Raw genomic sequence first — 68,999 nt, 5'->3', positions numbered from 1 at the left:
CATGATCACGAAGGAGGCACGGACTCAATCCGCGTCGACCACTGCTTCACTTGCATCGACTATGGCTCCGACCATGGGGGATCTGGCTTCGACCACGGTGGACCTGGCTCTGACCACAGTGAATCTCGCTCTGACCATGATGGATCTAGCTCCGACCATGTCCGCATCGCCTTCAGCCACGCCGACAACCCATCGTTTGCTTCCTCGCTATAAAGGGAAGCAGATCGACAACACCGACCTGCTCGACTCCATCGATCAGGTCGGCACCAAACTCGCTAAAATCCTAGCTCTAGTAAGTTCGATACAAAGTCAACCTAATGAGCAGGTAACCACTCCCCACAACAGATCTACCCAACCAGCTCGGGCCAGTCATCCTGCATGACTTGGTACAGATCTCGTGGTCATATCTACTCTTGAAGGGTGCTCTGCTCGTCACCGGCCAGCCTCTGCGATGAGTCTCCGGCTCTCCGAGTACGAAGCCTCGATGGAGAACTACCAGGCCCAGCCCTATGGCCTGTGAAACGCTGCCTCCAACTACGCTTACAATATACAATGCTGCTCGGATCTGTGTTTTATACTTTGACCTCGGCCAAAGCCACGCAACTTCATCAACATGGTCCAGATTGAGGATTGTCAAGAAGGATCGGTCCACATAGTTCAAGAGGGTGGTTCAAGCTCTTCGTCCAGCACTGCATCTAATGCCTCTGTTCGCACCGAGCTCCAGAATCATGACGATGAAGGCGTCGAATATGATCTGGATATCCCAGACCATGCCCCGGGATACCCGCGATTCCTGTCCTTCCCACCAAGGCGGGGAGACTTCATCAACGTTGTTAGTAATGATGAACCACTGGCAGTCGGTGAGATAGAACAAGAAAGGCTGGCACGCGAAGCACGCAATATTGATCGGTTTAATCGCCGACAAATCAAAGCCAAGGCAGAAGAGGAGGCTCGACGCATAAGGGTCCAGCCACATGATCTTAACAATGCCTTTGACAGGGTGGGGGACAAGTAGGTCTTTAGGACTCCAAGCGCCAACGTAGCCATTGCTATGGCGACAATGCAACGACTACCCAACACCTCGGAAACTCAGGCAGTTCGTGATGATATACAAGCTTACCTGACGGCTGCCATGGCCCAGACTGCAGAAATTGTAAATCAAGCCCGGGCTACATCCGTATTAGTCGAATCAAGCCACAGTCACCAGTACTCAAGTCGCTCACAGCCACCCAACCAATGTGGCCCGCGCAACAACGACCCATCAGACAACCGTCAAGGCGGAAACGGTGGCCATGATGGTGGTCGGGATGACAACCGCTGTCGGGATGACAACCGTCGCGACTTTTGGGATGACAACCACTGAGACAACTGTGATAATTGCCACGATAACCATGGTCGCAGGGATAATCGGGGGGCAACTGAGATCGCCATGATGGCAATAACAATCTCCGCCATTACCTCAGAGAACGCGATCTGCGCGATCGCATCAACCAAAGAGCTAATGATCGTGCATCCCACGAAAGCTATCGCCGTATGGAATATGATACTGCCCACAGCCCTCTAGGTTTGAAGCAGTTTACTCCGCATCTTTTCCAAGTCATATGGCCCAAGAACTTCAAGCTCGAAAAACTTTAGAAGTACGACAGCAAGGAGAACCCCGAATTATGGGTCATGCTCTACAAAACCATGTGCAGATCAGCCATGGCTGATGAGCACGTCATGTCTAACTACTTCTCAGTCGCTGTTGGTCATGCAGGTCACCAATGGCTGGTCAGCTTGTCGGCAAACTACTTCGATTCCTAGCAAGAACTCAAGCAAGCTTTCATCGACAACTTCATTGCCACTTGCGAGCAACTCGGCAACAAATACGATCTGCAGCAGATTCGAGATCAGAAAGATGAGCCACTACGCGAGTACATCCGACGTTTCTCGAAGATGCGCATCAAGGTCCTGTCAATCTCCGACAACGAGGCAATCGAGGCTTTCATCATTGGTCTCCGCTTCCACGATGCCCTACGGGACAAGCTCCTCTACAAGAGACCCAAATTAGTCATAGCGCTCCTGGCCACTGCCAAGAAATATGCAGATGCCGACGACATGAAAAAGATAATCATCGAAGAAGCAGCAAGGGTTCCACGCTCCGACCACCCTCCACACCGCAATGACTACCGCGGCAACCATGGTCGGAACAACAATTTTGATCATTGCAACCAGCGCAACGACCCACGCGACCACCGCGACTAGTGTAATCAGCGGCGCAATCGCCGTGATGATTACAGGGGCAAGCGTGCTCAGGAAGACGATGGCGAGGTCAACACCGTTAAGAAAGGTGGCGGACGTCGCAACTATGAATAAGACTACACCAAAGCATTGAAAGGACCCTGCCAGCTCCACCCCAAGTCAAACCATACCATGGAGAATTGCCGTGTTCTCAAGTCTATCTGCACGTGTCAATAGGCTCTGAATACGTCCGACAAGCCTAACGACGTAGGGGAACAGCGCAACAAGGACAACGATGATGAAGACATAGATCCCCATCATAAGTACATCAAGCCAACCGATCACGTCCACACCATCATTGGAGGCAAAGTGTCCATCGAGACCAAACGAGAACGCAAACTGCTCGCCCATGCTTGCTTGAACGTGGCCAACACCGACAACCTCATCGCCGATCCGTGGCTCCCTCCTTGGTCTCACTGCGAGATCTTCTTCAGTAGAAAGGACCAATGGGCCATAATACCTGAGCCAGGATGTTTTCCTTTGGTCCTTGATCCTTGTATCAATAGGGTCCAGTTCGACAGAGTGCTGATTGACGACGGCAGCTCCATCGATATACTGTTCAAGAATAGTTTGCCAGCTCTGAAGATAACCTCGGCTAATCTCAAGCCATATGAGGCATAGTTCTGGGGTGTTCTCCCCGAATAGAGCTCTACTCCTCTTGGGCAGATCATGCTACCTGTGCAATTTGGTACCCTAGACCACTTTCGCACCGACTACGTCAACTTTGTGGTCGCCGACTTCGAAGCCACCTACCATGCTATCCTTGGTCGACCAGCGCTCACTAAGTTCATGGCCATACCTCACTACATGTATTTGGTGCTCAAGATGCCTACAAAGAAGGGGGTTCTAACTCTCAAGGGCAATGTGTACGTAGCTTACACCTACGAGGATGACAACTTCAAAATAGCAGAGGCTCACGACCTCTCTATTCGCATGGCCGAGACCACGCTCGACGCCAAGAAGACCCCAGCCGACCACTTGGAGATCCCAAACCTCGAGGCCCCCTACAAGAACGTCAAGTCCAAAGAGCACAAAATGATCTAGCTGGTCGATGGTGATCCCAGCAAAATGGCCCTTATCGGGGCCAACCTGGATCCTAAATAGGAAGACGCGCTCGTTAGGTTCTTGAGGAGCAATGTGAGCGTGTTCATGTGGAAACCTGCTGACATGCCCGGTGTACCTCAGAACTTGATCGAGCACTCCTTAAATGTTGACGGCAAGGCCAAACCTATCAAGCAGAAGCTACGACGGTTCGCTCGCGATAAAAAGGAGGCGATTAGGGTAGAAGTTACATGGCTCTTGGTAGCCGGATTTATTAAAGAAGTGTATCATCCAGAGTGGTTAGCCAACCCGGTTCTTGTACGCAAAAAGAATAATAAATGGAGAATGTGTATTGATTACACTGATCTCAACAAACACTGCCCTAAAGACCCCTTCAGCTTACCTCGCATAGATGAGGTCGTAGATTCAACAACCAATTGCGAGCTGCTTTCCTTTCTTGGTTGCTACTCTGGTTATCACTAGATCGCTCTCAAAAAGGACAACCAGATCAAGACATCTTTTATCACGCCTTTCGGCGCCTACTGCTACATGACCATGTGATTCAGGCTCAAGAACGCTGGGGCTACCTACCAATGCGCTATACAGGCCTGCCTCAAAGACAAGATAAAAGACGACCTCATCGAGGCTTATGTTGATGATATAGTTGTCAAAACCAAGGAAGCACATACCCTTGTTGACAACCTGGAACGCACCTTTACAGCCCATAACATATTCCAATGGAAATTAAACCCAAAGAAGTGTATCTTTGGTGTTCCTTCTGGCATACTACTTGGCAACATCATCAGTCACGATGGCATACACCCTAACCTGGAGAAAGTTAAAGCTGTCTTGGACATGAAGCCGCCCAAAAAGGTGAAGGATGTTCAGAAGCTTACCGGATGCATGGCCGCTTTCAGCCGTTTCATATCAAGATTAGGCGAAAAAGGATTACTGTTCTTTAAACTGCTCAAAGCATCCGAGAACTTTGAGTGGTCGGAGGAAGCAGACGCTGCCTTCACATAGCTGAAACAATACCTTACGTCACCTCTGATCCTCACTGCTCCCAGAGAAGACGAAATACTCCTGCTTTACATTACGGCGACTAATCGAGTGGTCTCCACTACCATGGTGGTCGAGCGCGATGAGCCTAGCCATGTCTACAAGGTATAGCAACCAATCTATTTCATTAGTGAGGTACTTAATGAATCCAAGACCAGGTACCCATAGATTTAGAAATTGATCTATGCCATACTGATAACATCCCAAAAGTTGAAACATTACTTCGACGGATATCGTGCGGTGGTTATGATTGAGTACCCTCTGCGAGACATCATTAGCAACAAGGATGCGAACGGGCGTATCATCAAATGGGCAATGGAGCTATGTCCTTTCTTGTTGGAATTTGCAAGCCGAAATACAATCAAGTCTCAAGCACTTGTCGATTTCATCGTCGAGTGGACAGACTTAAGCACACCTGCCTCTCAGGGGCCCGATGAGTATTGGAAGATGTACTTCGACAGCTCTCTCAACATCGATGGCACAGGAGCAGGAGTCCTTTTTTGTGTCACCATCCAAGGAGCAGCTCTGGTACGTCCTCAGGATTCATTTCCTAGCATCTAATAACGCCACCGAGTACGAAGCATGCATACATGGTTTGCGCATTGTGGTTGAGCTTGATGTCAAATGTCTCTATGTCTATAGAGACTCAGCTCTGGTCATCAACCAGCTCAACAAGGACTAGGACACGACCAGCGAAAAGATAGATGCATACTGCAAATCGATTAGAAAGCTGGAAGGCAAGTTCTACGGCATCGAGTACACACATGTGGTCTAGGACAAAAATCAAGCAGTGGATGCGCTGTCAAAGTTAGGATCATCCCGAGCTAAAGTCCCACATGGCATATTTGTTCAAGACTTGCTCGTGCCTTCCATCGAAGAGGAAGATCCCACAGTCGACAAGCCTCCAGACCAGCTTTTGGTGGCTATGGTTTTGGCGTCAAACACCATCGAACCACCTCCGATCACTAACAAGTCTAATTGGAGAGTACCTTTCATCAAGTACCTGACAAATGGTAGCGGTTACACCGATCAGACAAAAAGCGAACACCTAATGCGGTGTAGTAAGCAGTATCTGCTCGTCGATGGCAAATTGTGGCGCAAGAATGTAAAGGAAGAAATCTTGATGGAGTGTATAACCTAGGAGGATGGCAAACATCTCCTAGACCAAATCCACTCTGGTTCCTGCGGCAACCACGTGGCCTCTAGAACACTAGTTGGCAAGGCCTTCCGAGCAGCGTTTTATTGGGCGTCAGCTGTAGCCGATGCAAAGAAGCTAGTCCGACGTTGTGAGGGTTGTTAGTTCTTCGCCAAAAGAGTCCACGTACTAGCACATGAGATTCAGACAATACCAGCCTCTTGGCCTTTCGCATGCTGGGGACTGGATATGATCGGGCCCTTTAAGCCGGCTCCTAGGAAATTTACATGTGTCTATGTGCTGATCGACAAATTTTCTAAGTGGATAGAGTACATGTCTCTGGTACAGGCATCTTCAGAAAAAGCCGTCACATTCATCGACCAGGTCATCCACTGCTTCGGCATACCCAACAGCATCATCACTGATTTGGGTACTCAGTTCACTGGGAACACTTTTTGAGACTTCTGTGATGAAAGAAGCATAGTGGTAAAATACGTCTCGATGGCACACCCTAGAGCTAATGGACAGGTCGAGTGGGCAAATAGTATGATCTTGGACGCACTTAAGAAGAGGATGTACAGAGAAAACAACAAAGCTCCTAGAAGATGGCTCAAAGAGTTACCAGCCGTGGTCTAGGGCCTCAGAACCTAGCCCAGTCGCAATACCGGCGTATCACCATACTTCATGGTTTATGGTGCTGAAGCAGTGCTCCTAGTAGATATAGCCTTTAGATCAGCACGGGTAGAGAACTTTGACGAGGACAAGGCCAATGAAGCGAGGGAGCTAGAAATGAATAGTGCAAAAGAGAAGCGGCTCGATTCTTGCGTACGTACAGCCAAATACCTTGTTGTTTTGCGTAGGTACTACAACAAGAATGTTAAGGAGCGGTCCTTCGTGGTCGGGGACCTAGTCCTAAAGTGGAAGATGAATCAGGCTGGTGTCCACAAACTCGCAACTCCATGGGAAGGGCCCTTCATGATCAAGGAAGTTACACGACCTACGTCTTATAGGTTAGCTCACCTGGATGGTACGGACATACCCAATTCATGGCACATCGACAAGCTTAGGCGTTTCTATGCTTAACTGCTAAGATATGTACTCCTCTTGTACTTTCGATTTAATTCAATAAAGCTACTATGATTTCTCCGACCACTCTAATGTGTTACTTCGAAGTCTACTGTTATTCTAACTCAACCAGTCACAACCGACCACCATTCCTTCCTGGGTTTTTGGAGTAGGCCCTGTCTCCAGTTCTTCCCAACGCATGCATGGGATCTGCTCTCTACGCTATAGGTGATCGGTAGGTCTCCTCTGGTTTGACTTGTCTGCGTCTATGTGTGCACAAGCTACGCACCTCACACTCCGACCACATGGCAAACCAGGGCCATACAAACCTTTCAGAATGATGTGTCGACTAAACTAGTACAACTAAACAAAACGCTAACATGTTCTTACTTAGTTACACCAACACAAGTTCCAAGCTTAAATACGTTTCCCAAAAAAAACAAACAAGCTTATGCTGATATACAGTTACGTTATTACAAGCTTGCCTGAAAAGATACAAGTTTACAATAACACAACTACATCCTTCTTCTATAGCTCTAGCTTATCCTGTTGGCTGGCCGGGGCACGCGGCACCTGCTGCTCGCTGCTTCCGACATCCTGCTCGAGTCTCGAGGACTCTTGTACTAGTCAAGCTGAAGAGGATGGCCCCACCAATGCATGGCTAGTTGAGACCGCAGGCTTCACCGGTTAGCTCACAACTGATGGCGTTTCTAGCTAACTTGTTGATGACATACCCTATACAGGTGTTGTCCCACCTCCATATAGGTTAATGTCACCAATTATCTTTGAAGACAAGTCTAGCTGGGTCATCCAAAGCTCCTCAGCCTTGTCTGGATCTACCTCCTTCGAGTATCTAGCCTCTAGGCATTTGAGATCGATCAAGGGGTAGTGAGCATGCACCATGCTTAGCACATGTGCACCTATGTACTCACCCGCCTCCTTCACGAACTCTTGGAACCATCCCCATGCCTTTCGGCACCTATCGACCAGACCGAGCTGCGATGTCCTTGGCACTTCCTCTATAAGCACTAGGTCGATAAAGTTGAGGACTGGCAAGATGCCCGTTGCCACCTCCTGGCACCAATCTTTCCATGTGTTCCGATCCTCAGTGATTTCTTGGCACCATGCCTTCCAGCCATCATGATCTTTCATCACGGCTTCCAGATGCATCTTGGCATTGACTTTTAAAACTACAAACCGCACAAGCAATTAAACAATCATATCACAACAAGATAAGGCGGGCAACAAAAGTGAGCAAGGTGGTCTGGAACACTTACTTTTCAGTTCCTCCTTCATCTTGGTTGTGTGGTCCTGGAGTTGTGATTGGTCATGCGCCAGTTTCTTATTGTCCTCCTTCAAGCGACCACACTCTACGACCACACAGCTATTCTCCTCTTGGAGACGGACTACTTTGGCTTCTAAGCCTGCACTACAGCTATGACTACCAACAATGCAACAACACATGTCATGCACTTGTTGTGATAAAGTGACAACTTACTTGTTTTTTCCTGCTCTTTGTTACTGAGCTCGACGACCAGGTTCTGTTTCTACGCCTCTTGCTCTGTCCTCTCAAGGTTGGTGGCTTCAAGTTGGTGGCGCAAGCGTTCCACCTCGGCCGCTAGTTCTTTATTGCTTGCTGTGATCCCCTCAATCTGGTCGAAGCACTTCTTTCGGTACCTTGCGGTCTTCATTAAGTCCTGCATGTAAAAAGCTAAGTCAGACAGTTTGACTGGATAGCAGGATCAAGTGGTCAAGCAAAACATACCTGGACTTCCATCACCAGACGTTTCACCGCTCATTCAACTTTCATGGTCTCTTCGACCTCTGGGATTTCCTCATGCACAACCCATTGGTCGTTCCGCCAGCGCGACACATATACATGTTGTCGTTTGTCCTAAGGACGGCCCAGGACCTCCTCTACTTCATCCTCTTCGGCCTCTTCTTTGGGTAGCGGTGCTGGTCCGGAGTTTGTAGCTTCTGCGATCACTATGGCCTTCCCATGGGCCGTAGCATCGGCAAACGTGCTTTGTGCCACCTCCGGCTGCTGCTCCTCGGTTTGGTCTGTTACCCTTGGCGCTGAAGTGTCCCCCTTAGTAGGGTTAGTGCTCGAAGCACCTGTACTTGGCTCGGCTCTCCCCTCGACCACCTGCTCGGGGACTGTTGTCTGGCCGCTCGTCTGCTGGGGCTCCGGCGGACTTTTTGCTATAGGTTCCTCCATAGCCGACTGCTGGGCAGTTTTCTCTGACACTACTAGCGAAGCCACGCCACTCCTGGCTAGTTGGTCGGGATTTTCAGTGGACGCTGACCTAATATATCCGAGATAAGTTTATAAGACAACAGTATTCAATATAAATTGTAAGCTTACATCAAGGTTACAAACACTTATAGCTTGGAAGCACGGAATGATGTGGCAAAGGTGCGTCTCTTCGGCCGTGCTTGCTCCATGTGCTCTGTGGGTGCCACCTGGTCTCCCTCTATGACCAGCACCGGCACTGGGGCTTGATGCTCGACTCCTTTGCTGCTTGTCCTCCGCATTGCAGTGGTCGGTGATGTGGGTTTATTTGGCACAGAAGAGCCACCTTGCTCCATCGACTCCAGTTGCCTCCTCCTCTTTCGAGGGACGAGTCGAAAGATGTCTGTATCCTCTGTTTCATCGTCTGACAATGTAAAGATCGCCTGACGACGCTTGCTGGCCACTGGCCATTTACCAGCAGCTCTGGTCGCTGTCTCCTCCCCAACTCCGAGCATGGCCCAGTCGATGTCCTCGATCCCGGTGCTGGTCTAGGTGGTTGGGCCAGCAACTTGCGACCAATCTACACCAGGGGGTGGAGACACGAACACCGTTGCTCTATCACGACCATTAATCTGGGAAACACAAAGGAGATAACATAGTAAGTTTCTATTATAACATAAAACTACAGGTACAAGGCAGAATGATTTACCTTTGGGGGAGGTCGGGCGAGCTTGAAAGCATGCTCGATGTCACTCAATCTGACATAATTTGGATCAGCTAAGTTAAATAGCTCTCCAATTCTAGCTTTGACTTCAATCTTGTCCATCGCCTCTTGCCTGGTACTCATAGCCAGGATGTACCCTCCTCTAGCAGGGCTGGATCATTCGGCTAATGAAGTTTCTGACCACGCTCGAACCGTCTAGTTTCCTCCATGGGATCATCCCAAGTAGTTCTTGGATCTGTTCTAGGTGCTCGGACTTTTCTGACCAGCTGTTCTTCTTCTTTGGAATGAACCCCACGCCGCACAGTGTGATCATGTTCGGCTCTTCACGGATGTAGAACCACTTCTTGTACTAGTCATCCAGCGATGTGTTCCAAGGGCAGTACAAGTACTGGGCCTTCATCCCGTCACGCAGATTGAGGTACACACCTCTGGCTATCTTCGAGTCGCTGCTTCCTTTCTTCCAGAGACAGAAAAGATGGTGAAAGAAGTCGAAATGGGGCTAGAAGCCACCATATGCTTCGCACAGATGAATGAAGGTGGAGACAAGAAGAATCGAGTTGGGATGCAGATTGCAAATCCCAATCTCGTAATACAAACAGAGCCCCTGAAGAAAAGGGTGCACTGGAACCCCAAAACCCCGCTTGAAGAAATCTTCAAAAACCACAATCTCACTTGGTTGTGGATCGGGGTACCCTTCGTATTTCGGCGCACGCCATCCTGCGAGTTCCTTGTTGTGAAGTACTCCCATGATGATGAGGTCTTCGATGGTCTGCTCGTTGCTTCTTGACTTCCACCACTCCTTCGCCATGACTCCGGCTTTCTTCTGGGCGTCACTCTTCGCCATGAATTCGCCCTTGCTGATGAAGGTGGATACGGTGGAGGGGTGATTGGTGATGATTTCAGAGGTATTAGGGTTGGTAAGAGGAAGAAGAAGGCTGTGGCGGTGAATGGTAATGGGGTTCGGTAAAAAGTAACTTACCAATTCTATATTATAAATAACCAAGAGTTCTGCCGTTTTGTCTGCCCGAGACTCTTGGGAGACGTGCGCACGCGCTGCAGACGGTTGTTTTCACAACCTCGAGATCTATGCCAATATATGTGCCTCTTCGTTATCAGTGTATGCGCCTCTTCGTTGCCAGTGTGAGAGGGCCCATACTGACGCACCTCTATACAGGTGCCAAGTGACTGTTTGCTTGAAAGGACAAGAGGGCAGTATAACGTGCTATACCCGTCTACTTTTTTGACCCGACATGTCAGATTGGACTTGATAGAGTAAGAAGATAAATAAATACACCAAATAATAGTACAAGTGGCATTCATTTCTTCGTCGCATGTCTCGTGCTCAGGAATGGTCCAGACCACGATTGTGCTCGGGGACTGCCCAGACCACTATCGTGCTCGGGGACTGCTCAGACCACTACCGTGCTCGGGGACTGCCCACACTACCGTGCTCGGAGACTGTCCCGACCACTATCGTGCTCGGGGACTGCTCCAACCACTATCATGCTCGGGGACTATTCTGAACAATGCTCGGTGACTGCTCTCCTCGGCTACATGTGATGTGTACTCACATACAGTTGAGAGGCATTTATTTGGACCTTGCTACAAGGCTTATACTTCGCATTCCAGCAAACTTGGGGACTACATCGGTACGATGCACCTGCCGGTGCATCTCGTATTGATTGTACGATGATTGGATTCTTAACTTCAGTAGAAATTCTTTTTAGACCCTGGCACCACGTGCCTGCGTCACCTACTACCAGGCTCGGGGACTAAGTGGGCACACTTCACCTTGCGGTGAATGTGTTTATTTAATCGACCCCTACGCTTTGACTGATTGTCAGGATTACTACTGTCCAAGGATCACTTGCATTTCTTATTAGAAATACAAGTGGGCACACTTGATAAGGAAAGAAATCTTTTTCTTTTTTTTCTTTAAGAGCACCATGCATTCTTCGGACAACCGAAATCTTCAGCTATAATCGTGGTCTACTGCTCTCTGTACTGATTAGAATGCTGGCGCATTTGATTGGTCAATGTTTCAATCAGTTGAAGATGACATGAAGACAGATTGCATTACTCGAAGGAGATCAAACGGCGTGTCGCAGCATAATATATGGTGCTCGGAGACTAGCTATGGGGGTATTAACCCCTATACCCTTATGGCTAGGCTTGGGCCGGCCCGGATCAGGGGGTCCGGTCCACTAAAAGACGACGCGCGGCCTGGCCAACCTGTTCGGAGTCCCGCGTAAGGAGTCAAGATAGATTTGGAGATCAAGCAAGATCCTGGTCGGTTAGAATAGGAATCCTTATCCGACCACCTATGGCAATTATAACTGGCTAGGATTAGTTTCTAGATCTGTAACCCTGTCCCTCGGACTATATAAGGCGGGCAGGAGACCCCTCTAAAAATCATCTCTCATTGACATACAGCAATACAATCAGACGCAGGACATAGGTATTACGCATTCGCGGCGGCCGAACCTGGATAAAACCTCGTGTCTATCTTACATCACCATCTTGTTTGTGGCTTGCGCATCTATCTACCGACAATCTACTACCTTGGGCATACCCCTAGGTAGACTGCCGACCATATTTCGTCGACACACTTGCTAAGTGTCTTGATCACCGAAATGAAAAGGCTCCTACCACTTATACCTTTGCCTTGAGCCTTTTGTTTTTCTTTTACTTCTTTTCCAAGTCCAAGCACTTGATCATCACCATGGCAACACCATCATCATGTCATGATCTTCATTTGCTTTACCACTTGAAGTAGTGCTACCTATCTCATAATCACTTTGATAAACTAGGTTAGCACTTAGGGTTTAATCAATTCACTAAAACCAAACTAGAGCTTTCATACGTTCTTCATCTACATAGCTCTTTCGAGCAGCAGGTGCAACATGCCTGGGCTGTGGAAGGATGTGAGCACCACTGGCCCAATAAGAAACTAAAATCAGCCCACTTCCGCAATAGCGTGCACAACACAAAAATTAAATTGGGGTGGTCGACAGACGGCTGCCTGCCACCTGGGTCGATGCCTAGGGGCTCCCACGACAGACACTAGGGGTAAGAACGTAGGGTTTTGCAGAATAGGCATGGGCCTTTAGCAGGCCATCCCAAGCACCGGGCTGTTACCGGGCCTCCCACTAAATTGCGGGCTGTGCCGTGTCGCTCGACGTGCCTGGGGAGCGGCCCTATGCATCAGGCCGTGCTGTGCTTGTACCAGGCCAAAATGACGTGCTTCGGGGCAGGCTGTCGTGCCTCGGGCTACATGGACATCTATACTCATTATGCCCTCCATTTTCTTTGCAGCCTTAAGTGCGGATGCTTCATAATGGTCAAGGTGCCGTGCCGGTCACACTTGGAATTCATTGATTTTCAAGTACCTCTCAGCCGCGTGTGTGCTTTAGGTATAGGTGTAGATCTAGCTTGTGTATAATGTGTATGCGCGTGCATGCGTGTGGTGTGGGTGTGAGTTTGTACTTAACTTCAGATAGTACCGCTTGTACTTGAAATATGGAGGCTTTCAAAAAAATTCATCGTACCATACGACTTATCGTGCCCTCCATTTCTCCATGCAGCCACAACGACACCTCCTTAATTACTAGGGTTGAAAGTTAAAACTTGCGAATCATTCAACCTTCTCTAATTACCACGGGTAAAAGCGAAAGCAGAAAGACAAGGTAACAAAAAGAGTTATTTAGATTGGTACCATTACAATTCTTAAAGTTTTGAGAAATACCATTACAATTCACCTATTCTGAATCTTACCATTACAATTTTTTATTCTTTGAAATACACCATGGTGTACGTTTGGAAAGGACTTAGGGCCACCTGTAGACATACAAGATGTCATCTTATTTTCATATGGACAAAATTACCCTTCCATCTTCCTCTCTCTATATGTCAATGACGTGTGGACCCCATTAGTCATCTCCTTCCTCCATTCTCCATCTTCTTCACCAGCTACGGACTCGAGCACGCGCTGGCACTGGCTACTTGCCGTGTTCCCGCAGGTGCGTAGCGAGCCGCTGCCGCATCGTAGGCGAGCCGTGCCGCCTCCGCTACCGGGCAGGCGCGCTGGAGAGTAGCCATCGCCATGAGCAACCGCCGCTTGCCTCCCCGTGCCCGTCCTTCTCCTTGCCCTCCCTCAAAGACATCCAGCGTTGCTCCTGTCTAATGTCGCGATGCCCCACCCTCCCTCCTCTTCCGTCCGCCTCTTCCATCGAGTCCGCGTCACCGTCGACGAGCGCTACCTCGCCATGGACCTACGCTACCTCCAGGAGCTCATAGCGCCTCATGTAGCCTCAGGTCTTTGTTGGAGGCGGGCACCTCAGCGGCGTCGACGAGGTCCGCACGCCGCTGCAACATCGCCGGCGAGCTCCGCCGGCGCCGCCTCTCTCGCCTCGCGCTGCTGTCTCGCTCCCGCACCCACCGCTCCCCAGTCCCCACAGCGCTGTCCGGCACGGGGGCCGCGCAGGGGAGGCCATGGAGGGTGGCCGGGGTAGGGGAGCGAGTAGAGGGGCGGCGGCCATGGTTGAGGGCAATGTGTTGTCGGGAGGAAGAAGAAGACCATGGCCCATAACATGAAGGAAAAGGGCAAAATCGACCATACTCAAATACTTGGTGGCCGGATACGCGTGCAGGTGGGCCTAAGTCCTTCCCAAATATATACTGTGACGTATTTTAAACAATCGAAAAATTGTAATGGTAAAATTCAAAATAGGTAAATTGTAATGGTATTTTTCAAAACTTTGAGAATTGTAACGGTACCTATCCAAATGAGTCTAATAGCATCTCCAAGAGACTTTTTATATTCTTCCTAAATGCTAGAAATAGAGATTTTGGTGAAAAACTACCCTCCAACAACTTCTCTAAATAGTCATCCAAATATAGCTATCTTAAATTTTGAATTTTTCGCTAGCCAAATATAGAAGACGAGAATGGCTCTTTAGAGTGCGCATGAGATATAGAAAAACTGTTGGAGAGTGAAAAGATACAGAAAGTGATTTTTATATAAATATCTCTATGGCCTCGTTCGGCTTACCCAGAAATCGGCTTGTTCGGCTTGTTTTTTCAATCGGAACGGTATTTTTTTTCCTAATAATTCAGCCAGCACAGTATTTTTAAAGCCATTTTTAGCTAAATTTAAGTAATCCGAACGGGGCTTATAAATGATGATTTAGAGGAAGATTTAGAAAGGGTAGAGATCCTCACCCCCTTCCATCCTCCCCCTCCCCGTTCGCCGCAAAGCCAGCTTTCACTTTTCCTTGCTCCGCCTCTCCTCCCTAAACCCCCTCTCTCCAAGTTCCAACTAGGGTTTACTGGCCGGGCTTGTCACTGCAGAGAGTTCCACAAGCTTCGCGGGGCGCGGGGCGATGGGGTCGCCGCCGGCCTTTGCGGCGGCGGTCGCCATGGTGGCCGCGCTGCTATGCGCCTCGGCTGCCGCCAACCCCGCAGGCGGGCCCCACATGGCGGACCTGAGCGTGCTGTTGCCCCCGCGGATGACAAAGCCTGTCGCGTACCGCCTCATCGGTGGGGATGGATGCTTCTCCTGGTATGCTTCTGTAGCCGTCCTTTGCCCGCATTTTTGCCTCGGGTGCTGCGTGATCGCTCGCTGTGGAGTGTCCGAGTGTGGAGTGCCGTTCTGCGACGTGCGCTGCTGCGTTGGCTTCGTGGAGCGTCTCCACGTTTGATTGTTGCTGCAGCTTGTGATTAGGGATGGTTTATGTTTCGTGATTTGCTCCATGCGCTTGCTTGCTTCAGATTTCAGACTTTGGCTGAGTGGCTTGGCTGAGTGGCCCTGATGTGAACCCTGGTGAAGCCACAGGATAGCAGTTTGGTCATGGTTACTGGTTAGGGCCTTGGGGAGCTGAACTTGTACTCTTTTACTTGGAGTAACTGATTCGCCATGTTTGTAGCTTGAACATGACTCTACCTCTGTTATGTTGACCTTTGTTAGCTCTGGAGCCTGCAGGCAACCAGTAGGTGTCTGGTCTCTTGGTCAAGGTCGTTTTTTTGTTGCAAGCATCAGTCGCAAACGTTTTTGTAGATTCTTGTGTGTGTGACTGTGTGTTGTAAGGGTTCTTACCCCTTTTCTTCTTAATACTTTCTCGAACAACTCTTCGAGTGTTCGAGAAAGTTAGTGACTATGCTAGAGCTTAATGTGGGATGCACACCTCACATTTTCTGGGCGATAGTCATCCGTGCTTAGTTGTTTGATTCTGTAAATGCTTTATTTAGGAGCAAATGTACTTAAAGTATGTATTATCATGTGGCCAGACGAATCATTGTTACCTAAGCATGGATCTATAGACAGCACAAGTTTTTTTTTCCACAAATTAGAAACCGTTCCAGTACCATGCTTCTGTCCTACTTATGGAGATGGGCAATTCCCATTTCACAATATTATTAGGAGGTACAATATTATTAGGAGCTTAATGCCTGCGGTTTCCTTTGTTTACAGGTCATGGGATCATCATGATCTTATTTCAGTTAAACCAGAGTACAATGATAGCAGCAGATGCTCGACTAGTGCTCGTTTGGCATCAATTGCCCCATACTCCGGCCGGAGGGAGACTTCTGTCTATGCGACTGATATTATCAGTGGAATCACGATACACTGCAAAGTATTCGTAGACAAGATCTCCCGGATCAGTATTTTCCACCATGCTGTTAAAATTGATCTAGATGAAATTGCCACATTACGTGTACATGCCTTTGATGATGAAGGTAATTCATATAAACTTTTTGTATCTTTCATTCTTACGATATAAAATTGACATAGTACATCTAAACAGTGATACTGCTTCTATCTAGTAATTGGGTTCATAGTTTGTAAATCATCGGGTCACATCACCTTTTGTTCCTTTTACTGGGTTCTCATTTCTTAATATCCCTGAAGTTCTTGTTGGCCTAAGAGCTTCCTTTTGGAACAATTTTTGATTTGGTAAGCCTTTTTTCAGTCAGACATAGACTTTTAGACCCAAGAAAGTTGGGGTAGGCAAGAGATGAAACCATTCATGAACCACCAACAAAAAGTGGAAAAAATATACAAAACTATTTTCCACTGTTCACCTAAACAGCTGTTTAGTTTGTTTAAACAACTTCTAAACGGTAAATGAAGGCCAACTGTGTTGTTTAGGCCCTAAACAGTGAATTAAATTCTTAGACCATTTAAACCCTTTTAAACCATTAAAAAACGTCTAAATAGTCTAAACAGAATCTAGTTAAACATGATTAAATGAGCTAAACAGACATTTAATTCGCCATTTACTCAATGGGAGGATTACAACTACATCGTAAGTATATGAGGTGGAGTGGGATTAAGTTTTCTTCCAAAAAAAATCATTTGGTATAAATATGTATACTTTCTTGCATGTTTGGCTTTTAAATACATACATATGTATATTTTAGTGTTACTATTCAAAACCGTTTAGTCCGTTTAGCTCCGTTTAAACACCGTCTAAATGGCCTAACGCTAAACTGAGGAGGATCAACTGTTTACCATTTAGCGTTTAGGATAACACTGCTATTTTCCTGGCATTGCTATGTTGTCTTATTTTAGCATACTTAATTTGGTTCCTTTTGGGTTTAGAAAATGTGTTCTCGACATTGGTGGGATTGCAGTTTTTGTGGCACCTTACCCCGAGGTTGGTTGATAATAGTAGCCATCATCTTGTTCGTATTCCACTGAAAGAAACACATTTGAGTGACTGTGGTGGCTTTTGTGGTGATATGAATATTCGGTTTGAGCTAGAAGACAAGGTAAACTGTTTTTGTCCGTGTTTTCCAATTCCCTTGACCACTCTTCAGTTACATAAGAATGCATATTTTGAAATTTCTTGCTGTACTTGTGCAGAATCTTGGTTCAGATTTCTTTGTGGTGAAGGGTATTGAGATTGGCCAAGAGGTTGTTAAAGCTCAGTTGTTTGAGCCTCAGTTTGATCATGTGATTGACACAATTACATTAACTGTTGCTGAGGCCATGTCACTAGAGCCATCATCACCAGTTCTCGTGACTGTTGGTGTTTTGGTGAAGTTTAAACTCAAGGTATTCCGACAAAAAGTTGCTCAAGGTACCTTCTCTAACAGATCAAGTTCTGTCATCATTTGCCATTGAATTCTCTGAACAAAAAAACTAACCTAATTGTGTTCACTGATGAAATTGCATTATGGTCTCCTGTTATATGCTATATCAAAGAAGAATAACAATAGATGAATAATTTACACAAAACACATTGTATTCATATTCAGGGAAAAAATGAACCATTTTTTATGACATCAGAGCTAAAATATCTAGTTTTAGATTCTGTATTATGGTATGGCATTTATTATTTTCTCATTGCTACACCTTTTCTGCCTGCATTTTCTTTAGTGCATCTCTGGTGCTGAAAGCTAACAGATCCTTTCCATTTCTACTTTTTCACTAGTGGTTAAATTACCATCACAATATCATCGTTGGCATGCGACAAACTCTTCTGTGGCGCAAGTGGATTCCTTGGGTATCTTGCATGCATTGAGTCTGGGGTTTACTAAGGTGGTTGTTGAAGACACAAGAGTTTCTGGTCATGAACAAGTATCGTCTCTACATGTTGTTATTCCACGGACACTCTTCCTTTATCTGGTCCCCATTATGGATGATTCTGCTCATCTTCATGGGATAACAAATATTCCATCCTCAAAAGTATGGTATGTTTATCCTGGAAGAAAATACATGGTCCTTGCCAAAGCATTTGCAGAGGGATTTGATGCTAGGGAAATATATATTACAGAGGTACTATTCATATGATAAATTTGATTACTTGTTCTCTTAATATATGTTACTTACTATTTGATATGCGGATACTGCACATGTCATTAGATCTGTAGGAAAATTCTTGGAAATTATTTCAAGGTTGATTTGTAGATGACTCGTAGAACTACAAGCACAAGTTTCTTAAATTCCATTGGTCATTATGTGCTTCATGATGCAAGGAAAAAGATAGTTTTATCCAATTTGTAGTATTAATCGCAAAAGCTCAAAAGAACAAAAAATGCGACTTGTGACCAACCTAGGATGTAGGAGGAACAAGGTGGTATTGCAAATAAGAATAAATAGACACCAAATTCAAGTCAAAAAGGCCTTCAACCTAGGGTGGGGGGCTGTACACACAGACCTCCTACCAAGTACCAACTGAACTAGGTTCAGTTCCTAAAACTCGAACAAACACGACCTAAGCATGATTATGTTTCTATTTACATGCAATGCTGTGTTTGGTGTTCCACTAATCAGTGTGCATATAAGATACCTTGAGCTTTTAGATTACCTGGGGCATCACTATTTGCTGCCTCGACGTTTTCTCCATAATTACCACATTTCCTTGGTTCATGCAGATGACTGGCGCAGTCTTGCATGAAACTTGTGCAGTGCACGATACATAAAATAATTACATCATTTGAGCAGTTTGTTAGAGATGTTAATTTTTAGGTTCAGATATTGCCATCTGTATTGAAACCTTTTCTGTTTATTAATTATTTTTTCTTTGGCTGGTAGGAAAATGAGCTTAAATTGGAGAGTAGTACCATGGAATTCTGGAACTTGCTGCAAGTGCCAAACAGTTCTACAGGTTCCTATGAAGTGCAAGCTTCTAGATTGTTAAGTCCTGTTTCCCAGGGGCAAGGGCATTTAGTTGCTTCCTTAACTTACCTAACAGAGGCATCTGGACCAACAAAGGTACATCCAATTCATGTGTGTATTTTGTTGGTACCTTGTTTAGCAGAGACTATTAGGGTGACGTTGGCATTATGGTTTGCTGATTTACCTGATTGATGCATGCAATATTAGGTTCTCAAGCTTGTGCAAGAAGTTAATGTTTGTAGTAAGGTGAAGGCATTCTGGGATGAAGAATTGGAGAACTCAAATGTTATTTACCTGCCCTGGGTTCCTGGAGTTTATCAGGAAGTTGAAATAAAGGCAATTGGAGGTTGGTTATTGTGATATACTGATATCTGCATATTCTTTACCCACTTTTGGTTTGTAATTTGAGTAGGTTTATATTGTCTTTGCATTCATATGAAGGGTGTGGCAAGACGCTGGACGACTACAAGTTATTTTCCTCTGATGAGGATGTTGCTTCTGTGTCTGACTCTCGTATCGTGCGTGCAAAAAAGCCTGGTCAAGCTGTCATCCGAGTAGTTTCTGCTTTCGATTTCTTGAATTTTGATGAGGTTTGTCTATCTAATTTTCTTTTTAAATGCTAACCCTTCCTGAAGTCTTTACCTAGTTGACATGATATGAAGAGTGACACATGTTATTCCTAGAGATTATCTATTGAATCACTTATTATGTTGTGCTGAGTTACTGGTGATGTGTAAGGTTTAAACTTCAAACTTCCCACTATTTTGTGCTGATTACAATAACATTAGCTTCTTACAGAATGAACACTTTTATTTTTTCTCTTGCCCTTGGACTTCTGAACCTGATGCATATCTAGCATATGTGCACTGTTTTCTGTTACAATTGTTTGTTTGAGGCCTTTATTCTTGGGCAAAGTATATTATGACACCTTCCTTGTTACCATAGGTAGATGCAATGAAGTTACTGGATCCGTGTTTTCCATACGTGTTCTCGAAAAGAAAAAAAACAATAGTTGCATGTTGTAGTCTACTGTGCCTTCGTTCACATTTTCAATTAACTGAATACGCATACATGGTTAATTGATTACTGTTCTATTTGTAGTTTCATCCTGGGTTCATTTTATGTCATGGTTCATGACAGTTCTGTTTCATTCTTTTACTTTTAGTGGAAGTCTTCCTTTACAATAATAGTATTCCATTTCCACAAATTTCAGACTCCTGGTAGCTCATTTTGTTTTATTGGCAATGTAGGTCATTGTTGAAGTTTCCATTCCTTCAGTACTGTCTATCTTGCCAGTCTTTCCTGTGGAGGTGCCTGTTGGAACACAACTTCATTCTGCTGCGGCGTTAAAAACATCTGCTGGTGCGTTTGCCAAAAAAGAAACATATGGCAGTTCACACAACTTGAATTTGATGTCACTCCCTCTGGTACAAAGCAGATGAAGATTAAGCTTGTGCCTTACAAAATGACATTAGTACAAGAATGGAAAGTAGCTTCTGTCTTACAAAATGACATTAGTACAAGAATGGAAAGTAGCTTGTGCGTTACAAAATGACATTACTACAAGAATGCTAGGTTTTGGAGTACTATTCTCATACTAATCCCTCCTGCTGTCTCCTCTCTCTTGTTCTGTCCTCATCCTCAGCAAATAGTATAATTTGTTCAGGGCTATAATTTGTTCAGGGCTTCACATCAGATGTCATCTTTTTCTTACAAGAAGACAGAAGCTTATGTTAAACTTATCCATTTTGTGGTAGCATCTGGATCATTAATCAATTATTTTTGCCTACAAACTGTTATGTTCTAAACAAGCTATCGATGTTTCTCTCTGCAGGACACTCATTCTCACAATGTAACCATTTTAATGCTTTTATAAGGTGGAGTCTAATATCAGAGGATGAGTCTTTTCACATTCTTAACACCGCTGAGGCTTCGAGCATCGAGGACATAAAACACAATTCAGGTTATTGGGGCCAAAACGGCAATCCTTGTGCCTGGATCTCTCTGAGTGCATCTTCTGCTGGCAGATCCACAATAGTTGCAACATTTGCCGTGGATTCAGATTCAGATATCGAGACATTTGGTGGACCTATTTCTCTGGAGGCAACTTCAAAAATTTCTGCATATTATCCTCTTGTGGTTCTTCAAGGGGGAAATGGAAACCAATTTGGTGGGTACTGGTTTGACTTATCTGCGATACATAGTAGGATTAAGAACATGGATAACAACTCTCCCAAGGAGCTGTACTTAGTTCCTGGATCAACAATGGATGTTTTTCTCTTTGGAGGACCTGAGCGTTGGGACCGAGTTGTTGATTTTGTTGAAACAGTTGATGTTATTGGTGAATCCAAAAATCATATTACTAGTTCTACTGCTGTGCAGAAACTATCTAGTGGACTATACCGAGTATCTTGCCTAAGCAAAGTGAGCTATGTAAGTACTTCAAATGGAATTTTGCATTTTCATTTATGAACTGCATATTGCAATCTTTTCTAGTGAATTGATTCACTGAGATATATTCAATTTAATACACTTTTTCTTTAGAAATTGCTGTTTTCACGTGGGAACATAGTTGGGCAAGATCATCCTGTGCCTGCAATTTCCAAATCGGAGTTTGCTGTTATTTGTGACTTCCCATCAGAAATAACATTGATAGCGAATGAAAATGGTACTTTCTTCTTTTCATTAATATCCAGTTTAATAATCCTTAAAAGTACAACATGTTCATGTTGAAAGTTTAGCCTACTAAATGGTTATCTTTGACTGTACAGAAAACCGACTTGATATATTGGAAGCCGCTAGGAAAGCTGACCGTGGTCCAGATAGATTGCAAGCATCACCCATTGTAATCTCAAACGGAAGAAATATACGTCTAGCTGCTGCGAGCATATATGTAAATGGAAGATTTTTTGCTAATTCATCTTCTCTTCACCTGAAATGGGAAGCCACCGGATGTGAAGGGCTTGCTTACTTTGACGAAACCAAATCTGCTGAAATGCTTGATGAGTCAGCTTGGGAGAGATTTCTTGTCCTACAGAATTCTACAGGAGTGGTCAGTATAGTTTATATCACAAATTGCCTTGTATTGAACTTCGGTTTCTTTAATTACTCCCTCCAACCAAAAAAAGAATTGGATTATCACTTCCTGATAAGTCAAAAATTTGAAGTCTGACCAAATTTATATGAAAAACTGCTAACATTTATGATACCAAATTAATATAATTGGATTAGTTATGAAATATATTTTTCATAATAAACCTATTTGGAGACATAAATGTTGATACTATTTTCTATAAACTTGGTCAAACTTAAAAAAAATTTGACTTATCTCAAACCTAGAATTGCATTCTTTTTGGGGCGGAGGGAGTACATAAAAAACACCCCTGGTATTAGCTTGCATTTACTGCATTCACATTTTCTTTTCCTATTGAGTTCAGGTGATTCACCACTCTCTTTATATGACCAATAATGCAATGCTGGTTTCATATGTATGAATTTTGCGGATTGAATGCGAATGTCTTAACATTTTCAATTTTAAACCTCCAGTGCACTGTACGTGCTACAGTTGTTGACTTCTCTACCAAATATGCTGGCCAAACTCATGAGGAAGAATACACATTTCATAGTCTCACAGATGCTATTCAGTTGCAGGTAATTTAACTGGGCCTTTTTATGAATACTTTTCATCAATTTTGCTAAAGCTCTTGTCTCACTCAGCCTGTGTTTAAACAGATTGTTTCTTCATTAAGAGTCACCCCTGAATATGTCTTGTTAGTTTTCCATCCTGAAGCACAGGTGAACTTTTGCTCACTTCTTGTATATCCTGTTCATGATCTGAAGTAAATGTAAGTCCCCTTAACTATTTACGCTCTTATGCATTTGTGCCACAGGAAAATTTGATTGTAAGTGGTGGAACATGCTCCCTAGATGCTTCTACCAATGACACACATGTGGTGCAAATAGTTACACATCCGGGAAAAGCCTTATGTTCTCAATTGATTCTTAGGGCTAAAGGCTTAGGCGAAGCTATAGTCACAATCCAGGATGTTGGCCTTTCCCCAAGAGCAACTACTCATTCTTTGGTACATTACTTTGGCACTTATCTTCTTAATTCTCCTGATACTTTTTATACTTATAAGTCAATGAAGTGACTTCTGTTGCATACTATGTTTGTACTGGTCAAATGGTTGTCAGCATCCCTTGAGTCACATCTCTGTATCTGTGCTTTATTTAGCATTTATCTTGGGATAATGATAACTTTTGGTATATACCTGTCATCCTTAATTTACAGTCAACTTCCATCAGACTATCCCTAATCAATAAAGATGTGCTAATCTTCCTTTTAAGCCACTGTATATCAAACTGACAGTAGCTTCTGTGGTGCTGTTTTCTTATCCGTTTGCAGGCTAGAGTTGCAAATGTTGACTGGATTAAGATAATGGCAGAAGAGCACATCAGTCTTATGGTACGAGGATCTACATTTTTATTATGATTTTTTTGTGTTTTTTTGCTGATTCTTTTTCATTTATAGGAAGGAAGTACAAAAGATCTTCAAATATTAGCTGGCACCCAAGATGGACAAATATTTGGCAATTCTCAGGTTTGTGCTTGGAGGCACTATGTGTCTGCTTCATATTTTTCTAGCGTGTTGGTTAAATTTGGCACTATTAATTTTCAACACTTTTCTGGTTTAAAATGTCATAACTTTACATTTTATATCCTTTTAAACTCATTTCAGCGTTTATTATTATTTGTTATTTGTTATCCTTTTCTATTAATTCTTCAAGTTATCATGTTGGTTCAATCCTGCAAAATAGGGTTGTTTGTCTCCATGATTTTTTTCCTTTTCAAACCTTTTTGCTATGACAATTGATTGCTTGTTTCAGTCTTCGCTCATTTGATTGGCTACACTGTTTTTTTTTCTTTGAGTTTGCTAATTTCTCTCCATCTTTGCAGTTCAAATATATGGACATTGAGTTGCATCTTGGCGATGAGATTCTGGAGCTTATTGGTCCAAGTGAATCAATGGATGGACCCAAATTTTCAATTAAAGCTGCAAAAATTGGCATTACATCTCTATATGTAAGTTGACGATAGATATATGTTCAGTTGCTTGTATTGGTTGATGTTGATGATCCTTACACTATGTCCAATCTTCAGGTCAGTACTAAACAACACTCTGGACAGAGAGTTTTGAGTCAGGTTGTCAAGGTGGAAGTGTACAGACCATTGCAAATACATCCTGAGTATATTTACCTCACCCCAGGCGCCTCTTTTGTGGTAACCAACTAACCATTAATAACTCGCTCTCTTTCTATAAATTTATGCCAGCTATATCTACATCCCTACAAGTTTTTAATGCTCATTTGGGGATGTACTATTAGCATGCTGCTGCCAGATCATTGGCATTTTATTTCTATTTTTGTTAAGAGATTGTGGGTCCTGAGTTTTATCTTCCTCCTGCTTAGCTTTCTGTTAAAGGTGGTCCAAAAACTGAAGTTTCCATTGAGTACTCAAGTCTGAACAGGGAGATCGTAGAAGTTCAAAATATTACTGGGAAACTATCTGCAAAATCTGTGGGGAGCTCTGTAAGTTCTAACCATTTTGAGATCATTTACTCCTGAATCTTGAATTTGGATCAGTTATGCATTCAATGTACTGAGCTATTGCACTATTTAGACTATACGTGCTGCTGTTTTAGCAAATGGAGGTACCTTGGTTTGTGAAGCTTTTGGAAGAGTCGAAGTGGATATCCCAGTGGCTATGACACTGAATACTCAAAGTGAACGTCTTTGTATTGGTTGTAGCATGCCAGTTTATCCATCTGTGCCTAAGGTATGCTTAATATCTGTTTGCTATATGCTTATCGTTACACGTTTGCCATCCCTTAAAATGACAATGCTTCCCAGGGAGATCTATTTTCCTTCTATGAAACTTGCCAAAGTTACAATTGGATGATAGCAGATGAGAAGGTCAGAATTCAGAATACTCTTACTTTCCTTGTATAAAGTTAATCTGTGCTAATAAGTTATTCTGCCTTAGGTTGTGATATTCCAATCAGCTAAATCTTGGCAATACAGACTTGACCAAGGACTATATTCGGATGGAAAAAACAGTCCATGGTTTTCCAGTGGCAGCAGCAAGTCTTTTATCAGTCATATGATTGGAAGGTATAGTATGGAGCACTACACTAAATGTCCAGCGAACTGATTTTGTCATAGAATTGACTGCCCTAACCTTAAATCAACTGAAGTAGTTTTATTTGGTGTTCGATCTTTATAGTAAAACGAAATAATCATTGTTCTGGTAAAAATGTGTTAAGTTTACGGCGAACCAGATGTTGGGTTCTGGAGTGCTCTCGTAGACTTAAGCTACAAATCAGTGGAGAAGCTTTCTTTTTCCTCCCTTCCCATTGGTTCAAACACATAATGAAACACCCTTGTGTATTTGGTAACCCAGATAGCAACAAGTTTGCCCTAATATGTTATTTCATTTTTGTGACAGGTCTGCTGGGAAAACCAAAATTTCCGTTTCAGTTACTTGTGACTTCTTGCTACCTGGCACCTCTGGATCTGTTGTATCATACAATGCGTCCAAGACCATTCTTGTGGTTCCAGATCCTCCCCTTGCACTTGTACTACCTATGACTTGGCTATTCCCACCCTTTTATACTACTACGAGCGTTTTGCCTAGATCAGCAAATTCACTTGGAGAACCAAACTCACTTGACCTGGAGAGCTCCATTGGGTATTCTCTGCTAAGGGGCAGTGGTAGGATAATTGATGGAAGTAAGATTCAGACTGGAGAAAGCAATGCAGTTGATTGTATTCAAGCAAAAGATCACTCAGCTGGAAGAACCGAAATAGCAGCATGTCTACGAGTTGCTGAGGTTGGATGCTGAAACTCATGTTATTTTGTTTTGACTGCAAGTCCTATACTTATGATGTACTACTCACAAAGATTCCTATTTGTGTTTTTCCATCTTTCTTCTGAAACTGTACATTACTGAACTCATTTAGAATATCAAGGTCACTTGGGGCACGTTTAGATCTCTTGCTTGATCTCACCTCGCTTCGCTGGGCAAGAAACTGGAACATACAGCGCGTTTGGTTTCTTTGCTCGCCTGCCTTGTTTCCCGTGCTGGCAAGGCTAACCATGCTGGGCGAGGCAAGGCGAGGTGAGGAAATCCAGCAAGCCAACTAAACAGCCCCCTAGATCTATGGAACTGGACAAACCAATAGACAATAAGTCATGGTTTTCAAGGCGTCGCCTTGGTGGTGTCCATGCAGAAAAAATCCTGGGCATCCCTGAACAGCAAGAGAGAGGAAGGAGCAAGAATGGAAGAGAAATTGACCAACAAAGCAACAAGGCCATGTAGCTGCTGCCTGCCCCATCCCCGCCTTCTCTGGCAACAGTGGCCGATGAAATTTCACTCTGGGAAGCTGCAGCAGCGGTCTATCTGAAGATGGAGGTAGCTGTGGTGGTCTGATTGATCTAAGGGGCGTCGTGTTAGGGCCTAAAGGGCAGGAGCATGTTAGTGGCAAGGATCACTGGTTGGCTGTTTGGGAGAGAAATGGAGCGGAGAGGCCGTGGTGCTGCTTCTGCCAGAGAGAAATAATCGATCAGAGCACAGGGAGCCATTTTATTATCTTTCCCTAAAGGAAAACTATGGGCGGATTAACTCATCTACATCAGTTGATGAAAGAGCCCAATGCAGAAAAATGCATGTTGGATCTTTGAAACAGTTCAAATCATTTCGATGATAATCTGTTTGATCTGTTTTACTGAGAAGGTATACGGTTCCGATCCGTATAACACTAATATATTACATTCTTTTTCCATTTTAGGATAGATAACTTATGTTTTTTTACACCCCCGTTTGGATGTGGATATTCAGCCTTAGAATTTGGAATTGATATTGCTTAGCTCCTAATGCGGATGTTTGGATGGTTAAGAATTCAGAATTGGAAATTGACCCAAGTACCAAACGGTATTTACTACACCTGCAGCTCTTTGTCCTCAATACCGACCCCTACCCCTCTGTTTTGCGTTGAGTTCGCATGCCCCCTCAAAAAACAAAAAGAAACCTGTCCTTCCTCTCCTCGCCGCTCTCTTGACACAGTGGCCGCTGCCGCGCGCTTACCGCCACTGTTGTGTGCTGATGCAGCTGCCGTGCATCTGCATTCCACCTATCGTTGTGTGGCTCGTCGGCTTTGACCTTCCTCGTTCCTCGTCTAGCACAAAGGTCAGAGATCCAATCTTCCTTGGCCACACTGCTTAGCCCCCTTCTCTTCTTCCTTGTGGACGGTGCCCCTTTCTCTTCTTCCTCGCAGCCGGCGAATCCTTCTCTTCTTCCTCACAGCCAGTGACTCCTCTTCTTCCTCACGCCCGGCGGCCCCTTATTTCTCCTCTTCATTGTGGCCGGCTTCCTCATGGTCGGCGCTCCCTTCTCTTCTCCCTTGTGGCCCGCGCCCCTGGTTCTTCTTCCTCACCAGACGGCCAGAGGTGGAGGCGGAGTTTGTGTGGAGGGCATCACGCACATGACCAAATTTCAGTTTCATCCTTTTGTAGATCCAAACAAGAATTGAATTGGACTGCTTCCTAGGATTCCAAAAGCCAATTTTATGGTCATCCAAACAACAGAATTTGAATTGTGGCCCATTTCAATATCATGACAGATTTGGTATTGAACCCAATTCAATTCCTTTCCCTCCAATGTCAACATTCAAATGAAGGCTTAGTGAGAGGGAGAGGGAGAGGGAGAGGGAGAGGGAGAGGGAGAGGGAGAGGGAGGAGGGAGGGAGGGAGATAAAGGAAGAGGTATGGTAGGCTGACCCCAGTCCAGTCCTTTCCCCTTCACATTTTCTTCCTTTTTTATTTTCGTTATCCTTTTTCTGTCCTCTATATTCTGCTGTTGCTTAAGTGGTATGGTGTTGCCTAGGCGTTTGGAAGGGGGTGGGTCACCATGTCTCGCCTTGCCGCCTTAAGAACCATGTAATTGGTTGCGTACAGGGGTGGGTGTTCGGTCTAAAACGAGAGTTCCGTTTGGGTATATCGGTTGTTAGAAAGTTTGGTCTTTATATATTGGAAACTGAACTTGTGCCCGAGGAACCGAGAACCGATAGTTTGGTTACCTGAATCCTTGGTGTCAGTCTTTGGTTTCAACTGAATCTGACCGAACAACACCGCAGCACCACCCTACTCTCAGATTGCTGCTCCTCTGTTGCACTTTTCACCCCCTCCCTCAAGATCTCAGCACTCCAGATACACCTCTCCGTTGCCATAGCATGCAGGAGCCCCTTCTCTGGCAGCGCTGTCGTCGAGGTCGCCAAATCGCGTATTGTGGGGAGAGGCATGTGGCCAAAAAATCGAAGTGTGGCAGCGGTGCTAGTGCGATGGAACATTGGGATGAGCTGCGGTGGCTGGTGTCTGGTGGCTAATTGTCGCTAATCGCCCTGGTACCGATAAGGACGATTAGTCGACGATCAGGATGATTAATCGACCTCTTATTGGTCTAGTCGTCCATATAATCGTCCTGTATATAGCAGGCCATATATCATATATTTATGGTATATATACCATATAATATATACTTGTATAGTAGAAATCAAGCATCAAGACTAAATTTCTGGTTAGTTGGTGGAGAGAGTGAGGAGGAGGAAGGGAAGAGATGCAGCTGCACACACAACAAGTGCAGCCGACGGCTGGAGGCTGGGGGTGAGGACTGAGGAGGTGAGGGAAAGAGTGGAGGAGAGGTATAAAAGAGAAACCCTAATGAGCCTGGCCCAAACAGAGCTAGCCCAGTCTGAAGCAGCCCATCTGCCTATTTGGTGTCTGATCGGTCAGGACACCTTATCGAACGATTTATCGCGATTAATCGACGATAAATCGGACGATCAGGCTTCTGATCGCTCTGATCTAATCGGAGTGCGTAATCGACCGATAAGGACGATTAATCATGACTAATCGCAATTAATCGGATGATCTGATAACTTTGGGCGTCGCCGCCACGCTGCCCAGGAAATCCATGCGCAGCGTCGTCAGGCAGCCAGCAGGGGTGCTCGGCGTGTACTGGCTGGGAGCCTTGGATGATAGCTGGGTTTATGAGGCATGCGTGTGTATATTGAAGGCCTGATGGATAATGCTCCAACAGGAGCCTTATTAGAACAGTATTCGGTTATTCAGGTATCCAACCTTCATGACCAAACAACCGTAATAAAAATCGGTGTTCTGTGATTAGGATCCGAAGTAGTAGACCGAGGACTGAAATTTCGGTTTTTTCGGGTTCCGTCTAGGTTTTTTTGCCCACCCCTGGTTGTGTATATCCCTCCTTATGATCGACAGATAGATAAGGCCTGCTTAATGACATGCCTTGTCACAATGTTGAGGGTCAGTTTGTTGTTAGTTGTTATTGTGCTGTGCTTTACTGTACCATGGAATCAAATAGTCATTAGAAATCTTTACTATTTCTAGTAAAATATTTATGACATTACTGTGGAGGTAGCTGATTAGTATGTCTAAAAGTGCATAACAGAAGTGCTTATAAAATGCCACACGAATGTAATGCCAAAGAAGCTTAAAAACCTTCTAAAAAAGTGACACTGTTTGTCAGACTGCAATGCGTTTTTATTTATGGGTTGCTAGTATCCTCTCTCTGCGATTATGTGAATTAACGTGAAGAAAATGATGTTATGTCTGATGTTTCCTCTGATGCTGTGATCATTATTGTTCAGGTTGCACAAGTGCGGGTAGCTGCTGCAGAATCATCAATCCAGATTACCTATCTATCCGTAAATGATAGAGTTGAATTGGATATAAAATATGCTGATGAATTTGGTAGATCAATAGCATCTTTATCAATATCAAACACTTCAATTCTTAAAGCTGATGTTTTTTTGTCCCCTTTCATAAGGTTATATCTTCAACGAAGCTCATGGAGTAGTCCCTGTAAAGATCGAGACAAATTATCCTGATGTTGTGTCCATTCTCATGCCAAGAGATTTTAATGGTACATATGACACAAGTGAACGTTTTGTTCTTCAGGTATGTCATTGGCACAATGTGCTTCTGCTCAGTTCAGGAATACTGTTACAATACTAGATTTAAAGCTTGGGCATGTTTAACTCTCACTCTTTTTATGCAAACTGAATTCTTTATCACTGTGTTTTTTTTTAAACTTGAAGGCGAGAAGTCATGGAACTGCTCTTATAAGGCTCCACGCAAACAATGTCCCCAATAAAGTGGATTTCATAATGGTAAAGTTTTCTTGTTATAAACCCGTGCCAGTTCATGCTGTATTTGATTCTATTAATTTGCTGCTGCTCAAACTCGAATTTGAAATGTGCTTTATACTTGCTAGCTATAAAATTTTGTAGGCTCTTTTTGTTTGTAGTTTCCAAAGCTGCTAGTGGGATTCATTTATGAATTGTTTATGGTGTACTTAATATAATGATGTGTATAGGGTACCAAATTAGCAACATTATGCACCTTCTGGATGTGGCAGTGCCATTAAACTGGAGAACTGCAGAAAAAATAGTGATGATGCTTCTCTCACTTTTTTTTTAGTTAAGAGCATGCACCCAAGCACTCCCTTTTCTCAACTCTAAATGTTTTACTCTGTAGGTATCCGTAGGAGCACAAATGTATCCTAGGGATGTGATCCTTCATTCTGGCCAGCACCTGAACTTCACTATTATCGGAGACAGTATGTTCAATGAAATTATTTTCTTATTAATACTATCGTACAGTTTTCTGATTGTTGCTGATGATCCCTCATTCATCATTTGACATCTATCCTTTATCCTACCCTTTTTATTGTATTTGCTCATTAAATGTTACATTCTAATTAACAGTATGATATGCTATTTCTGTGAAGACAGAAACTTACGAGTACAGCTGTATGTACATCCGTATAAATTTGGGAAATGCTTCAAGTACAACCACTTGAGTACAACTCAGAATCCAATGGTTGGGATCAGTTGGATGGAAAGCTCATGTGCATTGCATGGTTGTACTTGAGTAGTTGAGTTGTACTCAACTTGAAGCATTTCCCAAATTTTATACGGGTGAAGGGTTATATCAGGTGATATATAGGTCAGAAGTAGGTTGTTTTCAGCTAATGTCTTAGCTACGTAGTATCAAGTATTTAGTTGATTAATAGAGTAAGCAATCTTTGTTACCACATATATTCTTAGGTCATAAACATGCTACTGTTATAGGTATGGACATGCGTGGACTTGGTCACTGGTTAAGTAGCAATGAAAAGATCGTGCACATCAACCGGATAACTGGTGAAGCACAAGCACGTAGTGAAGGTGTAGCAGAAGGTAGTCTTAAGACCATATGCCCAAGTATAACTGTATAATACATTATCAATTAGACTCTGTTCTTTTTTATGGCAACTTCTCACAAATCTACTCTTTCTAAACAGTAATCTTCAAAGGTTCAAATCTTAAGCTGCAAACAACTGTCACCGTGCTCAAGGTGAACCAGATAGTTGTTGATGCTCCTGCGGAGACACTGACTAATGCTGCTGGCCTGCCTGATGGATACAAGTTCTCTGTGAGATTTAGGTTTGTAATGCTCATATGATAACCTTTCTTCCACATTTTTGTAATTAAATTATAATCAAAGCTGAAACTACTCTAGTATTACCAATGTGATTTCCTTGGGACTTTGTGTCAATTCATGAGCAAACATAAATTTGTGGTATACTAGTTTGGAATATGTAAAACTGTAACGTACTGATTTGAAGTGCACAGATGGTGCATGGTATGAACACTATGGAAAATACCACCTAAACCAACTGCATTTAGTATTTCCGTATTCATAAGTTATCTGCTGTAGTTTATGATCTTCAAGGAGAGGCTCACAACATTTATATGCATAGGACTGCAGTCACTATGAAAATCGGATAAGTACCCATTTAAACTGTAATTGAGTTTATAACATGTATTTGCAACTATCTCCAATCTCAAAGGAATGTAACAACGCATATCACTTGTGCTAATCTTTTCTCATTTCTTTTTATAGTGATTCAATTGAGCACAGCACTGGATCCTCTGTGAGCCCAATTAATGTCCCCTTTGAATGCAAGGTTGACCCTTCTTTTGTTGGGTATGTTTCCTTCACATCATTACATACACAACTTCCTAATCCTGAATAATTAAGTTAAAATCTCGTTTTGTTGCTTCCTTTAGGTTTGCTGAGCCATGGACTGACCATGCCACAAAGAAATCCTACTGCCTGTTTCATCCATATTCACCTGCACAGCTGTTGCCGGTGAAGTTGAACCCGAATGAAGGATTTTTACACATTTTGGTTCGTGCAAATCTAAAGGAAGACCCAAAGGTGACAGGATCTGCACATGCCCTTTTCATCAAAGGGTTTTACATTAAAGAATCTGGGAAAGTAGGTGTTTTCTCCCTCTCCCTTGCGCGTTGCTCATTGCATGAAGCCTTTTATTCACACTAACTACAAGGTGTCTATCTCATGCAGTTAAATTTGACTCCAAGTTGCAATCATAGTGTCATTACTATCGATGGAAATACTGGTATGAGAAAAGATTATTGTTTGTGTGAACTTGGACACTTGTATTAGGCTTCTGCTTCAACTGATAGTCAAGTTATTGGTTATACTGTTCTAGATATTGAGTTGTTCTGGAATGCTAAAGATTTACTCAGAGTCAGTCGTGTTGACACAAGTGAGAACAATGGTGTTCTTAGTCGAATTGTTTACCGGGTGAGCCACAACTGACAAGGCAGCATTTTCTTTTCTTTTCTTTTCTTTTCTTTTTGCATTAATATTTAGTGCTGACAACCTGGGACTTTTCTCATCCTTTTGTAGGTTGAAGCGCTAAAAAGGCAATCATTCTCTGACAAGGTTACTATCGTTCTTCCTGCCACCGGTATGCTATTTAATCTGCTTTGTTTAATACTTCTAGTAAGCTGATCACCTACAATTAAGATCACTTGTTTGGCTCATCAAAATTCAATCATTTGCAGTATATAACTCATAATTTAACGCCCCAGAGGTAATTGCAATACTGTGGAAGTTACTATTTGTGTATTACCTTTGTGCAGGTCAGACTGAAGAAGTTGAAGTCAGCTACGATACAGGAGAGAAGGCAGAGACACCATCATCATGGGGCCTAACCACATCTGTCATGCTCACATGCATCATTGTGACAATAGCTACTGTTGCACTTTTCATGAAGTTGCTGCAGAGACCTACTAGACAGGCACCATCAAGGAACATGGCAGCATCCACACCAGCACGAGCACCAGCAGCCAATCCTGCAGCCATGGCTGACCCTGCGTCCCCGGCTAATGGTCAGTTCTCTCCTCGTACACCGCAACCTTTCATGGAGTACGTGAGGAGGACCATCGATGACACACCGTACTATAAGCGTGATGCCAGGAGGCGATTCAACCCTCAGAACACTTACTGAGCATGCATGGTAGTGTGTAGCGTGGACTGGTTGGTGTGTTGTAACGTTTCTGATTTAGGTCCGCAGCTGGTATAGAACCCCAGCTGTAGTTCTTGCCCGCGTATGCCCATGCTGTGAGAGTGCTGTCAATTTTGAGGTTCTGGCAGCACCTGTGATGAGCGATGATACCGTGCACCATTTTGGCAATAGATATAGGACATCTATTTTGTTAGAAGCCTGTTGTTAATTCTGATGGACATGTAATTTTAGGTCTACTACATTGGAGTATGGGACACCCAAACCCTTGGTAGACATCTTGCTTTCTGTGGCATGAACGTGATCAAATCAAAGTACGCACTCAAATGTGAAAATATGACTTTGATGGTGGCCAAATTAATGAGGGAAGTTGCTTAGAAATTCATACTATCCTACCCTCTATAAAAGGAGATGGATAGGAGAGCTGAAGGACATTTCTCTGTGTACAGATATTCATGTTACACAAGCAAGAAATAATTAAAGCTCATCCCTCTCATTCTGTTATATGTACGTGTGCAATGACTGATTTCTTAACAGCCTATACATGTAGTCAGACTTTGATGAGTCAATCTAGAGTTATAGACATTTTTTAGGCCCACACAAATATTTAGCCTATACATTTAGCCGCATATGTCCGACAGGCTTAGGATGTATAGCTTGAGCGTGTTTGGATGCCTGCATGAAGCCCTAAGCCTATCCCTGCCATACAAAAGCAGCCCACGAGCCTAGCTCTAGAAAACAAAAATGAATTCCGTTTCTCAAAAGGCAGACTTTCGAGATGCAATATATTAGGGCGTGTTTGGACCAATTATCACTAAAAATTAGCGGCTAAAATTAGTTCTAGTGAAATCAAACAGATATGCTAATAAACCTACTAATTATTATTAATTAGGGAGTTGCTAACTTTCCAGTTCGGTTGATGATTTATGTGGTTGATAAATCGGCTGAAGCTGATTTGTTGTGAGAGAAAAACACTGTCTGATAAGCCAGGTTGATAGGTTCAAGCGAACATGTTAGCTAATTTGGAGTTGCTAATAGATGCTTATAGTTTACATACACCTTCAATCCGCTATCAACAACATATTAGTAGGTGGATCCAAATAACCTCTAGCTAAAATTTAACAGTGGCTAGCTATTAGCTAGCTAATTTTTAGTGCTAATGTATCCAAATAGACTATTATAAGTAAATATGATATTAGTAAGTACTCCCTCCGTCCAGAAGAGAATGCAATTATGGGATATGTGCTGATCAAAATAGCTCAAATTTGATCAAATTTATAGTAAATAATATTAATATTTATGTCTCTAAATAAATTTATTGTGAAAATATATTCTACCACTAATCTAATGATACTAATTTTGTATCAGAAATGTTAGTATTTTTTAATATAATTTTAGTCAAAGTTTAAACTGATTGACTTCTCGGAAAGCGAGAATTGTATTCTTTCATAGACAGAGGGAGTAATTAGTATGTTTTAAGGTACATTAGGTATATTTCAAAGTAAATTAAGGATTAACAAGATAAATGAACTTGTATACGATCGACTCAAAGTCTCAAACAAACAAATAAATAAATCTATACATGTCGGTGTTTTGTAGACCGACTAGTAAATTTATATGAATGTCGCACTGCTTTAGGAAGACGATGGTAACATCCAAAAGATACGAGGATTTATACTGGTTCAGGCCAGAGCCCTACGTCCAGTCTTAGAGATGATCGAGTGCATTTTCCTCGCTTGAATGCTCTTAAGTTCTTACAATTGGGGATGCAAGAATGGTGGAAGAGGTAAGAGAGTGGAGCTAGAGCTAGAGGATGGACTGCCCGAATAAGAGCTTCGAGAGTCCGATGTCCATGGAATGGTGCCCTGACTGCCCTTATATAGAGTTCGGGGCCAGGTCATATACAAAGAAGTAGGTTCGCCTGACCGAGGGTTTGTGAGCCTGAGGGAGGGAACCTAGCTAACTTGGCTTGCAAATAATGCCATCTTGTCTTGTGTAGTGCACGTCCGGGCGTGGTTGTTGTCATGGCCTTGTGCCCACATCGCGGCATGGTGTGGCATGGTGCTACTGTGCTGATTGTGGTGGCACTGTGGGCACGGTGGTGTTTCACTAGTCGTCCTACGCGACGTGGTCTCATCGTAGCCTTCGTCATCGCCTCCTGATCTCCCGAGGGCGTTGTACAGGAGTTGGCAGTCGTGCCCTAGGTCATTGGTCATCTTGCTGCTTGAGGAATCGGTGGCCATGATCCTGAGCTCTGGGGTTGTGGCCTTCGTTGGCTTAGATGGCCTCAAAAGTCAAGGGCGCTGTCATGGTCCCCATCCCGTAGTGGGTGGAGTCGTACATTTGTCTCGTCGGGCTATATTTGAACGGTGGGTTGTCATATTGGCCGCCACTGCTCGACAATGTTGTCTTGTCTACGCTGCATGGCGTAGGGATGGTGTCTGACTGGGCTGAAGGGACTGTTGTCCCCTCGGTCCTTGCAGGGTTAGTGCGGCTGAAAGGTCCCAATATGTCTAGAGAGGAGGTGAACAGCCTATTTAAAAATCTACAAGATCACTATAGCAATTTGATTAGTATGACAAATAGCGAAATACAAACTTGGTCTAGCTCTACAAGGGTTGCAACCACCTATCCAATAATTCTAGTTGCTATGATCACTAGGCACACAAGAGGCTAGGTTGCTACTCACTAAGAGCTCTCAAACTTGCTACACTAAAGAGCTCCACTAGATGAACTTAAGCTACAAAGCAAGCTCTCAATTCTAGCTGCACCAAAGAGCTGGCTACAACTAGTTTGCGGGAATATAAATGAGTGAGTAGGGTGATTATACCGCCACGTAGAGGAGTGAACAAATCGCAAAATGAATACCAATTCAATCACCAGGAGAATACCAAAGGGCAAGAGACAACTAATTTTTCTTCCGAGGTTCACGTGCTTATCAGCACGCTAGTCCCTGTTGTGTCGAGCAACACTTGGTGGTTCGGCGGCTAAGAGGTATTGCACGAACCTCGTCCACATAATTGGACACCCCAAGAACCTACCTACAAGTGAGGTAACTCAATGACACGAGCAATTTACTAGAGCTACTTTGTGGCACTTCGCCGGGGAAGGTGCAAGACCCCTCACAATCACCGGAGCCAGCCACGAACAATCACTAACATATGCCAAAGCTCCTTTGCTGCTCCAAGCCGTCTAGGTGGCGGCAACCACCAAGAGAAACAAGAAATCCGCAGCCACAACGATCCCCAAGTGCCACTAGATGCAATCACTCAAGCAAATACACTTGTAATCACTCCCAATCTCACTATGATGATAAATCAATGATAGAGATGAGTGGAAGGTATTTGCTTAGGCTCACAAGGACATTAGAAATGTCAAAGTGCTAAGAGAAATGCCTTAAAGCTGGCCAAACACTATTTATAGACGTCCCCAAACGAATAGAGCGCCAAAGAGGGCCGCCCTACATACTGACCAGACATGCCGGTTGGGCTGACCGGAAGCGCTCGAGCCAATGGATAGTCGTGGATCTGCTGCCACATGTCACGACCTTTCAATACCGTGCATCGATCTCTAACGATCAACTGATCAAGTGCCCTAGGGTTAAGTCATAACCGGACGCGCCGCTTGCGCCACCTAACGCTTGAGCCCACGACATCCAAACATTTACAGAGAGCATCTAGAGGCAAAAAAACTCGACCAGACATGTCAGGTCAGAGGTGACCTGATGCGTCCATGCATTCGGTCAGTGCACCGGTTCTACGCGCGATCGCCCAAGGCTGATGTCATGATACATCAGCACGCACCTGACTCTGGGCCTGTGTGTCCGATCACGTGAAACCACCACTGCTTAAAAGTTGACCAGACGCGCCGATCCACCCCGGGCCAACGTCTAGTCGTGCCTTGCCACTCTCGACTGAATTCGTGCCTTCGCCTATAATTGACCGGACGCGCCAGGGTGAGTCCGGTCACCCCACGACCAGCGTCCGGTCGTGAACTTTCATCTCCTTTTCTTTTTGTAAGTCCACAACCGCTTTACCCTTGCTAACCACAAAGTGTAGAACTTGTGTGCACGTGTGTTAGCATTTTTCAAAGCTTTTTACAAGGGTCAAAGTTAGCACACTAGGTTCCTAAATGCATATGCAAAAGTCATGTCACCTAGTGGCACTCGATAAACCGTTTAGCCAAAGATTTCCCCTCTTTATAGTATGGCTATCGATCCTAAGTCACTCACACCCTCTATGGTGTCTTAAGTGTAAAACAAAAACCTATCGTATACCTTTTCCTTGATCTTCTCAGTTTTTATTTTTCTATTTCTTCTTTTCCAAGTTGAGCTTGATCATCTTCATTTCATGTCCACCCCCATCACCATGGACCTCATCTTGCTCAATCACTTGGATTGCACCAACCTAGCTCATATCACAACTCATGAAAAAGGTTAGTGCTAGGTTTCATCAATTATCCAAAACCAAACTAGGGCGTTCAATCTCTCCCTTTTTGCTAATTGATGACAATCTATTAACAAAGATATTCAATGAAATCCTTTTGGATTCATGTTGCTTGCCCAAGCATATTAACATGTGTATAGATTATGGACAAGTTTCATCAACCCAAATTGGTAGTATTAGCTCTCCCTACATATGTGCTAAGAGTTTGGATTTGAAAGCTTGCACATATGCATGGATTAGAAGTTTGAGAGAGTAATAGCTACCAAATGATGCTAATGTGTGAAGAATGAACCTTTGAAGCGTGATACCAATCAGAGTTGCCAATATACACTATCCTTAGCACCATTAATAACTAGACATTCACAAAAACTAGAAAACCCCATGAGATCAACATTATATGAAAGGGTCTAGTTTTTACATGATAAGCACAAGTCTAGTTACTCTTCCTATGCATGCTAGTGCTTCATTCATCATTCAAGTTACTACTAGCATACAACACACAAGCATGGATATGGAATTTAAAACTTGTGCCATGCAAGCAAACATATGTAATGCACATACAAATGCAACATACAAGTTTATGAGCTTGGTCCCCCTACTTGTGTGCTTCAAATTTTAATTGATCTCCTTACAAAGTCATTTTATTTGTTTGCTCCCCCTATCTTTACTATCTTTGTGAATTTCTCTCCCCCTTTGTCAACAATTAGGACAAAAGGTGAGCTCAAATTTTAGATAGGTTGGGGTGAAACCATGTTAAGTGAGCATCTTTTTCCCAATTTGGTTCAATCTAGATCACTTACAAAAGATATTTAACTCGGTTTGATCCAAGGGCAAGCTTCTTCACACCTCCAAATAAGGGTTATCATGCACCATGTTGAGTTAAACACTTATTGCTCATTTCCTAGATCAAACACTAGGTTCACAAGCCCACACACATGTCATATGATACCACTAGATCATTTCAAGCATACAAGCAATAGTGGTACCATACAAGCATCAAATTCATTTGATTTTCATGAATGAGCCTAAGACATGTGAGGAATGACTAGATGCACTAAACAAGTCCTTAGCAATGGATGAATGACATGTCAATCAACTTTATCTTGCTTTGCTCAAAGAAGAGGCATGTCATATATGGGGGTGCATCAACACATATTTGAGAAGTCAAGTATGTTCAATTCATTCCTTAGCTTGCAAAACCTCTTCTCATTAAGTGGCTTGGTGAAGATATCAGCAAGTTGATCATCGATGCCCAGACTCTCTATACAAATGTCTCTTTTTTGTTGGTGTTCCTTTATGAAATGGTGGTGGACATCTATATGCTTTGTTCCTGAATGTTGAACCGGGTTGTTGGTGAGCTTCATGGCACTCTCATTGTCACATAGCAATGGTACTTGTTTGAATTTTATTCCAAAGTCACTCAAAGTAGCCTTCATCCAAAGTAATTGAGCACAACAACTACCGGCCGAAATATACTCCACTTCAGCGGTTGAAAGTGCTACACTATTTTGCTTTTTTGATGACCAAGACACAAGTGATCTTCCTAATAGTTGGCATGTGCCCGATGTGCTCTTTTTCTCAACTTTGCATCCCGCATAATCGGAGTCTGAATATCCAATCAACTCAAATCTTGCTCCTTTGGGATACCACAATCCAACATTTTGTGTATGCTTCAAGTACCTCAATATTCTCTTTATTGCCTTCAAATAACTCTCTCTTGACGAGGCTTGAAATCTAACAGACATGCATACACTAAACATCACATCTAGCCTTGATGCAGTCACATAGAGTAGGCTTCCAATCATAGATCGATACATATTTTGATCCACCATGTTGCCACTAGCATCACTATCCAAGCTTTCATTTGTCCCCATTGGTATACTAATAGCTTTAGCATTATCCATTCCAAACTTCTTGAGTATGTCTTTGATGTACTTGCCTTGACTCATAAATATGCTATTCTTCATTTGCTTGATTTGAAGACCAAGGAAGTAAATAAGCTCTTCAATCATAGACATCTCAAACTTACTTGACATCATCTTTCCAAACTCCTCACAAAAATCTTGATTGGTTGATTCAAATATGATATCATCAACATAGATTTGCAACACAAATAAGTCATTGTCTAGCTTCTTGGTGAAGAGAGTGGTGTCAACCTTTCCCATCTTAAATCCCTTAGAAAGTAAGAAATCCCTCAATCTCTCATACTATGCTCTTGGTGCTTATTTCAATCCATATAGAGCCTTCTTCAACTTGTAGACATGGTTGGGCTTCTTCTCATCTTCAAAGCTAGGAGGTTGCTCAACATACATAAGCTCATTGATGTACCCACTAAGAAATGCACTCTTCATATCCATTTGGTACAACTTGATATTATGGGCACAAGCATAGGCTAACAAGATCCTAATTGCTTCCAATCTTGCAACCGAGACATATATTTCTCCAAAGTCAAGACCTTCAACTTGAGTGTAACCTTGAGCCACTAGTCTTGCTTTGTTCCTTACTACTATCCTATCTTGATCTTGCTTATTTCGAAAGACCCACTTAGTTCTAACCACATTATGATTCTTAGGCCTCTTAACTAACTACCATACTTGATTTCTTGTGAAGTTGTTTAGCTCTTCATGCATAGCATTCACCCAATCAACATCCAACAAAGTTTAATCTATCTTCTTAGGTTCAATGGATGACACAAATGAGAAGTGTTCACAAAATGATGCCAATCTTGATCTTACTTGCATACCTCTTGAGCTATCACCAATAATGGATTCCAATGGATGATCTCTTGCAACATTGGTTGGTTGGAGCACTTGCATTTGATTGATCACTTGGTTGAGATGATGAACTAGCCATGTGTTGTTGATCTTGCACTTTGTTATCACTAGCACTTGCTTGAACTTGATCATGGGAACCACTAGCTTGCACATTTGAATTAGAGAGCACTTGATTCTTGTCATCTTCAACATCAATCATCTCTCTAGGCCTTATGTCACCAATGTTCATGTTTTTCATTGCATTGACCAATTGAGTGCCTCTCACATCATCTAGATTTTCATCTTCCTCTTAGGAACCATTGGTTTCATCAAATTTCACATCGTGAACCTCCTCAAGAGTACCACTAGCCAAATTCCAAACTCTATAAGCCTTGCTAGTAGTGGAGTAACCAAGCAAGAAACCTTCATCACATTTCTTCTTAAACTTGCTCAATCTAGTGCCTTTCTTCAATATGTAGCATTTGCAACCAAAAACCCAAAAGTATGCAATATTGGGCTTTCTATCATTCAAGAGCTCATATGGGGTCTTTTCCTTCAATGGATGACAATAGAGTTGGTTGCTATATTAGCAAGCCGAGTTGATTGCTTTGGCCCAAAAAGATTGACTTACATTGTACTCACTAAGTAGACCTTGCCATATCAATGAGTGCTCTATTCTTCCTCTCAACAAGGCCATTTGATTGTGGAGTGTATTTGACCAAGAATTGATGTCTAATTCCAAATTCATTACACAAATCATCAACTCTTGTGTTCTTGAATTCACTTCCATTGTCACTTCTCACTTTCTTGATGGTTGTTTCAAACTCATTATAAATTCTCTTGATGAATGTCTTAAAGGTTGCAAACACATCACTCTTGTCAATAAGAAAGAACATCCATGTATATCTAGTGAAATCATCCATAATTACAAATCCATATTTGTTTCCACCAATGCTAGTGTATGTGGTTGGTCCAAATAGATCAATGTGCAACAACTCAAATGCCTTAGATGTGCTCATCATGCTCTTCTTAGGATGAGTGTTACCAACTTGCTTTTTGGCTTGACATGCACTACATAGCTTATCCTTCTCAAATGTGACATCTTTCAAGCCTCTAACTAGGTCATACTTAATCAACTTGTTCAATTGTTTTATTCCAACATGACCAAGCCTTCTATTTCATAACCAACCTATGCTAGACTTAGTGAGCAAACATGTTGACAATTGAGCTTCTCTAGCATTTAAATCAACCAAGTATAGATTCTCATATCTAAATCCTTTGAATATCAAGTTAGAATCATCTACACTTATGATCTCTACATCATCCACACCAAATATGCACTTTAAATCAAGATCACACAATTGAGCTACCAACAATAGATTAAAGTTCAAGCTCTCTACTAGTAGCACATTGGAAATGCTCAAGTCATTGGATATTGCAATCTTACCAAGACCATTGACCCTGCCTTTGCCATTGTCACCAAATGTGATACTATCAATCTCATTGCTCTCATTCTCATTGATTGAATTGAACATTCTTGAATCACCGGTTATGTGTTGTGTGCACCAACTATCAAGCACCCAATGCCTTCCTCTGGCTTTATAATTGATCTACAAAAGAAGATCAATTCTTTTTAGGTACCCAAACTTGCTTGGGTCCTTGAAGGTTAGTTACCAAGGCCTTTGATACCCAAATGGCCTTCTTCTTTGGGCCCACAATTGGAGTACCAATGAACTTAGCCTTCACACCAATGGCACCCTTAACAAGCGTGTAATAAGAATTAAATCTAATTGAGAATACATTAGGTTGCTTGTTCATATTAGTCTTGCAATATTGCTCTATATGCCCAACTTGCTTGCATCTATTGCAAAACCGACCATTTCCCTTCATAAAGCTAGCTTTGGGAGTGACAAAGGCTGCCTTGTTTTTCTTGGGGGTATAGCTTAATCCCTCTTTGTTGAGAGAAAACCTTTAGCTACTCAAGCACTTTAGCAAGTGGGCATCTCCACCATAGGCATTGCCTAAGGCACAAGTGAGATCATTCATCTCCTTCTCAAGGGTCTCATTTTCCACCATTAGTGATGCATCACAAGTGAAGTCATCACTCAAAGGTGAAGTAGAAGTGGTAGTGCTACAAGAAGGGTTAGTGGGAGCAATAACAATAGGCTTATAAAAAGATTCATCAATAATATCATATGTTAGTCCCACATCACAAGACACAATCACTTGCTCCTTTGGCTTCTTCCTTCTTGACTTGCTTGATGAGAGAGGAGTGAGCCTTTTCAAGCTTAGAGTGAGATTTACCAAGCTTCTTATGGGCTTCCATTAACCTCTCATGAGTGGCATTGAGCGCATCAAAGGATTGCTTAAGAAATTTGACTTTCTTATACAATTCTTTGCACTTCTTTCTCTTTATCTCAAAGCAAGTGTGTACTTGCTCACACATGTTCATGAGCTCCTCCTTGGTGTACTCCTCCTCATCATCATCATCACTCCTACAAGCATCACTTTCACATTAATCATCATCACTCACATCATATTTTACCTTGGTAGGCCTTACCATGAGGCATGTCGATGGAGTGTTGAAGATGGAAGGCCTGTTGTTGATGGCGATGCTTGCTAGTGCTTCCTTGATGGATTTCTTGTTATTATCACTAGAGTCATCACTATCCGAAGAGCCATCACTATCGTAAGTGACCACATAGCCTCTACCCTTCTTTTTCTTTTGGAAGGTCATCTTCTTCTCCTTTTCCTTCTTGTCCTTCTTGTGCTTCTTCTCATCCTCATCATTATCACTATTGTAGGGACAATTCGCTACAACATGATCGGGGCTCTTGCAATTATAGCATCTTCTCACATATTATTTTCTCTTGGTGTTATCTCTTCTCTTTCTTACACCATAGCCCTTCTTCTTCATGAATTTTCCCATCTTGCGTACAAAGAGAGCCATAGCTTCATCATCAATGTCACTAAGATCTTCATCATCGCTTGATTCTTTCTTGGACTTGCCCTTGTTCTTGGATGATGATCTAGCCTTGAATGCTACACTCTTCTTCTTCTTGTCTTCATCTTCCTTCTTGTCATCCTTGTCAACCCCCTCCCTTTCCACATGGTATATCTCTTGTGTCGTGATATCACCTAGTATTTGGTTATGGGTAATTTCCTTCAATCCTCCTCTTATAATAAGCAATCTCAACATCTCAAATCTTAGAGGTAAGCACATCAAGAACCGATGAGAGACATCATCATCATTGATCTTCTCTCCCAATGCCTTCAAGTCATTAACAATTACTTGCAAACGATGGAACATCTCCAGAATGCTCTCATCATCCTTTATCTTGAAGCTTATCAACTTGTCCTTGAGAATGTATAACTTGGCACTCTTCACCGCCGGTGTGCCCTCATATGTTTCCTCCAATCTCTTCCACACCTCATTAGCTCTATCACAATCCTTAATTTGATCAAACACCTTTGGAATCAATGGCATTGTAGATGGTGTTGAGAGCCATTGTATTGCATTGCTTGTTGGCCTTTTCTTGGTTGGTGAGATTACCAGGATCAATGATAGCATAGTCACTCTTGGTCACATCCCACACTTGATCATTGATTGAACCAAGATACATCTTCATCTTTCTCTTCCAATAATCATAGCATGTGCCATCAAAGAAAGGTGGTTTGCCCCCCACATGGTTGAACACAACTTGAGCCATAATTTGACACCGAGGTTGTTAAGCCTTCAATCAAATGGTGACCATGGCTTTGATACCACTTGAAAGGTCCTAATATGGCTAGAGGGGGGTGAATAGCCTATTTAAAAATCTACAAGATCACTAGAGCAATTTGATTAGTATGACAAATAGTGAAATGCAAACTTGCTCTAGCTCTACAATTATTGCAAGCCACCTATCCAACAATTCTAGTTGCTATGATCACTAGGCACATAAGAGGCTAGGTTGCTACTCACTAAGAGCTCTTAAACTTGCTACACTAAAGATATCCACTAGATGAACTTAAGCTACAAAGCAAGCTCTCAATTCTAGCTACACTAAAGAGCTTGCTACAACTAGTTTACGGGAATGTAAATGAGTGAGTAGGGTGATTATACCACCATGTAGAGGAGTGAACCAATCATAAGATGAATACCAATTCAATCACCGAAAGAATACCAAAGGGAAAGAGACAACCAATTTTTCTCTCGAGGTTCACGTGCTTGCTGGCACGCTAGTCCCTGTTGTGTCGACCAACACTTGGTGGTTCAGTGGCTATGAGGTGTTGCACGAACCTCATCCATACAATTGGACACCTCAAGAACCTACCCACAAGTGAGGTAACTCAATGACATGAGCAATTTACTAGAGCTACCTTGCGGTGCTTCACCGGGGAAGGTGCAAGACCCCCTCACAATCACCGGAGCCGGCCATGAACAATCACCAACATGTTCCAAAGCTCCTCCATTGCTCCAAGCTATCTAGGTGGCGACAATCACCAAGAGAAATAAGAAATCTATAGCCACAACGATCCCCAAGTGCCACTAGATGCAATCACTAAAGCAAATGCACTTGGAATCACTTCTAATCTCACTATGATGATGAATCAATGATGGAGATGAGTGGGACATGTTTGCTTAGGCTCACAAGGATGTTTAGAATGTCAAAGTGCCAAGAGGAATGCCTTGGAGCTGGACAAACACTATTTATAGATGTCCTCAAATGAATAGAGCCAAAGAGGGACGCCCTGCGTACTAACCGAACGTGCTGGTCGGGCTGATCGGATGCGCCTGAGCCAGCGTCTGGTCATGGATCCATTGCCATGTGTCATGGCCTTTGAATACCATGCGTCGATCTCCAATAGTCAACTGATCAAGCACCCTAGGGTTAAGTCATGACTGGACACGCTGCTTGCGCCACCGGACGCTCGAGCTCACGGCGTCCGAACATTTATAGAGAGCATCTAGAGGAAAAAACTCAATCGGACGCATCAGTTCAGAGGTGACCTGATGCACTCGTGCATCCGGTCAGTGCACCACTCCTATGCGTACTCACCCAAGGCTGACGTCATGGTACTTCAGCACGCACCTGACTTAGGGCCTACGCGTCTGATCGCATGAAACCGCCACTGCTTAAAAGGTGACCGGACACACCAATCAACCTAGGGCCAGCGTCTGGTCGTGCCTTGCCACTCTCGGCCGACTTCGTGCCTTCGCTTATAATTGATTGAATGCGTCGGGGTGAGTCCGGTCACCCCACGGTCAACGTCTGGTCATAAACTTTTATCTCCCCCTTTTTGGTGATCGATGATAACCCAATTAGAGCTTATAAAAGATATAAAATAAATACTGATACTTTTTGAGCCATGGGTGTAGAGTCTCCCCCTAAATATATGAATAGAGAATTGAATTCTCAAATTGGCATAAGAAGCCAAGATTCACATTTTAGTGAAAGTGATGGGGCTCCCCCTACATCCAAGCTCCTGTGGGGTGTAGCATACATGTCAGGTATGTAAAACATGATGCAAATGACAGTTTATGCACACATGTGCTTGCTGCTGTGCGGTAGAGCCGCACCTGACTGTACAAGCAAGACATTGTCAAGCACCACATAGCTAGCTCAGACAAAAGGATATGCAACCTAGCACAATAAGATGACTTTCTAATCCACACAACGATACATGTCCATATCTGGTAAACAAAGAGTCAAATAGTAGCATTATTTCATAATTTAAAGTTTTGAGCAACTCTTAAACTTTCCACCTAGCGAAGACTAACACTCATCGAATAGGACATAAAGCGTAGCTGTTGCGGAAAGTTGTTGTGTTGACCCCTATAATTTTCTCCCCCTTTGGCATAAAGCACCAAAAAGAGAGGAAAAGAAGAAAGATCAACACCTACTCGTCATCTCCTTGGATGTTAGTCCAATCAATATCATCACCTCCTGTAGCAGTCCCAGCACCACCATCACAATCTAATGGTGAGTGGTGGCGGTGTAGCAAGTGGAACGAGTGGAATGCCTTGGCTCCTATTTTTGATGGTATCCCTCTAGGGTCTCATCCCAATCTGCTGCTCGTCCCTGCTCCTCCTCATCATCATCTGAATCTATGTCAGAAAGACTCAGAAGGTCATACAGTGGAGGAGGTGGAATAGGAAGAAGTGGTGGAAGGTCCTGACCATGCTACTGACGTTGCTCAAGCTGTGTCTCATATGCTCTATCAGTTGCATAGGTGCACTTTCCAAAGATTGCCTTCAACCACTTGCCAAACTTCTTCATCTTGCCTCCATTGCGAGACCTAGAGCAGAGGGATTTAGGGATATCTACATGAGCATGAGAGCTCCCCGCTCCTTGAGTAGCTATAGTAGGCTGGGTCTTCTCAATTTTGTAGACGGTGTGCATCCCATCCTTCAGAAAATAAAATCTAGTGACCCTCTCAATCATGAACACGAGGTAGGGGGCATAGGGCAAACCTCTCTTCCCATCCTCCACGGAAAATCTCAATTCAGTCCACATGAATCTAGGGACATTGAACCTGTCTCCATCTGGAGCGAATCTAGCCAACACATTTTCACATAGCCATTAATATCTAAGGCTACTCCATCCTTTGGGTTGATGGTGTTCCTGATGAGGTTGTTGAGGATGTAATAGAAGCTATGTAGACCACTCCTCTTGCCATATGCAATCCTTCTATCTCTCCACATGTAACTGATGTCATGGATCTCAACTTGAGGCTCATCATGAATGTAAGTGTAACCTCTGTGCTCCTCCCCAAAGCCAAGAATCTGGCTGAAAGTGATAAAGTTGACTCAGTAGTGCCAACCATCAGTCATCCAGTGAATCTCATTAGAGGTCTGGTCATAGAAGTATGTGGCATAAAGCTGTGCAAGGACTTTCTCATTCCAGTTATACTGGAAACCCATGATGTCTAAAAGTTGGAACCTATCACAAATTTTGATCACCTTGTCAAACTCAGGCTCCTCCTTCTCCTGCATCTCATCCCAATCAATATACTACATCTTGATGATCTTGGTTTTCTTGGATGCAAGAATGGCAGTGGCATAAAAGTTGGAATGAAACTCATTCTAGAATCTATAATCAATGTCCAAATCTTTGCGCACTGCATAGGGATTGATCTCCCTTGCCTCTTCCACCAGCTTCTAACTCTTGGAATAGTTGACAACTACATGTTGGCGGGAGTCATCTGGAGGTCTCATGATGATCTCACCCCAGGAGTCATCTGGAGGTCTCATGATGATCTCACCCTCAAAATCTCTCATGTATCTACCATCAAACTTAGAAAGATGCTGTGGGGTGTTAGGAATGGCATCAGTGGTACAACCTGTCATCTCTAGCCTTTCCACATCTTCAATGTATTGCTCACGCATCCCCTTATCACCAAGTCCCCTTCAAGCTACACTACTACCTACTGCTGTTGGCCTCTCTCAACCACGGCGTGGTGGATCCTTGTCTCTTTGCTCATTCATCTTCCTTTTCCCCCTTTGGTCATTATCTTCGTGCTCCATCTTCTCAACCGAGGATAGGAGAGGAGAGCGAAGAAACTACTTGGGTCAGGGGCAATAGCAGCCATCAGCGTCATTGAGGGAGAGCTAGCAGCTATCGCGACACTGCCAGAGATTGGCAACATGTGGCCAAGCAACGGCGATGGCGTGGGCATGAGAGGAGAGAGAGGTGCGGGCATCGACATTGGGGGGAAAGAGAGAGGGAAGGAAGTTATTATGGTTCTAAGGATAAGAGAAATAATAAATGGGCCCTACAGTAAAACCATTTGGACTGAATCTCAATTGAGATTCAAAGTGCAACACTATCGCATGTCAAGCGCAGCACTATCGCACTCCCCAAAATAGTAGGAGTTAGCTATAATCTATATGACTCTCTTTGTATTAGATATGGACACATGTCACCTATATACCATGACCAGAAACAAATAATCAGTACAGACCATGATCATGATACATAAGTTGTCTTTTATAAATCCTTTTCATGCACAATATGAAATTTTACAACTCTTTTTGCCTAGATACTAGTTTATCAAACAGAGGCATGCTAAAATTCAAACCACGTTATGAGAATCAAGTATATTTAGCTCACTACGTAAAGCACAAAACCTTGACTCATCAAGGGGCTTTGTGAAGATATCGGCTAGTTTCCTTTCGGTGCTCACATGGTGAATTTCGATATCTCCTTTGGTTTCATGATCTCTCAAGAAATGATGATGGATGTCTATGTACTTGGTTCTAGAGTGACTTACGGGATTGTTTGCAAGCTTAATGGCACTCTCATTGTCACATAATAATGGGATTTTGGTAAAATGACATCTGAAATCTTGAAGGGTTTGCCTCATCCAAAGTAGTTGAGCACAACATGCACCGGCTGCAACATACTTGGCCTTGGTGGTGGAAAGGGCTACACAATTTTGCTTTTTAGAACTCCAAGACACTAGGAATTGTCTAAGGAATTGACATGTCCCCAAAGTGCTTTTTCGATCTACTTTGCAACCGGTGTAATCAGAATCTGAATACCCAAGTAGATCAAACTTAGAGTCCTTAGGATACCACAAGCCAAGGTTAGGAGTGTGTACTAGATATCTCAAGATTCTCTTAACGGCCACTAAGTGACACTCTTTAGGGTTAGCTTGAAATCTAGCACACATGCACACACTAAGCATAATATTAGGCCTAGATGCATACAAATAAAGTAGAGAGCCGATCATGGAATGATATACCTTGGTATCCACGGCTTCCCCTTCAATGTTGAGATCAAGATGTCCATTGGTTGGCATGGGAGTTTTGATAGGCTTGGCATTCACCATGTCAAACTTCTTGAGCATATCATGGGTGTACTTCATTTGGCTAATGAAAGTTCCATCCTTTACTTGCTTGATTTGAAATCCAAGGAAGAACTTCAATTCACCCATCATGGACATCCCAAATCTCTTGGTCATGATTCTACTAAATTCCTCACAAAAAGAATAATTAGTACTACCAAATATTATGTCATTGACATATATTTGGCACTCAAATATATCTTTCCCAACTTTGTGAGTGAAAATGGTAGGGTCGGCTTTGCCTATTTCAAAGCCTGGTTTAAGCAAGAATTCCTTAAAGCATTCATACCATGCTCTTGGTGCTTGCTTAAGCCCATAGAGTGCCTTTTGGAGTTTGTAGACGTGGTTGGGGAACTAGGGATCTTCCAAACCCGGTGGTTGCTCAACATAGACATGTTCTTGAATGGGACCATTGAGGAATGCACTCTTCACATCCATTTGATATAGCTTGAAATTGTGATGAGCAACATAGGCTAGAAGCATTCGAATTGCTTCAAGTCTTGCCATCGGTGCATATGTTTCCTCAAAGTCCAAGCCCTCTACTTGAGCGAAACCTTGAGCAACCAATCTTGCCTTGTTTCTTATCATCACGCCATTCTCATCTTGCTTCTTGCGGAAGATCCACTTGGTGCCAATAATATTGGTGTTAGGTCTCTCCACCAAGGTCCACACTTGGTTTCTTTCGAAGTTATTGAGCTCTTCTTGCATGGCCATCACCCAATCTGGGTCTCCAAGTTCTTGCTCAACCTTAAGAGGTTCCAAAGAGGAAACAAACATGTAATATTGGTAAAAGTTTGCCAAATGTGAATGAGTTGCTACCCCCTTTCGAAGACTCCCAAGGATATTGTCAACGGGATGATCCCATTGTATTGTTTGCCTTAGCCTTGGATAATTAATGGCCTCTTGTCCATCTTCTGGATCTTCATTATCTCCTTGCTCGAATATAGGTTGTAGGTTCTGTCCTTGAATTAGAGTTGGACTTGCTGCTGCTGTCAGAGGCAGTGTAGCACTACCGCTCTTTTGTGTGGCACTGCCGCTTTACTGATTTGTAGCAGGGGTCGACTCCCCCTCAGCATCAGGTATGTCAATGGAACTTTGTTCATTAGTAGCTTGAGGAACCACCACTTCAGTGACTTCATCTTCTTGTGGTCTAATATCACTAATAGCCAATTGCTTCACATGGTGGATCCTCCTTTCCTACAACACTTGAATCAACTTGCTCCATTTGTGAGCCATTAGATTCATCAAATGTTATGTCTACTGCTATTTCAACTCTCTCAGAGGTTTTATTGAAAACACGATAGGCATGTTCATTTGATAACCAAGAAGAAAACCTTCATCAACTTTATGTGCAAACTTAGAGGTTTTGGGTTTCTTATTAAGTATAAAACACTTGCACCCAAACATTCTAAAGTAGGACACCTTTGGTTTGTTACCGGTTAGAAGCTCATATGAAGTTTTCTTCAACTTCTTGTGTAGGTAGAGGCAGTTGATGGCATGGCAAGCAGTGTTGATGACTTCACACCAAAAAAGGTCTAGTGTCTTGTACTCATCTAGCATTGTCCTTGCCATGTCAATTAGTGTACGATTCTTTCTCTCTACTACACCATTTTGTTGAGGGGTGTATGGAGTTTAAAACTCATGCTTGATGCCCTCTTCATCAAGAAACTCCTCAACTTTGGTGTTCTTGAATTTGGTCTCATTGCCGCTTCTCATTTTCTTGATGGGGAGACCAAACTCCTTTTGAGCTCTTCTAACAAAAGTCTTCACTTTGTCTCTAACTTGACACTTATCAAACAAGAAAAATACCTAAGTGAAACAGGAATAATCATCAACAATAACAAGATCATATTTGTTACCCCCGATACTTAGGTAGGTGACCGATCCAAAGAGATCTATGTGTATGAGCTCCAAGGGTTGCGTCGTGATCAAGATGCTCTTTGGGGGGTGAGGTATGCCAACTTGCTTTCTGGCTTGACAAGTGCTACATATCCAATCTTTCTCAAAGTGAACATTTGTTAGCCCAAGGATGTGTTCATCTTTTTGAAGTTTGGCCAAGTTCCTCATCCCCACATGGGCTAGTCGACGATGCCAAAGCCAACCCATGCTAGATTTTGCCACTAAATAAGTCTCAAGCTTAGCTTTACTTTTGTTGAAATTAACTAAGTAAAGCTTGTTCTTTAATTGACCCATAAAGACAATAGAGGAATCCTCCCTTCTAAAGACTTCCACACCTTTATCCGAAAAGACACAATTGTAGCCCATCTCACACAATTGAGAAATGGATAACAAATTGTAACTCAATGAATCAACATGTAATACATTTGTAATTGAATGCTCAAGGATTATAGCAATTTTATTGAGACTAATTACATCCCCCTTTGAATTGTCTCCAAAGACAATATTTTCATTTGAGTGCGTCATCGGAGAATATGATGAGAACATACTCCTTTCTCCCATTATATGATTTGAACATCCACTATCAAGCACCCAACTTGACCCACCAAAAGAGTATGCATGCAAAATAGATTTAGTTGCTTGATTTAGGTTCCCAATTTGACTTGGGGCCTTGCATGTTAGTCATAAGCAATTTAGGAACCCAAATAGAAGTATTCCTATATATGTTGGCTTCCTTTCCAACATATTTGGCAACCACTTTTCCACTGCTGTTGTTCCTTAAAACAAAACATGAAGTCAAGCTTTGTCGAGGTGGTTGAAACTTTGGTTGATAGGCATACTTGTTCATAGTGCCCCACACTGATTCCTTTGGCTTCTATTGAACCTATTTCTGCCGAACACCTTCTTCTTGGGCTTAGTTTGATCAGGGGCAGAATTGGTAGCCTTCCCATTTTTGTGGGAAGTGACATAGCCAACCTTCACTGCGGCACTACCGCTGTCTGTGTAGGCTGATGTGTACCAACTCTTTCCTTCCTCTCAAACTTGACACACTCATAGCCATTTATGATCTTTCTTCCATTTGTCTTGGCTCCTACAGTGTGCCTAAGCCCATGCTTGATTGAGGGGTGTCTCCCTTGCTTGAATTGAGGCACTTTTGGATTATTTGCCTTCTTGTCACTTACTTGAGCCTTACCACTCAAGCAGCCCTTGCCAATGATCTCATTGAGTCTAGCAATTTCTTTTCTCATTGCCTCTATGTTTGCAAGGTTAGTGGAATAAGCATTCAAATCAATATTGTAATATTTTCCACAACCTTGATTAGTGGAGGTAGTAGAGGCATCCTTTGCCTTAGAGGGATGTGAGTTGTTGTTCTAAAGAATGTTATATTGCAGCTCAAGTTCTTTGTTTTTTTTCATCTAAGTCACAATACCTTTTCTTGAGAGCAATATTTTCTTTCTTTGTGATAGCATGGTCCTCTTGTTCTTTGGCCAAGGCCTTGGGCAAGGATCCCACCTCACTTCTCTCTAAAGCAAGAGCTTCTCTGCTAGCAATGTAGAGATCCTCTTGTTGGATAAGAGTCTCTTCTCTAGATTCTAGCTCAGCTTGAACACTCTCTAAATCCTCCATTAGCTTAGTGATGAATAATTTGGTCTTTCTATCCAAATTTTTAGTTATCATGTTCATTTCTTCATCACTAGATTCATCATCACTAGAGTTATCACTAATATCACTACTAGAGATATCACTAGGAGGTGGAGGTGGAGGAGCTTTGGCCTTGGATTTAGATTTTACCTTCTCACCCTTTGCCATAAGACAAATGTGAGCGGAGTAGTAGTCATCATTGGACATGTTGGTGAAGTGTCTTGGTGAAGAAGATGGCTCATGGATAGCAATGGTTGCAACTTTCTCATCTTCTTCACTTGAGCTTTCTTTAGTTGAGTCCCATTCATGCCCAATATGAGCCTCTCCCATGTACTTCTTGTATTTGTTGTCCTTTTCTTTCTTATCCTTCTTACTATGTACTTGGTAGGACTCATCATCGTCACCATCTTTGAAGCTGCTAGATAGCTCACTGGAAGATGCATTGAAGGCTTTTGCTTCTTGTTCCTTCTTTCTTGCTTCTCTTCTTTTTCTTCTAGCTTCTCTCTTGAGTCTTATTTCTTCTTTTCTTGCTTTATTCTCTTCTAACCATTGCTGCTCCTTCTTCTCCTCCTTTGCTTCTCTTTTCTCTTTTCTAGATGCCCTTCTTCTTCTTCTTTCTTCTTCATTTTGAGCTTTTTCGGCATCGGTTGCCTCTAGTTGTGGAAGCATGGAGTTGCTCACTATAGTGGTGCTAAGCTCACTGCTGTTGGTGTCATATAGCCCAACGTCCTTCGGATCGACGTTGATGGGCTTCACAACACCGAATCCTCCCTCGGGCTCCATACCTCACATGGTGAAGCACACAGAGGTAACCTTGCTTTGATACCACTTGTAGGATCTCTGGTACACCTAGAGGGGGGTGAATAGGCCTGTAAAAATTCAACTTAAATTGAAATCAAATTCACCCGTGGCACTACTGCTCTGTGAGCGCAGCACTACCACACTTGTAGGAGAGATTAGTTCACAGTTCAAAATCTACCTAATTAAATTTAGATAGGGTAAATTTCTTAGCTCCCGATAGGGTGGTAGATCATAGATCGACAGCTAAAAGTGGTGGGAACACCACACATAAGTAGATCGGCCTCAATCCTAGAAATCACCTCAACAACAACAAGAACACAAGTGTAGCAACACAAGCACATGATGACACAAGGATTTATCTCGTGGTTCAGCTTGCCACCAAGGCTTGCCTAAGCCCATGTTGTTGAGGTATACCACTAAGGCTTAGGGATTTGCAACCCTACCTCATTCTCAAGTCAAGAGAGTGAACCCCTGAGATGAGGGGTGATTTTACTTACTGCAAGAGATGGTTACAAACCTCTCGAGGCTACTACACAAGTTGGCAAGCTCACCGGGTGATGCTCTAGTCGGCTAGAAGCCAAGCTCCAAGAGTAACAAACACAACCGCCAACAAAAATGTGAACCAAGTGCTCTTTAGAGTTTGGAATCAATGGAGATGCTCTCTTATCAAGTTTTGGACCCTTATCCCTCAAGGATTGATGGGGAAATCAATGGATTTGCTTGGGGGCTTGAGGTCAATAATGGAGTGAGAGAGAGAGGGAGCTCCTACTCTATTTTGAGTGTGCTGAAGTGAGGAAGAAGGGAGCAGGTTGGTTCATTACCATTGGGAAAGAAAGGGAAAGGTATGTATACCCCCCAGTCCTCAATGATCACTTAAATCATAGATAGCCATTGGGGAGAAAAAGAAAAGGTATATATACCCCTAGCCCCCAACGGACATTGCACCCAAGAGGTCAGGCGAGATAAGGTCCGTGGCCTTGAGGTCAAGCGAGATGAGGCTGCCACCAAAGGGTCAGGCAAGCCGAAGCCTATGACCAAAGGGTCAGCCAAGACAGAGCCCGCGACCAAAGGGTCGGGTGAGCTGGAGCTCGTGACCTTGGGGTCGGGCGACACAAAGCCCATGACCAAAGGGTCAGATGAGCTGAAGCCAATGACCTTGCGGTCGGGTGACACGAAGCCCACGACCAAAGGGTTAGGTAAGCCAGAGCCTATGACCTTGGGGTCGGGTGAGATAGAGCCTATGACCAAGGGTCAGGTGAGATGGAGCTCGCCACCTTAGGGTCGAGCAAGACAGAGCCCGTGGCCTTAGGGTCAGGCAAGATGGAGCCTGTGACCAAAGGGTCAAGCAAGACGGAGCCTGCACCAAAGGGGTTGGGTGAGCCAGAGCCTGTGACCTTAGGGTCGGGTGAGCAGAGCCCACGACCAAGGGTCAAGCGAGATGGAGCTCACCACCTTAGGGTCAGGCAAGATAGAGCCCATGACCAAAGGGTCAGGCGAGATGGAGCCCACACCCAAGCGGTCAGGCGAACCAGAGCCCACACCCAATGGGTCGGGCGAGTCAGAGCTCGCACCTCGTAAGACAGTAAGGATAATAGTGAAGTATAGATTGTCTTGGCTATAAATATGAGGATTCATGTGGTTGTTTGAGCACTTGGTAGCATAGATTAGCTTAAGCATTGTGCCCCCCTTTATAGTATGGCTTTTCCTATACTCAAATTCAATATATAAAAGAATTTAAACCTCCTTTGAGTTTAAAGCAATCTATATTTGTAGTTGGGGCTCCTCCATTTCATGTAGCGTCCTCAAATGTAAATTCTCTACTTGTCATCTCGATAAATCTCATTAGTTTTCTAATTGCGAGGTCATTATCACCAAAACCCACAATTAGGGCTTGATTGCACTTTTAGCTTCCAACTAGCTAACCACAAAGTATAGAGCTTGTGTGCACGTGTGTTAGCATTTTTCAAAGCATTTTACATGCGTCAAAGTTAGCACACTAGGTTCCTAAATGCATATGCAAAAGTCATGTCACCTAGTGGCACTCGATAAACTGTTTAACCAAAGATTTCCCCTCTTTCTAGTATGGCTATCGATCCTAAGTCACTTACACCCTCTATGGTGTCTTGAGTGCAAAACAAAAACCTATCCTATACCTTTGCATTGATCTTCTCGGTTTTTGTTTTTCTCTTTCTTATTTTCCAAGTTGAGCTTGATCATCTTCATTTCATGTCCACCTCCATCACCATGGACCTCATCTTGCTCAATCACTGGATTGCACCAACCTAGCTCATATCACAACTCATGACAAAGGTTAGTGCTAGGTTTCATCAATTATCAAAAACCAAACTAGGGCTTTCAGCGATGTGCCTGCTCTTGTCAGAGCAGGCATGCTTGGCAGGGCTCGATCTCTCCCCATTCCTTCTAGAGGTTGGTACAGAGGAGAGGTCATGAGGAGTTACACGACGTGTGGTGATGGCTGAGGGAAGAGGTTGTGGCCAACCCATGCCTTAGTGTTTGGCCTAGCTCCGCGTAGCTTAGCTGGGCCACGATCGCTTGGGCTTATACTAGCTGGTGTACTATGGGCCACTCGAGTGGCTAACTAATCGGTGTCTAGAGATACCCAGGGTATCATAACCCTGATAGTAGCCCCCGAGTGTTTTTGCAATCATGTAGTGATCGTGTAAGTGCTGATATTCGTGTGTGTTGAGTGCGGGTTCGTAGTCGTGGCTATCCCGAGTTTTGGCGCTCGACCCCTTATGGGCTAATGCATTCAGTGTGGTAGGTGTTGTTATGTCCTATCCCACTAGGATGCCCTAATAGTGTGGTACATGACTGCTAAGCCTGGCCATGTCAGTGTGTTTTGTATCGGGGTTTGTGATCTAGGTAGGGCCGAGTGGTCTCGTCGATGCTGTACCAGCTCTATCTTTGGAATGATTTTGATTTCCCTGACCTCACATGGGCATCTAACATTAGTTGTGACCTCCCATGGTTTGCCATGCGGTGCTAGGGTCTCAGGCTGCTTAATCCACCCTTGGGCTTATAAATAAGGGCCTTTCTATTGTTTGAATCACTTCAATCCATATCTACGAATTGCCTTTGGCCTTTCTAAGAGGCTGAGTTCAAGAGAGGAAATTCCTATGGGGATAGTGAGGTTCTAAGCATGTGACCCTCCAGGGGTCGCCTACGATTGCCGAAAGCCAGTGTTGCCCCGTCCAACAACTAGTGCCAGAAGGAGATTTGTGAGCGAGGAAGGATAGGATGGCCTGGCTGCCGTGTAGGGGGTCATGCAGCCTTTGTGACATGGTTGCACTTTGGCCTCCCTTTTGCTCCTTCTTGGCACCAGAGTGTTTGCCATTGTGCTTGTTGGACCTAGGTAGTTCTACCGCTTTCTTCGTCCCTGCCCTTCATGCCTTGGGGGTTGCGACACTGTGGGAAGGCTTGCGAGTCGTTTTTGCTTCACCTTGCTTGTTCCTATGGTGTGCTCCCTAGAGGCTTTCTAGCAATACCACCACTAAGGTGGCATCGAGTTCTTCATTCCCTGCATGTGGAATGTTCGCACTTGCTTTGTAATCATGAAGCATGATTAAAAGCTTAAGGAATCCTCCTTTCAGAGTTTTTGTGACCTCTTATGAGGCCATGGCGAGCCCCTAGGCCATTTGGCTAGGTTCAGGTTCTCTAGTCCAATGTTAGGATCTCTTGAGTGGGTCATCAACCTCTCATTACATGGGGTAACGAGGTCGTCTAACGACCTTGGGCCTTTTTGCTTGACCTCCTTGGTCGTGGTTGACCTTTCCTTATATGCGGTTCGACCACATTCATTTTGTAATCTCGATATTTGAATGAAAGCTTTAAGGGAGTATCTTTTTGGAGTCTTGTGATGTCTCACAAGGTCCCATTGAGTTCTAAACTATTTGGTCGAGATTGGGCTTATTGGCTCAAGGATGTTGGTTTCAAGCGGGTCATTGACCTCTCGCCGATGTAGGGTCGAGATGGCGGACTAGAGGGGGGTGAATAGTCTTTTCTAAAAATAACTGTGTTGGCTAACCAAAACAATGCAAAATTATAACTATTGGTCTAGTCAAGACTACACCCCTTTATCTAAGTTCACAAGCACCTTATAAAGATCCTAATTGGGCAACAAAGATGTTGGGCTAGCTAGAGCTCACCTAATCAATTCTAGTAGCGAGGTCACACAAATCTATGTAACTAGTACTTCCAGCAATGGGGGAGCTCCTACACATGCTAGTAAGCAAAAGCACAAAGCCACTTAAGCTCGCAAGCAATGCTCAATAACAAGGCTACACAAGCCAAATTAGAGAGCTCAAAACACTTAGCTATATAAACTAAGCAATGTGACTAACAAGGTTACTCAAACCAAATTAATCACGCAAGGGAGCTACTTCTATGTTACGCAAGCAAGAAGGTAACTAGCAAGCTACACAAGCTAACTAATTACAAGAGCAACTACACAAGCACAATGTATATAAATATATTTTCAAGTTTGTGTAATGGGAATGCAAACCAACAGGAAGACAAGGATGACATGGTGATTTTTATCCCAAGGTTCACATGTTTGCCAACATGCCAGTCCCTGTTGAGACAAGCTCCAAGGTCATCGCCGGTCCTCTTGCTAGTGGTGACCCACAAGTTACTCTCCCACGTGGAGTGCTTACCACAAGCTCTAGCACTTGACCTGGCTAGACCACTTGTCGCCCTTCGCATCTTGCTCTAGTAGGGTTGCTCTTCATGGCTCCCATAGGGTGAGCACAATACCCCTCACAATCATTTCTCTAGAGCACCACACAAACTTCTTTGCGTGCTTCAACGGAGACCACCACCAAGCCATTTAGGAGGTGGCAACCTCCAAGAGTAACAAGCACCACCAGCTTATAACTCAAACACCTAGTGCCACTCGATGCAACCTCACAATGCAATGCACTAGAATCACTCACTTGTAATAGATTCACACTTCTCATAAGCACAAGTGAGTTAGAGGCTTCTCAAACCAAGCACACACAAGGGAAACATATCCCCAAGGTGCTCAACCTCAGCCAAGCCCTAGCTCCACCTCTATTTATAGCCCCCAAGCCAAATAGAGTTGTTGGAGCCAAGTAGCACATTTCTGCGTTGTCATTGGATAGCAATGTGTGGGCATCGGACATAGGGTGGCGGTGCCCAATGGTCAAATTGCAATGGCTATTTCAAACTAGTTGTTGGGACCCTGGTACCGGACATAGGGGGGTGGTGCACCACCATAGCGGTGGTGGTTGTAACACCCTAGGTGGTAAGCATGCATTTGGCATTGGCATTGCATGATCACAAGCATCATTGATCATTCATGAGCATAAGCATCTCAAATTTTATCTCTATGATTGCTTATATCACATGTGTTTGTCACTAAATGCTTTACATATACTAGGGTTTACATGTGACCAATGTATAAAATGCTTGTGGGACCCTAGGAGTACCTTAAACATGCTTATAATGTCACATGGAACAACTTTGGTATTCATGACTTGGACCCAGTTGGCCTCTAAGTCATGGTTATAGTGTAATCTACCATTTTTATGTAGCATGTTTGACCTAAGTTTAACTATACCCTAGAGACTTTGAATGGTTGTGCACCATTAAGCAAAGTTGTAGTACTTGACTAGAGTAACAACTTTCATTTTTGGGCCAAGACCTAATTCGGTGCATAGCATGGTAAAAAATAGCTCACAAGTAGCAACAAAATTTTGTTTTCAAACTTACAAATTTTGCTAAGTCATGAGCTGAGTTTCAGTTTTGATGTACCCTACATTGAAGCTTTGCAATTTGAAAACTATGGTGAATTAGATGTTACTCCCCAAAGAAAAGTTAGAGTTTACATGTAGCTCTACAACTTTTAGTAATGGAGTTTTTGCAAACTCGCCACAGATTAGGAGATAGAGGTGGTTGAACTTGCGCTGTCAGTCACTGAATTCGGGCCTGATGGCTACGGACATCGCACCATCAGCGGATGACCAGGGGTAGGCTAGGCACGCCATGTGGCAGCCATATGCCGGTGTTGCCCCGGCTGGTCGGGCCATAGTGGAGTGAAGACTGAGGCAACCTCGCTGCTCCATTCATTTCCCACTCTCACTCTCGCTCAATTTCTTTTCCGCCCACGCACGTAGCAACGCCGCCATCGCCATCGCTGTGTGCCTCTACCATGCTTGCTCACTGTGCACATAGCACCACCGCCTAATTCACCTTGCCCACATCTATGCCACCACCTCCTCTACCACCTCGAACCACCATGTAGCCACTCGAGCCTTCGTAAGGCCCCATTTCGCCTCGCCGCCACCACGCCATCATCGGAGTGCCATGACTAGCTTACACAGAAGCACCTCTGATCTCTCTCTCCCTCGTCTAGTGTTCACCATAGGTCCTAGCATCTAAACCCATCATCCATTTAGACACTACCGCTTGGTTGCACCGAAACGCATCGTCGCTCTACGTGCGGCCGACGTGGCACTCGAGCTCGCCGTTGCTGAGCTAGCCCATCGCCTCCATCCACTATCACACACCTTAGGTTGAGTAACCATAGACCTAGTAGGTGGCATGGTGGAGACCCACCTCTTGCCGTTGTCTAGCCGGAATGGTGGGAGCACCACCGTGCTCTGTGTGCCGCTGCATGGACATGCATGTGGTCAGAGCTCATCGTCGCCTCATCGGAACCCTAACCCACCCTAGCTAGCTTTGTTAGGTTACCGTGAATTCGTGCCATGCCTTGACTAAGCACACCATGGCTAGAGAACACTGACGTACCACCGTGCTACCTCCGCCGTCCGCCATCGCCGTCGGTGAGGGTGCTCTAGTGCACCGTCGGTCCAACGAGGGGTACCACTGGGTGCGGGAGATCACGGGGAATGCTTTGGTGAAGACGCTATCGCCGGAGACCTCATCATCGGCGAGCTATCGCTGGTCAAACGCCGTCCTCTATTATGTTTCTCTTACGGGTGGGTCCCGTTGACCGCAGGCCCCGTCTGTCAGCCTATGTATGTTTTGATTTTCTGATTTATTTTCTAGATTTGAATGTATGTTTCAAAAATTCATATCTCAATCTAGGAGTGTCCAATTTTGATGAACCAAATTTTGTTGGATTCTTCATGAAGTGTAGTATTTGATAAACATATAAAATGCACTATTTCTAGTATTTTTCTAGGATAATAAAATGGAGCTAGATAAATGCTTTTTAAATGTTTTCAATCTTGTAAAATGCATAACTTGAGCTAGGAAAGTGATAAAATTGTGATTCTAATTTTTCTAATCTTGTGTTGACACGCTCTAAGAAACATACTAAACCTATAGTAAGCATGCTTGGAATATGGTCTTCCTATTTAATCTTTAATAATTACTAGTTTCTAATGAAAATAAATGAGGTAAAAATACATAACTAATGATCATGTAAATTTTTATATAGTGTTATGGTACTAGGATGCATGTAAGAAAAATATGAAATTTGTTGTTTGATACTTTTTACTAGGCTAAACTATTTTTGCTAAAATGAGCCCATGAAACTTGTCATTTTTCAAGAGGTGGCTATATTTATCCAAATAGCATAAAATTTGTACAGTAGACTGCTGGGAACATAAGTAGAGTACTATAATTTTATCATAATTTATGGTGCATCTTTGATATATTTTCCTTATTTCACCTTAGTGTCCAAATAAATTAATAAATGCATTTAAATAATTTACTTGGGCTTGACCATCATGTTTTCTAGAGTGTATATGATTCCTATGAACTGTTGGTATCATTGGTTGTGCCCAAATTAAATTACTTGTATGCAGTGAAATATTAATTGCTCTATAATTCAATTTTAGTGATTGTTTGGACAGTTTCGGTTGTGAAGTAAATTACATGGGTAAAAATGATGTTTGCTATGAATATTGTCAATAACAAAGTTGTAGATAGGTTACTTATCTTACTCATGTCAAATTTTCAAGGCAATAGGATATGTGGTTTGAGAGTTATAACTGTTAGAAGTTGGTCTCTAGAAATGCTTATTCTCTAGAAATTTCTAGATAGGCCAGGGAAGTTTACCTATTTTGACTAGGATAATGGTTGAATCACCTTTTGGTGATTAAATAAAAGTTGTACGTAAAATTATAAGCTTTCCATAAAGTTTGAGATCATAGTATTTGGTTGACTAGAACTCCGGATATAACCAAAATAATAGTTGTTGTTTATAGCAGGAAATAACTAAGTCAATTGTAGTTGTTTGTCTTATGTGATGATTGTGTAGATGCTTAGGCTAATTGAGATTAGTTGCTAGTTGTAGGTTCTAGGCCTCTTATTGATGATGAACAACTTTACATTAGGTTACTAGAACCGGGTGAGTGTATGTTTCTTATATTATAGAAGAGATATGCACCTACTCAATAAAGATCAATTATAAAAAAGTTATACATCTACCTTGCCAACGAATGTTAAACTTATCATACACCTTACGAATAACCATGATTAGGCATATGTAATTTATCATCTCATCTTAAATGCATTCATGATACTCATTTGTGCATATGCATGCAATAGGTTCCTCGAAAGGAGTGATGCTTCTCGAGTTTGAATTCGAGCATTAGGAGGAGCCATAGGCAGCCCAGGAGCAGGAAGTTTAGGCAAAAGGAGGAGTAAACGTAGAAGATCTCCCTGAGTGTCTTGACCACCAACCTTCCTTGTTCTTGAAAGGCAAGCCCTAGAGCATTATAAGCCTCCTATGTTTTTACAAATATCACTTTGTGTCCTTTATGTTTGATGCATTATGTTATAGGAGTTGATTAGAAACACTTGCTGCATATATATTATCTTTGCCCAGATGAATATATCCTGAATCCTTGATAGGTCTAGGATCGAATATATGCTTAGCCTTGCTTAGTTCGGTAGAAGTCGGGTGATTTTCTATCACCTACAAGATATAGGTAGATATCTGATCACGGTTGGCTATAATTGCTATCGTGGAAATAACCATGTGTTGATAAATAAAAAGAAGACCGGACGGGATTATGATAGAGAAGCATAAGGTATGGAGGTCTTGGTGCCTATTTATCTCCATCGATGTCAGTTAAGGACCAATTCACTATACGTCCTCATGTCATGTTGAACGCATGCCTAGCACTTAATTGGTCGGATAAGTCATTCTAACCACGAAGTCGAGTAGCTCAATTCAGGCTGAGCCCCGGTAAGTGAAAGTGCGCACACTGGAGGCAGTAAGGATGTGCGGAGAGCCAATGGCATGAGTCTAAGGGCAGGTTTGAGTCCTAATCTTCCTAGTAGATTGGTAAAATCTCTTAGGGTGTGGCACTGATCGGACCCACGAAATTGGTTCCTAAGTTGTACCAAAGGTGACCCGATGCGACCTCGATGGGGGAAGTATGGGTTTATGTTAGAAATAATTCCCCAGCTAGGTAGGAATCAATTCAAATCATCGTCTCTCCTAGATAGTGAGAACTTCACTGAGCAGCGGTAACATAGAGTAACTTAATGGAAACTTGATGGTTATAGTGATGCTCCAATTATTCTTATACTGGATATGGTTACTTATACTTGTTAGCTTAATCAAGTGATTGCTCCAGTACATGTGCTAATCTAGAGATGCTTAGTTGAATAGGTATTCAAATTGATGCTAGAGATATTAAATCTCCAAGTTATGTTACTTAAGCTTTTATGCAAAATGTTGTTAAGCTACTCCACTGATAAAGCCTTGCATACTCCTTAGTGTCATATTATTTTTTATTTATGATGGGTAAGTCTAGCTGAGTACATTCTCATACTCATTGTTTATTCTCTCTTGTTGTAGATGACATCATATACCATGGGTATTGTAAGAACTGTCTTCATCCTACCGTGGATAAGGACTAAACCATGGGGCATGGTACTCCTGAGTTATCCCCTCTGTTATGCTTTTGCTGGAAATGACCATAGCACTGGCATGTATTTGACCTAAGTGTGATATTGATGTTAAACTACTTTGCTTCCGCTATTTAAACTTGGTTTGTAATAACAATGTGAACACTGATGTATGTGAGAAAATTATGAACTATTTATGAATTGTGATGTAACATGTGATTGGTTGTGTTGAATCATGTACGATCTTGGTTTATATGTTGGTTTATTTGAGATCCCTCGTGATTTCACCAGACTACCGGGTTTATATGGGTTCAAGTATGATAGTTTGATCGCTTTGGCGATTGCTATTGTACTTGTGCTCTTATAAATTGGATGGTTCTGTTACAGCTGGTATCGAAGTAAGGTTCAACACTAAACTAGTCATATGGGTATTTAAAACAAAGGTTTTGTTTTATAAAATTAGTTTGATAACTTATAGCTATATATAGGTGTGTTAAAAGTCTAAATTTCAAATTTAGAGTATGTCAGTGGTCATATCCTTTATGTCCAGTTAAGGACTATCAGGTGGCTAATTAAGTACTAACATGGGGGTTTTTACTTTCGTTGTCCATACGATGTGCTATTGTATAGATGCCATTCAGAGTGGTAATGTATGGATGGAATGCCTCTACGCCTAGGTAAGTTGATAAGTGGCATGACCACATGATGTGAGCGTGCGGTCAGGGAGAGCTAGCTTTGATACGGCTGTATATGCATGCTTGTATGTATGTATGGTGCGTATTTAATTGTGGGTAATAAATTCTCATCGGGTAGCTTTGATATGGAAGTATATGTATGGGTATACATATATAGAAGTATTTAGTTGCAACCTAGAGCACATATTTACATTTTTGTATATATAATTGGTGGGTTGGGCTGAAATGAAATTCTTGTGCAGGTACAGTAACAGCAAAACATGTAGCCCGATTAGTTACGTATATTGATAGAACGTATGTATGCCACCGTGTATGTCGCTAGAATTTTAAATTTTTCCTAAGATTTGTGAGGACATACGGAACGTGCATGCATCATGTTCACTCATGCATTTATATTTCTACATCCCTCTCTTACTTATAATTGCTTACCCCATTCATCAAATTTCTTCTCACGTATGATATCCTCTCACAAGAGTTGCACACTTTGCTATAGATGGCAGCATCAGGAGCCCTGCCTTGCAGTGACACATTCCTAGCTGTGTTTGACACTCCTACCTTGCTGTGGAGGGTGCTAAACTCAGTTGGGTATGCTGAGCCACCCCGCTACTTCTAGAGGGAAGTAGCAGCTGAGGGGCAGCCATGGTATGATGTACGGGTGACCATTCTAGCCCGTGTAGACAATCCATAGTGGCAAGGTTGGAGTATTGAGTCAGATGGGTAGTCTCCTTGGGAAGGTGCCCAAGTAGTAGCTTTGGAGGCACTGAGTGAGATCTGTCAAGAGTTTGGTGGTGAGCTTGTCAATGGCCCAGTCGAAACCTTTCCTCGGGTGGATCCATCGGTAACCGCTTGGATGCAGTCGGGTGGCAATGCACTAGTAAGAGACCATGATGAGCGAGCAGAGAGCTCTAGTGCTACTATGAGCGCTATGTTTGTTGTCCTAAAGATATTCTACTCTCGCCAAGACAGCTACGTCAGCTGCATGCTAGAGCTCCAACGAGCACAGGCCGCACAACGCTAGCTACGAGGGTGTGTGCGCAGGCATCAAAGGGTAGCTAGAGAGGCTCAGCAAGAAGCCAATAATGCTATTATCGCTCTAGAAGCTCGTCGGGTGCAGTTGGTAAATGCTATTGTAGAAAGAGATGTAGCTAGGGCGGAGTTATAGGACGTCCATGCTGAGAGGGACAAGGTCATTCGCCTTGCTAAAAGTAGGGAAGCAGCTAGAATCTGGACTGTGTTTCAGGCTGCTAGGCAGGCAACGGGGTTTGATCACAGAGAGCAGGAACTCATATGCTAGATTGAGGAACTACAGCTAGATGTTCATTGTCTCAACAACATGGTGAACCCAATTCTTCCTCTAGCTCCAGCGGTGGAAGAAGAGCCCAATGTGTTGATTGCTGAGGACGATGGCATAGAGGTGGACGCTGAGGATGATCCTGATGAAGAGGTCAAGCCTTTTGAGGACTACCTCGGTGATGGTGTGTCCTACATCGACAGCGACCACCCCGAGGAGTAGCTTAGCTATAGTATCTAGCTAGATGCGTTAGCTCTCTATCTTCGATCTTTTATGTAATGAACTCATAATGTAGGTTTCAATCTCATGATGTACCCCTTTGATGTAATCTTAGAACCTTGCATGTTTAATCTATGTTGTTGTTGAACCTTCATAAATGTCCAATTTGTGTGCTGACAAGTATTTGGCATGTACGAGAATGCATGGCATGATCGCTAAGTAATATAATTGGTGATGTTGTGTTGAGGAAACAAATTATTATGCCTCTGTTTTATTGTATGAATGTTAAATTCTCTATAGTAAATTTAGTTTGGCATACTCAAATAATTCCTCTACAATTTTTCTAGCATCATCAATAATTACTTGTGGTTGCAATTCTATAGATGACGCGCACTCATAGAGGAGTTGGTGGAGATGATGCGGGTGGTAGTAGTTCCCATGGCAATGGCGATGAGGACCTCCCACCACCACCGCATCCGATGCCAGCGGAGATGATGGCCCAACTCATGGAAACCCAACGTTCCATGGGAGAAGTGCTGCATGGTCTTATGCAGAATGATGGCCATGGATGAGGAAGGGACCAACACCAAGGACCTGAACCTAACCAGTTCAGCACTTTTAAGGACTTTCTTGACACCAAGCCTCCTATTTTTAGGGAAGCGGAGGAGCCATTATAGACAGATGAATGGTTGAATACAATTGAATAGAAGTTCCATCTCTTAAGGCTCATAGAACACTTGGAGACAGAATACGCATCATACCAGCTACAGGGGCCTACAGGCATTTGGTGAAGTCATCATCGATCCACTTTGCCTGAGGATGCTCAAATTACCTAGAACCAGTTTAAGGCTATATTTAGAGGGCATTATATTCCCCCAGGTCTTATGAGCATGAAACATACAGAATTCATGAGGCTGACATAGGGTACCAAGAGCCTAACTGAGTATTTCTATGCCTTTAACAATTTGTCAAGGTATGTCATAGAATTTGTTGACACTGATGCATAGAAGATTGCTAGTTTCAAGAGGGAGCTTAATCCAAAGCTGATGAAAACTCTAGCTAACAGCAAATGTGCCACTTTCAATGAGTTTGTTAGTGATGCTCTAACTCAAGAGAACCAGAACAACATCTATTCAACATCTAAGAGTCGTAAGAGAGCTTATGAAGCAGGTGTATCTCAATCAAAAGCTACTATTGCTGAGAGGCCTCAGTTTCGACCACCTACTCCAAAGTATAGCCACCTCAGAAGAAGGTACAGACCAGTCAGACCTCGAAAGTGTATTGCAAGGCCTTTTCTGTTGCCCTACCAAAGGGTAGCATAGGACAAGGAAGCTCCAGCATTCCACCTAGCAGTATGCCATGTTGGAACTGCAACAAGATTGGCCATTGGTCAAGAAATTGCCCCTATCCCATGAAGAACAACAACCATAAGTAGGGTAATCCAAATGCACGTTAGGGACACATGTACTATACCACCCTAGAAGAGATCCCTTCAGGTGAAGTTGTTATTGTGGGTACGTTTCTTGTGAACCAACACCCCGTAGTTGTTTTATTTGATTCTGAAGCCTTACATTCATTTATGAGTCAAATATTTGCATCCAAGCATGATCAAAGGGTAGTTACTATAGATAAGGGTGGTTATTGCATAAGCGTAGCCAGAAATAATATCTCTACTAACCAGATAGTCAGATTTGTGCACATCTCAATAAGCAACCGAGAGTATACCTTAGATCTTGTAGTATTGCTAGGGTTGGGGATAGATGTAATCTTGGGTATGAAATGGATCAGTGGCCATGGAGTTCTCATTGACACTTTGACTAGAACTATCATGTTGAGAGAACCCTAGAGTAACAATGCTTTCTTAGTGCCACTTCCTAGAAATTTTGATCTCCAAAACTTCACCGGTGCTATTCAGACCATGACCCTCCTTGATATTCCAATGGTATGTGAGTTTCCGGATGTGTTTCTAGATGAATTGCCCGGATTGCCACCTGACAAGGATGTACCCCTTTGATGTAATCTCAGAACCTTGCATGTTTAATCTATGTTGTTGTTGAACCTTCATAAATGACCAATTTGTGTGCTGACAAGTATTTGGCACGTACGGGAATGCATGGCGTGATCACTAAGTAATATAATTGGTGATGTTGTGTTGAGGAAATGAATTATTATGCCTCTATTTTATTGTATGAATGTTAAATTCTCTATAGTAAATTTAGTTTGGCATACCTAAATAATTCCTTTATAATTTTTCTGGCATCATCAATAATTACTTGTGGTTGCAATTCTATAGATGATGCACACTCATAGAGGAGTTGGTGGAGATGATGCGGGTGGTAGTAGTTCCCATGGCAAAGGTGATGAGGACCTCCCACCACCACCGCATCCCACACCAGCAGAGATGATGGCCAAACTCATGGAAACCCGACGTTCCATGGGAGAAGTGTTGTGCAGTCTTGCGCAGAATGATGGCCATGGACTAGGAAGGGATCAACACCAAGGACCTGAACCTAACCAGTTCAGCACTTTTAAGGACTTTCTTGACACCAAGCCTCCTATTTTTAAGGAAGCAGAGGATCCATTATAGACAGATGAATGGTTGAATACAATTGAACAGAAGTTCTATCTCTTAAGGCTCACAGAACACTTGAAGACAGAATACGCATCGTACCAGCTATAGGGGCCTACAGGCATTTGGTGGAGTCATCATCGATCCACTTTGCCTGATGATGCTCAAATTACCTAGAACTAGTTTAAGGCTGCATTTAGAGGGCATTATATTCCCCTAGGTCTTATGAGCATGAAACATACAGAATTCATGAGGCAGACATAGGGTACCAAGAGCCTAACTAAGTATTTGTATGCCTTTAACAATTTGTCAAGGTACGCCACATAGTTTGTTGACACTGATGTAAAGAAGATTGCTAGTT

General features: G+C 43.1%; 1 protein-coding gene across 2 annotated transcripts; it reads left to right on the top strand.

Annotated features, from left to right (window-relative positions):
• Window positions 1-14,750: 14,750 nt before the first annotated feature.
• Window positions 14,751-33,958, top strand: LOC136541734 (nuclear pore complex protein GP210). 2 transcript variants are annotated; one of them, XM_066533795.1, is made up of 36 exons: window positions 14,751-15,097; window positions 16,007-16,272; window positions 17,138-17,307; window positions 17,402-17,618; window positions 17,973-18,316; window positions 19,076-19,255; window positions 19,367-19,505; window positions 19,601-19,749; window positions 20,410-20,521; window positions 20,994-21,592; window positions 21,704-21,827; window positions 21,931-22,211; window positions 22,706-22,810; window positions 22,892-22,954; window positions 23,050-23,241; window positions 23,565-23,624; window positions 23,691-23,759; window positions 24,116-24,241; window positions 24,320-24,439; window positions 24,628-24,747; window positions 24,839-24,994; window positions 25,069-25,131; window positions 25,202-25,329; window positions 25,664-26,048; window positions 29,893-29,995; window positions 30,072-30,202; window positions 30,343-30,414; window positions 30,782-30,863; window positions 31,378-31,485; window positions 31,590-31,731; window positions 32,192-32,275; window positions 32,359-32,569; window positions 32,657-32,711; window positions 32,805-32,899; window positions 33,005-33,065; window positions 33,241-33,958. In XM_066533795.1, the coding sequence occupies exons 1-36, from the start codon at window positions 14,919-14,921 to the stop codon at window positions 33,606-33,608; spliced, it is 5,859 nt and encodes a 1,952-aa protein (XP_066389892.1). In that variant the 5' UTR covers window positions 14,751-14,918; the 3' UTR covers window positions 33,609-33,958. The 2 variants fall into 2 exon arrangements, 1 of the variants encoding a protein (XP_066389892.1); XR_010780450.1 differs by lacking the exons at window positions 31,590-31,731; window positions 32,192-32,275; window positions 32,359-32,569; ... (2 more) ...; window positions 33,005-33,065; window positions 33,241-33,958 and adding an exon at window positions 30,621-30,694 and having other exon boundaries at window positions 31,378-31,424.
• The last annotated feature ends 35,041 nt before the right edge of the window (window positions 33,959-68,999 follow it).

The sequence above is a fragment of the Miscanthus floridulus genome, chromosome 3 (genome assembly GCF_019320115.1).
Source record: "Miscanthus floridulus cultivar M001 chromosome 3, ASM1932011v1, whole genome shotgun sequence".
Taxonomy (NCBI): domain Eukaryota; kingdom Viridiplantae; phylum Streptophyta; class Magnoliopsida; order Poales; family Poaceae; genus Miscanthus; species Miscanthus floridulus.
The sequence above is the reverse complement of the archived record's forward strand: the minus strand, read 5'-3'. Positions and strand labels throughout refer to the sequence as shown.

Coding starts and splice junctions, on each gene's coding strand:
- LOC136541734 (XM_066533795.1), top strand. CDS start 14,919: ATGGGGTCGCCGCCGGCCTTTGCGGCGGCGGTCGCCATGGTGGCCGCG. Junction 25,132..25,201: donor GGATGATAGCAGATGAGAAG/GTCAGAATTCAG, acceptor ATTCTGCCTTAG/GTTGTGATATTCCAATCAGC. Junction 31,486..31,589: donor TAGTGAAGGTGTAGCAGAAG/GTAGTCTTAAGA, acceptor CTTTCTAAACAG/TAATCTTCAAAGGTTCAAAT.